Below are 72,089 nucleotides of genomic sequence, written 5' to 3'. Positions count from 1 at the left end.
CACCTAGAAAAGTAGAATGAAAATGAAGATGAAAATATTGTTAAAAAGAAAAAAATACATTATTCCCATATAACTGCTTGGTACATTTTAATATATATATATTATATATATATATTTTTTTACCAAACTTAGTTTTCTAATTTCTATATTGTTCCCAAAACACAGAACTTGGGAAATAACACATCACTTAATTAGCTCAGGAGTCCAATTAAAAACAGAAGCTGGTTGGAACAAAAACCTGCAGTGACAGTGGGTCCCCAGGACCGAGGTTGGGAAACACTGTACTAGATGTACACTACTAGAATACATCAAGCCATGATTTTTAAACAGTTACAAACAACACTGATTTCACTTTTTCTATACAGTAGACATTATTTTCTGAGCATCAAAAAATAATGCTTTTTTAAGTGCAACTTCTCATGTCATGAAAAATAAAAAAGGAACAGATTGACTGGCACTATTTAAAACATTTTAAATTACAGTTTGTACTGCTGAAGACAGCATATACAGAAATTAGAAAAACACATTTGGACAATAGCTATTTGGGATATTTCTTGTTAGGCAGAAGGTATGGCATTGACAATTAAAACTACAAAGTTCCCATTTCCATCTGTGAAGCTGTGTAACTAGAGGGCATTAATTTCAACAAACGTTAAAAATAATTTAAAAAAATGTGTTAACACAAAACAACAAAACCTATCTTCTTCTCAAGGGTCATTCAAGTTAAAGGTTGTTGCCCTTTCTAGTGATAATTAACAATTAGTCTGCTCCCCTGTGTACACAGTGTCATCATCATAAATTGAAAAATATCATCCATTCTCCAGTTCCCACCTCCTCCAGTTTCTGGGCAACAGCAAGAGACTTGTTGTTCCCTGCCTCCCAATTTGTGGCTCTCAGACTTATATCAGGAAAAGACTACATAAACCTTAAGAACTACTGATGAGGGGAATGCCATACTGTCCATTTTCAGACAAGTGTCCCTCCTGGAGGGTCATAGATATTACTACAAAGTTCTGCCCCTCAGCAATGTTACCCCAGCTCTGTTTTGCAGAGAACCTTTGGGGATTCCCTGCAAGTGCAGAATAAATGCAAAAACTTCACTTTTATTACAAATTGGCGAGGCTATTTTTTCCTATTAAAATAAGGGCTCCTCATCTAACACTCAGGGGCTTCTCACTCCTGTCTCTCACTATAGTCAAGTTTAAAGGAATGTGTCAAGGAGGTCTGTAATGAGTATCTGTTCTTTTTCATTTGAATATTGAAGACAGAAGGCACACAGCATAGTGTAAAGAACTAAAAAAAATCAACACTCATTCTGCTGTGTATTTTAGGGAGCTGAACTCTCGCTCTGGCCTTACTACCAAAAGCCCACACTAGTTAGTAATACTACTGCAGGCCTAGGACTAAAAACCAATTTACTTTGGTTATTTAAAAATGTATGTTTTTTCAAGATTAGAGTAGGTTATATCACAAACTGAATGGGGACATTAAATAAAGCTAACTTTCTTCAAAATAAATGCCTATTTCCATTAAGAGCAAATGATAACTTAATGATGATGTTTCAATGTTGTACATAGTGTTTAATAATAATAATTCTTTACATTCATATAGCACTTATCTCACTACTCAAAGTGCTACCACACAGGGAGGACCCGGGGCGCAAACCCACAATCTCCTTACTGCGAGGCAGTAGCACTACCACTGCGCCACAAAAAAACAAACTGTGCATACACAAAAAGTTTAGGATTTGAACCTTGAGCTAATCTCCAAACAATAAGCCAAAGATGATAACTTACGCCTTTTTGATCTCATCTTGAGAAGCATTTCGCGATACTCCAAGAATGTCATAGTAATCCACCATTGCTGTCTTTTCAAGGATGGGACTTCCTGGAATCTTCACTCAACTAAAATATTAAAAAACAATAAACATTATATTTCCCTGAAATCAAAAAACACTTATACATGAATATGTGTTAAAAATAATTCAAAATTGCCTGTATCTGCTTCTAAGACTAACACAAGGACCTCATTACTACTTTGTTTCATCCCCATTTTCCATTTTTAAATACTCCTGACTTAGCTGAAAAATTTGAAAGGATTTTCTTTGTTGAAATTATAATTTATATTGTTCCAGTGGTGTGCCTAGTACTAACATGATAGGCTACAGACCCCTGTGAACCTAAATTGAATTCAACAGGTATCAGAATGTTATGTTACTATTCCAAGAACTGAAATGTTTTATTAAATAGATGCTGATGCAAGAGATACAACCAGAAAAAAGTTTGTCAACAACACCTAACTAGCTTTACAAACAATTACTGGGTAAAATATGCTAACTGAAAAATAACTTGAAATTGGATATAATTATTTCAAAAATCTGTTCAAAGAAATAATGTTGAGGCCTATTTTCCACCAGACACAACTGCATAGAGCAATCAGCTTCTTCCATCCACCAGGGAAGCAAAGGTGAGAATGAGGGTAGAAAGAGCCTGTTAGGTGAAATGTTAGCTTCATGCGGCTATCTGGAATAATACAAATTCTATAGCATGTTTGTAGATTGCTGCTCATTTTTATTTGGTTCTGTTTTTCAGTTTCACATCCACAGAGCAGGTTATACTGTGAATGATTCTTTATATACAATGAGCTAAAAAATAAATAAAATAATAGATTATGAGTAGCACATAACCATGAATGTTCTTTAACATAAGTCTGAAATTAGCAGTTGTGTATCTTTTATAGATCATTCAGATTTCCTGCCTTCTTACCTTGGACTGTCACATGTGAAGTCACTCTGACACATGAATAAGCAAATTTCAGAAAGATTGCTGGTGTGGTAACAGTAGAATGTCTCAAGTTCTATGTATGAAAGATTCCTACAAATGTAAGTTACCAATAGGCTGTTCCTTCCTGCAGAGGGATTTCAGCACATTTATCTCTAGACTCATACATCACACTTTACAACGACCATACTGCTTGTACGTAACAGATAAAAAGGAAAAAAATACTGACTACTGAATTTTCTGATAAACGGGAAGTTGTTGCTTACCAGTCTGTGAAATACGGGCCGGTTTACCAATGTATATACTTGTGCTTATGTTTGCAGTTAAGTTACTAATTAAAGAAAAACTTCCATCAAAATCCTGGTCATTAGTTTCACAGGATAATCATTTGATACATTTTAAGGTTATACTATATTACTAGATTTAAAGTTATACTACATTAAAATGTTAAAATGTCAAAAATAAAAGTTATCATGAGGCAAATGAAGACTAAGTGGCTAATGGCCAAATAATTACATGAGAAAGTAACATCCATTTGTGTTTTAAGAAAATTACATTCAGTGACTTCTTCACCCCCTGTGATGACAAACCTATGCTGTTCTGTTGGTGAAGTAACTATTTTGTAAAGGTATCCAAAGTTTCTATAAAAAATAAACTTGGAATGCTGACACGAACACAGAAAATAGCATCTCACCACAGCCCCCCAGTAACTGTTAAACTGTGTGTAAAATGGTCAAGTTTGTCTTGTCTTGTTGCTCACCTATACAGTATAGAGAATAATCTTATTTGATAAATTACAATATTGTAGCATGCCTGAAGTTAAAAACTATACTGTCATGAAAAAGTACTTACTGTATATTTAACTCAAACCTTTCCTTTATCAACAAACCTACTATTCATTTGATACAGTTTTTCATTCATGTATTTTCAGAACAGAAAAACTTAAGGGATTTACATTAGACATTAATAACTGCTGTTTTCAGTCATATACTATAACCGGTGGTACGGTTGGGCAGTGGTAGCGCTGCTGCCTCACAGTAAGGAGACCTGGGTTCACTTCCGGGACCTTCCTGCGTGGAGTTTGCATGTTCGTGTCTGCGTGGGTTTCCTCCCACAGTCCAAAGACATACAGGTTAGGTGCATTGGTGATCCTAAATTGTCCCTAGTGTGTGGGTGTGTGCCCTGTGGTGGGCTGGCACCCTGCCTGGGGTGCCTTGCACCCTGGGCTGGCTGGGATTGGCTCCAGCAGACTCCCGTGACCCTGTGTTAGGATATAGCGGGTTAGACACTGGCTGACTGACTGACTGACTATAACAATCTCAAACTTCATCCAATTCAAGATTGCAGGGGGCAAAAGCCTCTCTTGGCAGCACTGAGTGAAAAGCAGAAAACAGCCCCAGACAGGGCACCAATCTACTGTACAGCTGACACACGTACACACCAACAGCCGCAACCACGTTCACACAGGGGCCAACTCAGAGTAGAAAATCCATCTGCTACACTTGTCTTTGGGGATGTGGGATGAAAGCCAGTCATGTCAGTCAGTCATAAGCACCAGAAAAAAATCTCATGCAGACACATGGAGAATGTGCAGGAAATTACCTAAAACGAAAAGCAGAATGTACATTTTTAGGCCTGAGCATTTTTTTTTTGTTTTTTAGGACAGATCAAAAAATAGAGTATATACTCAGACCAAGCAAAATGTTTATGATTGTTTCATTACAATTTATTATGCCAAAACTGAGCATAATAAAATTCTACACTTTAGTTCATACAGCACAAATTACGCAAAACCCAGCTTTTGCACTGCACTTCTGTCAGTACAGAATTTATAAGAAATTTACATTAGGGCTGTCAAAGTATACAAAAATTTGGGTTTGAATATTAATATTAAAAATAGGTAAATATTCAAATATATATTGAATATAGGTTAAAAGTTCTAAGTGCTTCTACAGGACATGTACATTTGTACTTAGTGTACCTCTCTGTGCTTCACTATTATTAATATTGTTGCTTGAGGTCTGTATACAAAACATTCAGCGCTTATGACTCACACAAGGGGGCTCTGCCCCCTGCTCGCTTCGCTTGCCTACCCCCGGCGTTGGGTATCCTGAAATACATTAGTCGAGCTCATTCGTTTTGGAGCCGTGCCCGCTTTGCCCGCGGCATTTCAGATGCGCGTTGTAGGCGCCTGCGTCCATTGATTTTATCCAGGCGGGCTCGTGTTTGTATATCCGTCAGTCGAGGTCGTTCGTTTTGAACCCGTGCCTGCTTTGCTTCCGCAGTGTCAGACGCACGTTGTAGGCACCTGCGTTCATTGATCTTATCCAGGCGGGCTCGTGTTTGTATCGTTGAGCTGTATTGTGTTTGAATTTTGTGTAAAGCGTTCAGCGGTTTGTGCAATCCCAAGCAGCACATTATTCCTAAGTTCACTCCGCAGTAGTGCCACTCACAATATGGCGGTGACGCCTGCGCCTTCACTCCACAGTAGTGCCACTCACATTATGGGGGTGACGCCTGCGCCTTCCGTTCTATCTTTATGAACCTGTGGGGCCTCCGTAGCCTCTTCCGTTTGAATCTGGGCTGCAGCGCAGAATCCTCTTTTTTGTGTGTCCGTGTCGGTATGGGCGCGTTGTTGCTTCATTTCTCATTCACGTCATGAGCTCTTTTGTTTTTGAGCGGTGACTCCTTCGTGCGCGGTGGATCACACTTCGCTGGCGGTTTATGAGACACGCACTGTCGGCGCCTGCGCAGTACGTCTCCTGCGTCCACTGCCGTGTACCTGGGTCCATGCCATCCGGTTTACCATTCTCGGTTAGTAATATGGATGATGAATATATGTAAAACACAATCCTTCACAAAAACTGGATTTTCTGTGCAAGGAAAGTGACATGATCAAATAGAAAAGTGGAACCGGGACACCGCACATGTCTGTAATGTACAGTATATATGAAACCCACACAAAATCACTCCTGATTAGTGTTGAACAGCGAATTTCACCAAATTGTTGTTCACAGCGAATTTGCTGCATTCAAATTTGCCCTTGTTTATCAAATTAGTTACTGATAATTTGGCCAGTTTAGGAAAACGCTTTTTTCTCCAGTGTCCAATAATCCTTTACGAGGTAGCATGACATCAACCCAGAGCTGTAACAGTCAACACTGGATGGGACCAACTCCACTATATAATGCTGATCATTTGCATTACAGACTGGTTACAAAGCTTTCTTCTTTGATCTCACTGAAGCACGGGCATGCAGTGGTTGGCATTATGAAGAGCACACGATCGCGCTCACAGGTAGTATTGCTAGTCTACTGGCTGACACACTGCAGATATGAACACTGGGATAAATTCTGGGTTAGCAGAGAAAACTCATGCAGATATAAACAGAACATGCAGACTTCATGGAAACCAAAGGTGCTAAGGCAGCTGGTGAACTAATATAGCATCAGTATTCATACCAGTTTTTTACATTTCCATAAAAGCAAATGCTATAAAACGCATATTAATAATGTGTATTGTAGGTGAACTCAATGTAAGGAGCTTAATAGATGAGTAAATAATGAAGGTTCTCAAATTTAATATTTATGAAACATATACAGTGATCCCCCGCCTATCGCGGAAGTTACGTTCCAGACCCATCAGCGATAGGTGAAAATCCGCGATATAGAAAGACCATATAAATACACATTTTTTTATAGTTTAAGCCTTAAAATACCCCTCCCACACACTTTAAACACATGTAAACTTGTAATGGCAAGCGACGTCCGTGTAACGCTTTCCTTCCCGAAGCATGTCCAGGAGTTTTACCTTCTCCTGAATGGTCAAGGTCTTCCTCTGGCGCTTAGGCTCACTACTACCAGAAGGCTTAGAAGATGCAGGACGCTTGGGAACCATCGTAGGGCTTAAAACAAAATGAAAAGTTCACAAAAAGTTTGCTCACAACAACCGGACCACAAGCAGGTACGCGATAAACAGAGAACTGAGATGCGTTGGGGACCCATGCTCGCTGTTCTTGCGAGATTACACCATGTTAGCAGCAGCCAATCAGAGCCCAAGAGAATGAAAATCCCGCTCTGATTGGTTGAGTCTCCTCTTTTAGCCAATAATGAGCCTTGTAAGAAATCATCTGGGTACTGTAACACAAAACTCTTTGTCTACCGTAGTGTACAATGTACGTATATTTAATGATTTACTGTACTGTATTGCTGAAATGTTCATTATTTTATATACATATTGACTTTTTACTGCATTTTAGTCAATATTTACAGTTATATTATAGTTATCATAAATTATAATACACATTGTTGTAACGAACTCTTGTCTAGCATGCGTAGTGACAAATGAAAAGCTTATGTACATTTCATTATGAACTGTGACATTGTCTACGTATTCCTATACGTAGCAATATGTTTTATGATTTACTAGTGTATTGCTTAAATGTTACGTATACGTTAGTTATTATAAATTATAATATTATTCTAACAAACTTTTGTCTAGCACACGTAGTGACTGCTGAAAACCTTATGCTTTGTTATGAATTGGCTGCAAAGTACACTACTATCTATCTATCTATCTACAGGTAGGATGTACTTATTGAACTTTTCCGCGATATAGTGGGGGCACGATAGTTGAACCGTGATATAGAGGGGGATCATTGTACAGCATAAATAACAAGATATCTTTGCTTGTCTCCAAATGTGCAGGTTGATCTTTGAGTTCCAAATCAATATATAAGAGAAGGAGGCGCGTGCCATATGCATACGTATTTAGGCCACATGGAGAGTGAAAACTAACCTTAAAAGAGCCTGAGCTAAAACACAGGAGACTATGAAATAATAATAATAGCAACGAAAAATGTATTACTATTTACAAGACATTTTTTATTTTTTTGATAGAAGCAAAAGTGCAAAGCTTCAGCACAGACACTTTGGAGAGCCTTCAGAACAACTTCAGAAAACAGAATGAGCCAGTGGTTTCAGTCATGATACTCCACTTTGAATTTTCTGCCTTTAACTCTTTAAATGCTGTTTTTTTTCCTTTTCTGCCAGGGCTGAATATTTTTCCAAAAAAACTCAGTTTTCAGAAAAGCACACAAAGTAGTAGTTTCTCACATAAATCAACATAAAATGTCTGTTGCTACGTGCATTGCCCTGTGCGCTACAGCGGCAGTGTGGGGGGCCGGGAAGGCGAGCTGCTGCAGGGCTATTTTCTGAAAAGTGCACAAACCAATAGTTTGTCACATAAATCAACATTAAAAACCTTTGTATTTTTTCTGACTTTTGCATTTACACTTTGTTTTGATGAAGTATATGATTGCGAGACATTATGTTCTTTCTTCTTTGATGTCAGGGAGTCACGGTGGTACAATGGTTGGCACTGCTGCCGCACAGCTCAGGTTGCCTTTTTGTCACAATAATTGGTCCAGTATAGTTGGCAGACATTTTCCTAGCCCTCAGGGACACTTTAAAGATGATTGAACCATTATAAACCTGTCAAATCTAGTTCAGTTAGTCCGTCCCCACTGACTTCAATGCATTTCTCCAAACACTAGGCGAAGCGAATACCGAGGAGTTTGCTCATCACTATTCCTGATTACTTATACATTAAACACACACATTCATTTTTTCCCCACCCTCCCCCTCAGCCCTGTGCTTCTCAAAAGTACCCTTTTGGTCTTTGGGGACAAAAGATGTGGTCTGTGCCCATCTATATTGTATATACAGTGATCCCTCGCTATATCGCGCTTCGCCTTTCGCGGCTTCACTCTATCGCGGATTTTATATGTAAGCATATTTAAATATATATCGCAGATTTTTTGCTGGTTCGCGGATTTCTGAGGACAATGGGTCTTTTAATTTCTGGTACATGCTTCCTCAGTTGGTTTGCCCAGTTGATTTCATACAAGGGACGCTATTGGCAGATGGCTGAGAAGCTACTCAACTTACTTTTCTCTCTCTCTCTCTTGCGCTGACTTTCTCTGATCCTGACATAGGGGGTGTGAGCAGGGGGGCTGTTCGCACACCTAGACGATACGGACGCTTGTCTAAAAATGCTGAAAGATTATCTTCACGTTGCTATCTTCTGTGCAGCTGCTTCCTGAAGCGACATGCTGCACGGTGCTTCGCATACTTAAAAGCTCGAAGGGCACGTATTGATTTTTGACTGTTTGTTTTTCTCTGTCTCTCTCTCTCTCTCTCTCTCCCTGCTCCTAACGGAGGGGGTGTGAGCCGCCGCCTTCAACAGCTTTGTACCGGCAGTGCTTCGCATACTTAAAAGCCAAACAGCCCTATTGATTTGTTTGCTTTCCTCTGTCTTTCTGACAGTCTGTGCTCCTGACGCGCACTCCTTTGAAGAGGAAGATATGTTTGCATTCTTTTAATTGTGAGACAGAACTGTCATCTCTGTCTTGTCATGGAGCACAGTTTAAACTTTTGAAAAAGAGACAAATGTTTGTTTGCAGTGTTTGAATAACGTTCCTGTCTCTCTACAACCTCCTGTGTTTCTGCGCAAATCTGTGACCCAAGCATGACAATATAAAAATAACCATATAAACATATGGTTTCTACTTCGCGGATTTTCTTATTTCGCGGGTGGCTCTGGAACGCAACCCCCGCGATGGAGGAGGGATTACTGTATATGGAGGTGAAGTGAGTCTATTTGTGTTTCATTAACTGTATCACTTAGTGTACTACATGTTCCATTGTAATGATACTTAAGTTTATTTTGTTTTCATTGTGTTTTTAAATTTAGCAGACACTTTCATTAACAACAACTTAAAAAACTCTGCTACTAAGTAAAAAAGTACACAGCAAAATTTTTAAACTAATAAAACAAATCACAACCAGTGTAGGTTATAGTTTAAAAAAAAACTGAAAGGTAGTGTGCAGATCATCTTAATTTGTGAAGTTTGCAGGATGAGGAGCCAGTGCTCAAAGAATACCTTACGTATGCAGAAAAAATATAATCCATGTAACCTTCATGCTTTTCATTTTGCCTTTGTTTTAGGAATCATGTGTCAAGCCAGCAGTCTCCAAAAGACACACCTTGGTTGAGGTAACTAAGTATGCGTTCCTTAAACAGAAAATGTTGATTTTCAAGCAGTTATAATAATGATATAACTGATATTTCCCATTATATTTAATGAGAACACAATCCAGGTTTTGTTTGCTACATCTAATGCTTAAGGGTTTTAATATAAAACAACAAATGAGTACTTTTAGGACACAACATAAGTGTTTAAATTTTGTTGTTAGTATATCTGTGACCAATAATGAAAGCATTGTGGTAGAAAAATCTGCCCATTTCATAAATGATGACACAAACTAACATTTAAAAAGAAATAAAAGCACTACTCATGCAAGTGATGTGAAAAACACATGCAAAATACAGAAATACTGCAGCACAATATACAAGCTTTCAGGGCAACTCAGGCCCCTTCTTCAGGCAAGATGTAATATAGAAACTGGAATTCCCTGTTCTACTGTATATAGACACTAGGGCAGATACAGCATTGGAAAACCTTTAAGTGAGACATCTTAAATGTAAAAAATTAATAGACCTCTCCAGACTAATAAAAGGTCTCATTTTGCTTGTCATCTCATTACATCCATAAAAGCTAACACAGTACAACACCCTACTGCTATTTATAAATACCAGAAATAGAAACCATCCATAATATCAGCACCTCTTCTTTTAAAAATGCATATTTCTTCTTCTCATAGCTTATAAAAAAGCACATTAATTTCAATGATTACTGTTGTGTTAAGAAAACAATTGTACAAAAACAATAAATAAAAAACGGTTATCCTGCCAGCCCTAGCCCTAACTTCCCATAACCGACTACTTCACGCTTTCCTCCAAAGAAATTAATCGACTGCCATTGAAAAATCAAACATCATAATGCATACATGCAGGGCAACATAGACAAAAATGCAACAACATAGAAAGGCTATGTTAAAATGACAAGAAATAAAAGCACATCAACCTCATAAGAAAAACAGGCACTATGGGCTCTAAGTATTAATATAAAGATTTGGAATAGTATTCAAAGTTCAGCATATGCATGGAGAAACTTTACATAAAAAGAGGTCAAATACTACATATAAGGAGTAAAGTATTCAATTTATTTTTGTAAAATGCTCTTAGGGGCGGCACGGTGGCGCAGTGGGTAGCGCTGCTGCCTTGCAGTTTTGGGAGATCTGGGGACCTGGGTTCAATTCCCGGGTCCTCCCTGCGTGGAGTTTGCATGTTCTCCCCGTGTCTGCGTGGGTTTCCTCCGGGCGCTCCGGTTTCCTCCCACAGTCCAAAGACATGCAGGTTAGGTGGATTGGCGATTCTAAATTGGCCCTAGTGTGTGCTTGGTGTGTGGGTGTGTTTGTGTGTGTCCTGTGGTGGGTTGGCACCCTGCCCGGGATTGTTTCCTGCCTTGTGCCCTGTGTTGGCTGGGATTGGCTCCAGCAGACCCCCGTGACCCTGTGTTCGGATTCAGCGGGTTGGGAAAATGGATGGATGGAAAATGCTCTTAACTGATGACAGAGCTTAGATGACTGGCAGGGAACTTACAATTTGGTTAACATAAATTAAATGTCTACTAACATTAGAACTGAGAAGTGTCCAGTTGACAACAGAGTACGGAAAACAAAAAACCTATAGTCAACAGCATTCCTGTTGAAAGTAAATCTTTTTGGGGAACGAGTCACAGTTCTGGTGATCTAGACCAGGGGTCCTCAATCACAGTCTTGGAGGGCCGCAGTGGCTGCAGGTTTTTGCTCCAACCCAATTGCTTAATAAGAAGCACTTATTGCTGAAGATATACTTCTGCTTCATTTTAGTTGTCTCGCTTGTTAAGATTTTGAACCCTTATTGCTTATTTTAGTCTTAAACAGCTGTTTTCTTGGTTTTTAATTGCTCCTAATTAGCAATAACATGCAAATGACAAAAGAGAGCAGCATTTCTCCATTTAGCTTGTTACCATTTACACCTGTGTGTATTTATCATGCACTATTGTATTTAATTAAATACTTGGAAGGAAAGTGAAGAGAAAAATGTGAAGGACTGAGAATTTCTCATCCATTTTAGCCTTAAAATCATTTGGATGATATCCTTAGAAAGGGGAAGAAAATCTAGGATATGAGAATTACCTGACATAGCAGAGTTAAAGCACTAACAAGCCATGAAATTAAATTATTGGCAAGAATTGCTTTCTAATTAAGCAACCGGGTTAGAACAAAAACTTGCAGGCACTGCGGCCCTCCAGGACTGTGATTGAGGACCCCTGATCTAGACCAATGGACCATCAACCCTTTCTTGTGCATTCTAATAAGAAGTTGAGCTCCCGTCATACTTGGGATTCCAAGGCTCCCTTTATCTCTAGCATCACTTCCCACAGACAGCAGCAGCAGCTTGGCAATACAACAGTGGCACCAAGTACCACAGTAGTATACTGTTGAATAGTTCATGATGACTGTCACACTTACATTTTTGTGCCATCAACTAGCAGCCAGAATTTCCACATGAACAGCTAATCAGCATCTTAAATCAGGGTATGCTGGATTAAACTAGAGGGTCTTTGGCTAAGATTTAAAAGCTGAGGACATTAGGACATCTCATACACAAGCAGACAGATCATTCCATAGTTTTGACACTCTGTTAACAAAAAATATAATCTCTCATTTAAGATACTTGGAATCTTCAGCAAATTAGAAAATGTACACTGTACTGTACACTACAGTACAGTATACATAGAATAAAAGATATAATGGTACACACTGACCACAAAACAAACCATTAAACAGACTACGTTTAGGCTTTATATTACAATAGTAAGGACATATAATTAAAATTGTTGGGAATTTAATATTGATTAGGAATGTCAAGAAAGCATAACTTTTGTTTTTGATACCAACACCAGTGAAATTTTTACGATACTTGATACCTACTCGATACCATGGCAAAAACAAAAATCCCATTCAGCATCTTTTTATTAAAAGCACTTCCATTATAAAAATGAACAATACTGTATTGTGAATTTTAGTATAATAGAACATATAAGTATTAATAGTAACAGCAGTTTTAAAATAATTAAATATCTATTAGTTATCCAAATATCATTACATAAACTAGCCCTGACATTCATAAATATCAAAGTACAATGCTGGGCTAATTTTAATATGTGAATGACATGGGGATTCCCGCAGAGTAACAACGGGGATTTCAGCATAGGATTTATAAAGAAAATCAAGGGCTACCTAATTTATCTTACTATGTGCACATTCTAAATTTATTTTCTGATATTTTTTCCAGTAAGTGAAACATAAATACTACTTAAAAACCAATACTATACTCAAACATTAGTATATATGTACTATTCCAAGATAATTCAGGGTATTTTCATTTAAACAATCTTTTTAAAACAATTTTTCTAATAACATGCTATTAAAATGTGGTTTGTCAGAGAATCGCTCTACTAGTTTTGTAACATTTGTTGTTGTAAGATTTATGTTTGCATCTTCAGTTTGAGCAAAAACTTAGCAAAGAGTAACAATTAACAGATGAGACAAATTAATTCAAATTTCAGAAGTCACAAACTCCTCAGGCTTTAATTGTTCAGAGTTGTCCTTCCTTTTTTACATTTGTTCAAACTTAAATGCTTTCTGCGTGAAATTGATCATGTACTTTTTTTCATTATTCCATTATTTATAAAACAGTACTTATTGCACTGTCTTCAAAGTATCTTACATAAGTGATCAGACTTTGTTATTGCTTAGCTTGCGCACAAATTCAGAATTGGAAAAATTAACTGGACTGACGTTACCTGTGGCCAATTAATCATAACCATGCAAATATATTATATGCGTGCTTTAACTGTGTTCATCACATTTTGGAGAGTTATACTCATGAACATTAGTTTTCCTACAAAAACCAAATGTAATGACACAAATTTAGTGTTTGCATATACTCTACAATGAATTATGTCATTTTGCTGGTCTCTGTGATTACGTGTTTCTGCTAACACAGTACAAGTTGTATTAATAGGAAGAAGTGCTTTGTGCTAGGAAACATTGAAACACTATATTAATTTTATTTTGGTATTAACAAATGTAGCAGCTCATTTCATTGCAGGTGCAGACAACCCAAAGTGTCACTTCCTTTGAAACTTGCCTCAATTTGTACTTGCTACAACTGCTGTTAGCACTGCCAGTGTGCACTACTTCCTCTCACATCCCACAGTCCTGCATGCGTAATTGTGGATGCATGCAAGAGTTCCCCTCCAATCCCGAACTGTATAAGCTAGTCAAAAGATTTATGGATGCTGAAATGGACATATGTAAATGTGCTCATTACAATCACAGTATGATTGAGAAGCCTCTGTCCTGTTATTACGACTGTGTAGGACAATGTATTAAAATGTGATTAATCTCCTCATACAAATTTGTGACATTACAAGTTAAATCATTACAACTCACATCTGATCAGTCACATCATTGTGCTCTCAAAGAACACACAAATCTATTTTTGAACTAACCCCATATAAAAATGGCTATACTAAAAGCCTCTGTGTGTGTGTTGGCTTTTTTAAAAAACAAACACAATTCCTACAATCACATGCAGAAATTCTCCTGCCAGGAACACAAAGTAGTTCCAGGCATGGCTTTTCCTGTTTTTCTTTGACGTGTTGACATGGTGCTGTATCACCACCATGAGCAATTTTTATATAAAATTATTACTTAAGATTTTCTCATGTATTATAGTGCCTTCCAAAGTAACGAATCTACAGTACTTGCAGTCAAGCATGACTGCAATACTGATTTTAAATCTGTAAAAAACTGTCACATTTTTAGAATTTTTCTACTGACTTGGTACTCTGTCCAAAAAATAGCTAATATTACAACTATTGGACTGAGGTGTATGAGCTATGAGAAGAGACTTAAGGAGAGAACTCTTGGCACATGGAGATCACAAGATGACGTTTTACAAGTAAGGGTGGCTTTGAAGTTAATGCTGTTGCCCTGTAGCTTCAAGCCGTTGGATTCAAATTCTCATCCTATCACTGACATTGCAGGTTCCCCTAGCATTTTGCATGGTATTTTTCTCTTGATATGCTTGTTTTCCTCCCACATTCCACAGACACATTTTGTTATTTGCCAGGAAAACTGCTGACAGAATCCAAAGTTCTCAAGGAGGGTAATGCTGTTTCTTCCATCTTGCTGCAGGTGTAGTTAAGTTAGGAGTTTCCAGGGTTTCACTACTGGCTCTCTTTTTCAGAAAACTATTACATATTTTCTTATCACTTTAGCCATGCTGTGCCTTTGTAAAGGTCTGAGAAGACCCTGAGAAACAAGCTTATTTTCTTTGGTCCAATAACAGAATGGATGTGCTGTTGAGCCTTCTTAGCAGCACAGGTCTTGATGAGGAACCACTAAGGCTATTCAGTGTTGTGGACACATAAGAACTTAATCACTTCTTTCCAAAGCTGAACATTTAATTGCAGTATTTTTTGACTTCTACTATAAGCTGTGTGAATGCCTCTGTTGTTGACAATTAACAGCTTTGCATATACAAAAACTACTTTTTTAATAAATCAGCGCATGTGGGAAACATGTAACATTTGAACTAGAAATGACTCATATAATTTTGAAACTATACTATGCTAATATTTAAATTAGAAAACAATTCTATTTTTATGCAAAGTTTTTTTCTTATCCTGCCAGCTGCAAACTCCAGCACCCAGTTCTGTGGGCAACTGTTTTAGCTCGGCAGAAAAGTATTATCTGAGAAAAAAACACGAGCAGTCAAAAACCAATGCTTATTTTTCCATAATGAAAATAAGAATGACAAAAGTGGAATTAAAATATAAACATCAGAACACACCACTGTAAACTTCCACACGGTTTGATAATGACTGAAAAGTTAAAATAAGAAAACATAACACCGACAGGACACTGAAAATCAAGCAGACCATCAGCGTCATGCCCAGTAGGGCCCGGCACTCTAACAGAGTCGCGACCACCTAGACATCCGACCTAAATGCACATTCAGGCAACGGTGTACTCTCGGACATATCCCAAACGAGGCCAACTAGACTCTTACCTTAAATAGACGACATGGAAGGACCACATTAATAGGATAACGGATAAAAGTGTCCGGACACCAACAGCAACTACCAGGCTTGAGTGCCTCAACTGTCAGGCAGTATGTTTCTGCCAGCTGGTAGATCCCTCCAGGACGCCTAGCAGCACGTACGCTCCGCCCACTCTACCCTCCCCGTGCCCTCTCCTTTTCTGGCACATTCCTCACCTCTCTGGATTGTGACTGCAGCCGCGAGACAGCCATACGTCACTCTGACCCCGCCCCATCTGCGCTCTAATTTTGGCGCGTGTTCATTACTATCAGCTGATTGAGCGGTTCGTTATCCGTTGCATACGAAACCTCCCTCAAAACTGGTAAAGAAACGATAACATGTACGGATATAACGCCTATTTAAATAATGGGTGAAGAAGAAGAAGAGACACAAAAATGAAAGTTTATGGCCCACCTCCTTAGTGTCAATCTAACCTTGGGAATGTGTGCAAATAAAATAGTCGCCGCCCTCCGAAATTTTAAACCTCCCGAAAAATCTAGAAATTACTAACCATCGCTAGGCTTCTTTTAAAAACCTTTTAAATGATATATCAACGGGAATAAAGAGCCTGAATTGCAGCTGTTAAGTGGCACTTTTCAGCACAGATTTGTTTAGTGATGTGCTGAATTCTTTATAATTCTTTATCCATCCTGTTTTCTTCACCCTTTTACCAGAGCAGGATCACTGGGCCACTGGAATCTATCCCAGCAATCACTGGTAGCAAGACAGGAACAAACTTCTGGGCCAATTTAGCAATGCCAGTTTTTGGTCTTTGGACACCGGGAATGGTGGTAACCGTAGAAAACCCACAGACATACAGTGAGTACATACAAACTTGACGCAGAGCACAACTTGCACGTGAACCCCGGTCTCCTTATTGCAAGGCAGCAGTGCTACCTACCACTGTGTCCATTATTTCTTTATTGTGTTCTCAATTTTTGAAATAGTTACTGAACATAAAAGATAATTCTGAAAATGTTTTACTGACCATGTTCCCCAACACTATCAGATTTATAAGTGTTCTAAAAATGTGCTGGACAATAATTTTTAGGCAGGCCTGGACCTGGAGGTGTCCTGACACGATCCTTATGTAAACTATGGTGAAGGAATATTGCTCTTAAATGTACAATATTAGAAATTAAAAATGCAGTCTCAGCTAACTTCTTTAATTTCTATTCTGTCTCTCTCTCTCTATATATATCCATCCATCCATTTTCCAACCCGCTGAATCCGAACACAGGGTCACGGGGGTCTACTGGAGCCAATCCCAGCCAACACAGGGCACAAGGCAGGGAACCAATCCAGGGCAGGGTGCCAACCCACCGCAGTCTCTATATATATATATATATAAATATATATACACAGGTTGAAATCTAAGTAATCAATGTGGACCTCAGCGTTAACATTTGCAGTGCACTGTGCTGTGTATATTGTCTCTGTTATCAGGGCCATCTTTAATTAGGGTTGCCAGATTAGAAAATTAGAAACACGGGACACTCTTAAAATCTCTCTCTATAGGCCTATTACTATATATAAAAATTTATACATGCCCCCTACACACCCAGACCAATATATTATATGAAAGTAGAGACATAAGTTAAAAACATAAAGCAAGGATTTTAATGGGTTATTCGGAAAACAAAAGTAAAATCATTTGAAAATTATTTAATACATGCTAAAAAATTCTGTAAAAGTGAAATCATTTGAAAATATTTATTTAATACAGAGAACAGAGAAATATTATTATTATTTAATACAGGCAGTTAGAAAAAAAGTGGGTCGTGGCAGTGCTGATACAGAACTGCACAGCAGCACGGCTGGAGAGCAAAACGGTAAGAGTGTCGCTGTCCTCAGCCAACCATAGCAACTGAACAAGTTGCAAACAGGCAGCAAACACTAGTTTCCTCGTTACATTTGGGTTATTTTCATATATATATATGTATATATATATATATATATATATATACATACACACCAGCTGTGTTGCCCGGCTTCCCTTGGGAAATTTTGTAAGACATGGGCTTCAGTTACAGTGCCATCAGTCAATCAGGTGTATCAGAAGAGTTGTGTAGCTAAGTGCTTTTCTGTATACGATATTTGTAGTTTTTTTCTTTGTTTTTTAAACCAAAAGCTAATAGTATTGGCAGACAGTATGGTGTGGTTAAGGCTTTGGTCATAGGACTTTAAACCAGTCAAAGCATATGTCGAGTCTGTAGGCAAGGTTCATCCCCGGTGCCACCTACTCCCAAAAAATATACAAACAATGGATGATGTAAAAACACAGATGCTTTTGTTTAATATAATAGACCAAAGTAAGGGCAAACTAGACATGTGCAAAATGCCTCACAATCACCTCACAAAATTTCAGAATTGTTTTTTTCTTGGCTTGTAAAATTTTATGTGGCTTTTAATGTATACTGTAGTTTTAAGTATGTAATCAGTAAATGTATTAATTTGAAAACAAGTTGTATTTTTCGCTTTAAACACCTTGTTATTCAGTTGTTAAAAGACATATTTATGTTTTCAAATTTTGTTTGGAGAACCAGGGTCCTGTTTTGGTATGCACCTTTGTGAGTTCTTCTTGTGTAACCTTTTAACAAGTGGCCACCAAGGTTGATATATGTTAGGGCTTCACCAAGTTAAAATCCGACACTATCTCTGGAACTACTTATATTACACATGATATCACTTCAGCATAAAACAGTATTTGCAGAGGTTTCACAACTGCCATATAACAAACTTTAAGGACTGATGTGACATTGAGAACTTTTTTTATTTGCAGCTTTACATTCCTGGACTTCATTACTGCAAAGTCCTCTATGACACTGTGATATGAAATATGACCAGCAATCTCACGGTTGATTCTCATTACAGCCTGGTTTGATAGTAGGATAAATTATTACGGTATTACAGTAACTTCAGGGTGGGTGGGCAATCTCTTCCTTAGAACCTTTCTGATCACTACAGAACATGGTGGTCTATAACGTCTAGATAGCATTGTTATGCACAGGAGTGGACATAGGATGGGGGGGGACCCTGGGCTTGAACCATTTCTCAGGGCTCCCAATAGGCATTGAATAGGCAGTCCACAAGAGCAGCAGGTAGTATGTGCGTATGTAATAGGTGTCTGGGTGACAGCAAAAAACACAAAAACAGCATCAGAGATTATGAATAATAGACAGGAATAGAGCATGCAATGCCAAAGTTTAGAATTATACTTAATGGCCATCAGAGCGCAGTACACCACGTTAAATATTAAAAACCAAGCAAGTCTGATCCATCAGAGAAAGAAAGAGGGACGAAAAATGTAAAAAAAAAAAAAAAAATTATATACTAAACAACACTAAAACATACAACTGTTATATATAATTAAGATTTAACACTTTCATAGTTCCCCATTCAGTAAACCTAATTCTCTAAAAATATTGATTAAAGTAACTAAAGTGATTCGGAAAAAATGACAAGAAGAAATAACGGTTAAAGCCAATGAAAATTAAAAGTATTTTAAACATGGGCTCAGGTGGAGTACAGTAATCGTTTTTTCCAAGATAGATAGATAGATAGAGCAAGTGAACAAATAAACGAATTTATTTTCCAAAAGAAAATTACAATAAGGGGCACGGTTCACTTACAGATGTACAGTATACCCATTTACTTTCTCAATACTTTTTTTAGTACGCGCCATTCTAATTATGAGTGATAAAATACGATAAATGGAAATAAGCTACTACAAATATTTGCTCTGTCATTTTCTTCTCTTTAAATACTTTAAGCCAAGTCAGTATTGTTTGGCAGTCTCACACTGAACGAGACACGTATGTATATCCACGCAGATAAGTCAAACACCTCTCGGCGACATTGACAACCGCTTTAAAAGATGCACTTCCTGGTTTTGTCTTCCTGCCAGATCATAACTACGGTGGCCTTAATGGCGCAAAATATCTAAAGCAAAAAACACAGCCGTATTAGATAACTTTGTGGCTTACCTTAATATACAATTTTGCTTGCATATTTACATGTTCTATAAAGAGACCATCCAAGAAAACATAATATTCCAAATTATGAATTAGTTTAGGACATTGTTGCAGAACTGTTAATAAAGCTATTTGAGGATGAAAAAAGGAAACCGACCCATGAAGGAAAGCTTAAATATGTCCATTATTCTGCATAGTTCAGCCTGGAGAAATCTACTACATTTATTTAACGTATTCAGCATCCGGCCATTGTCAAAATGGTGTCAGCATATTGTTAAAGCTTCCCATGGGCTCACCACCTATGGGAGGGGCCAAGGAGGTCGGGTGCAGTGTGAGTTGGGTGGTGGCCGAAGGCGGGGACCTTGGCGGTCCGATCCTCGGCTACAGAAGCAGGCTCTTGGGACGTGGAATGTCACCTCCCTGAAGGGGAAGGAACCTGAGCTAGTGCACGAGGTTGAGAGGTTCCGGCTAGATATAGTCGGGCTCACCTCGACGTACAGCTTGGACTCTGGAACCAATCTCCTTGAGAGGGGCTGGACTCTCTACCACTCTGGAGTTGCCCCCGGTGAGAGGCTCCGAGCAGGTGTGGGCATACTTATTGCCCCCCGACTTGGAGCCTGTACATTGGGGTTTACCCCGGTGGACGAGAGGGTAGCCTCCCTCCGCCTTCGGGTGGGGGGACGGGTCCTAACTGTTGTTTGTGCGTATGCACAGAACAGCAGTTCGGAGTACCCACCCTTTTTGGAGTCCCTGGAGGTGGTGCTAGAGGGCATACCTTCTGGGGGACTCCCTCGTACTGCTGAGGGACTTCAATGCTCACGTGGGCAATGACAGTGAGACCTGGAAGGGTGTGATTGGAAGGAATGGCCCTGTCTCAGGAGGGGGAAGCAGTGCAGTGTCAACACTGTATATGGTGGGGATGGTGCGCTGCTGACCTCGACTCGGGATGTTGTGGGTCGGTGTGGGGAGTACTTCGAAGACCTCCTCAATCCCACTAACATGCCTTCCAATGAGGAAGCAGAGCCTGGGGACTCAGAGGTGGGCTCCCCCATCTCTGGGACTGAGGTCACCGAGGTGGTCAAAAAACTCCTTGGTGGCAGGGCCCCGGGGGTGGATGAGATACGCCCGGAGTTCCTCAAGGCTCTGGATGTTGTAGGGCTGTCTTGGTTGACACGTCTCTGCAACATCGCATGGACATCAGGGACAGTGCCTCTGGATTGGCAGACCGGGGTGGTGGTCCCCCTCTTTAAGAAGTGTTCCAACTACAGAGGGATCACACTCCTCAGCCTCCCTGGAAAAGTCTATTCGGGGGTCCTGGAGAGGAGGATCCGTCGGATAGTCAAACCTCGGATTCACGAGGAACAGTGTGGTTTTCGTCCTGGTCGCGGAACAGTGGACCAGCTCTACACCCCTAGCAGAGTCCTGGAGGGTGCATGGGAGTTTGCCCAACCAGTCTAAATGTGTTTTGTGGACTTGGAAAAGGCGTTCGACCGTGTCCCTCGGCGAATCCTGTGGGGGGTGCTCCGGGAGTATGGGGTACCAGACCCCCTGATAAGGGCTGTTCGGTCCCTGTACAACCAGTGTCAGAGCTTGGTCCGCATTGCCGGCAGTAAGTCGAACCCGTTTCCAGTGAGAGTTGGACTCCGCCAGGGCTGCCCTTTGTCACTGATTCTGTTCATAACTTTTATGGACAGAATTTCTAGGCGCAGCCAGGGTGTTGAGGTTTGGTGGACTCAGGATTGGGTCACTGCTTTTTGCAGATGATGTTGTCCTGTTTGCTTCATCAGGCCGTGATCTTCAGCTCTCTCTGGATCGGTTTGCAGCTGAGTGTGAAGCGGCTGGGATGGGAATCAGCACCTCCAAATCCGAGACCATGGTCCTCAGCCGGAAAAGGGTGGAGTGCCCTCTCAGGGTTGGGAGCGAGATCCTGCCTCAAGTGGAGGAGTTCAAGTATCTCGGGGTCTTGTTCACGAGTGAGGGAAGAATGGAGCGTGAGATCAACAGGCGGATCGGTGCGGCGTCCGCAATGATGCGGGCTCTGCATCGGTCTGTTGTGGTGAAAAAGGAGCTGAGCCGTAAGGCAAAGCTCTCAATTTACCAGTCGATCTATGTTCCTACCCTCACCTATGGTTATGAGCTATGGGTAGTGACCGAAAGAACGAGATCGCGAATACAAGCGACTGAAATGAGTTTCCTCCGCAGGGTGTCTGGGCTCTCCCTTAAAGATAGGGTGAGAAGCTCAGTCATCCGGGAGGGGCTCAGAGTAGAGCCGCTGCTCCTCCGCATCGAGAGGAGTCAGATGAGGTGGCTCGGGCATCTGATCAGGATGCCTCCTGGACGCCTCCCTGGTGAGGTGTTCCGGGCACGTCCAACCGGGAGGAGGCCCCGGGGAAGACCCAGGACACGCTGGAGGGACTATGTCTCCCGGCTGGCCTGGGAATGCCTTGGGATTCTCCCGGAAGAGAGGGAAGTCTGGGCATCTCTGCTCAAGCTGCTGCCCCCGCGACCCGACCTCGGATAAGCGGAAGAAAATGGATGGATGGATGGATGGATATTTTTCCAGTGTCTGTGTAGATGATTCTCCCATATCTCTAAACACATTCAAGTCAAGTCAAGGCCAAGTAAAGTGGCTTTATTGTCATACCATCCAAACACATTATTGCAGTATACAGTGGCACAAAATGACATTCCCAAGGACTGCGGTGCAACATAAACGTTAACACAGAACAAGTGAAGAAGTATTCTATGCGATTGATAAATGAATAAATAAATAACAGGTAATTGAAGATTGTAATAATTTTAAATAGACAGTAATAAATAAATAATAACATCATCTATAGACAACAACAGTAATAGCACGTCAAACAAATTTATACTGCATATAAATAAGGTACTTGGAACAGATCTGAGGTTAGGGGGACAGTACAGAATTCAGAGTAAGGACACCCAAGTGGTTGAAGTTCTTCCTGAATTTGGCAGAAGTGGTTCGGATGCTACAGTACATTCTGCCAAATGGAATTGGGGCAAAGAGACTATGGGAGGGATGGGAGCAATCCTTCACAATGCCAACTGCTTTGTGGTTATATTGTTTTTATAAAGATGTGTTTAATGGAGGGCAGAGAGGTCCCAGTGACTGCATATAAATAAGGTACTTGGAACAGATCTGAGGTTAGGGGGACAGTACAGAATTCAGAGTAAGGACACCCAAGTGGTTGAAGTTCTTCCTGAATTTGGCAGAAGTGGTTCGGATGCTACAGTACATTCTGCCAAATGGAATTGGGGCAAAGAGACTATGGGAGGGATGGGAGCAATCCTTCACAATGCCAACTGCTTTGTGGTTATATTGTTTTTATAAAGATGTGTTTAATGGAGGGCAGAGAGGTCCCAGTGATTTTTTTCTGCTGTGTATACTATTTGTTGTAGGACCTCACAGTGAAAGATACTGCAGTTTCCCACCCAGACAGTGATGCAGGTGGTCAGCACACTGTCAATAGTGCCCCTGTAGAATGTTATTAGAACGGGGGGAGGTAGATTTGCCTTCTTCAGCCCATTTAAGGATGTGGAGACACTAGCGGTGGTGTTACATGATCAAGTAAGGTCAGCTGTCAGGTGCACATAGGGAATATGGAGCTCTTGACCAGTTCCACAGCAGAGTCCTCAATATACAGTGGGGTGCAGACACCATTGGCTTTCCTGAAGTCAACAATAATCTCTTTCATCTTGTCCACATTAAAACACAGATTGTTGCACATACACCAATCTACCAATTGTAGTATCTAAATTCTGTAAGCTGACACATCCCCATTGCTGATGAGGCCCACACCCTTTGTGTTATCCACAAACTTAAGCAGCCATACAATCGTGAGTCAGCATAGTGAACAAAGTTGGGCTTAGTGTTCAGGCCATGTAGGACCACCAGTGCTCTGTGTGATGATATTGGAAAAGGTGTTTCCAAGGCAGATTGTCTGTGGTCTCTCTATCAAGAAGTCCAGGATCCAGTTGCATAGGGAAGTGCTGTAGCCTAGCAGACTCAACTTCCCTATGTGCTTTTGAGGGATGATGATGGTGAAAGCTGATCTGAAGATAAAGAAAATCATTCTAGAATAAGTGTCTCTTTTGTCCAGATGGGACAGGGCCAGGGGAAGAAACGGTGATATGGATTCTTCCGTGGAACATTTTGGGCAATAGGAAAACTGGAGAAGTGGCCCAAGTCTAGCCTCTCAAAGCACTTCATGATGACAGCTGTAAGTGCTATAGGGTGATACTCATTGAGACAAGATACAGATGATGTCTTCAACACGGGTAGGTTGGTGGTGGTTTTGGAGCACTGCCTGCCTCAAGAAAACGTTGAATTTATCTGTAAAGATATCTGTCAGCTGATTTACACATTCCCTGAGCACAAGTATGTTATGTACTCACTCAAACGCAGTACCTGTTCCTCCTGAGGAGGGATGGACAGGGCAGGTTAGGTTGATTGGATCTTCCACATTGGCCACTGTGTGAATGCAACCGTGGGTCTATGCATGAATCGGCCCTGTGATGGCCAATAAGATGTAAGTATACCAGCCACTGCCATATTAGGTGCCTGAATTCTTTGAAAATCTTATCAAGATTCTCAGTGATTGGACACTACCTGCTGGACTGTATCTTTCCTAATCAGGAAACTTGCAAATCAGGATGCTGTCATTTCCATTCTGGGACTGTGCACTATAAAATGCAGGCTTCATTATATCCTTTTGTATTTTTCTGTTAGCACTGTAATCCCTGAATGTGTCAAATCAGTTGCAGATGTCAAAAAATTGTGAATGGTCAGGAATTCATTTTGCCATACGGAAGAAATCCACAAACATCAGGAAGTGTACAATTCATTGACAATGCATGATCATGGTCGACAACTTTGTTTAAATCCTTCTTTGTATATTAGATCATCTCATTACGTTTCTCATAATGGCAGAAAGTGATACTCTATAGTGATGAGTACTGACATTTTCATGAAGTGTCTGATAACTTGTTAAATCCAAAAAACAAATCTAGAAGGACACTCTTTAAAATTGAGATCTATATTGATCTCCAATGTGTGATATTACATCTCCTATGCACAAGATCAATGTTATTTTTCAACTTCATGTTTTTTGTGCTTGATGAAATTCATTTTTTTAAATATTTTTAAGAAAAATGTTATAAATAACAGAGACAGACAAATGTTGGTGGTGTAAATGTTCAATGATTTAAAAGACGAAGCCCTCAACTTCACACTGTTAACTCAGTCTACTAAAAGATATTCAGCCTTGTGGGGCATGACAGCGTACAATATGTTGCTTCTTTTTGGAAAGTCCTACACAATGATGAAAACTGAGATGCATCTTGCATGACTGACTTCATATCATATGCTGTGTGGGGTGATTTTTTTTGATCAGCTAGTAAAGTTTAGATTGGAGCAGAAAGGTTAGATAAAGTTTATTAATCTCATGGCAAAATTTTTAGAATTTCCATACTTTGGCTGCACAAAATAGACAGTGACATAAAGATAATTGATGACAATAGCAATTTTTGAATTCTTGGAGTCCCATCCTGATTCCTTTCCCAGAAACACCACTAACCACAAGGTTTCTTCTCTGGTCATCTAGACCAGGAGTCCTCAAGGCTGGTTCTGTGGGGCGCAGTGCCTGCAGATTTTTGTTCCAAAGGAAACTTCTCAAATAGAAACCACTTATTGCTGCTAAAGTAACAATTGTGTGCTCTGTTTAACTCACTTCTTCAAACTTCCAACCCTTAATTAATCCTTTTAGTGTAAAAATAATTATAAATGCTTTAATTAAAGCGAAGAGTGCTCAATCAACATTTTGTGCCTCATTCTAGTGAATTTGCTTGTTGAGATTCTCAGCCCCTAATTGCTTTCTCTAGCATAAAACATCTGCATTCTTTCTCTTTAGTTGCTTCTCATTTACTTAATCGGCTGGAACAAAATCTGCAGCCACTGTGACCTTCGAGGATTGAACCTGAGGACTCCTGTTCTGTACTTTCTGAGATATATCCAGTATCACCTTTCAATAAACAGAATTACTCTCCCAGGAATGTTTTGTTAAATCGTGCCGTCACTTTCAGCCATCCAAAGATGTACTCTATTTACTGTTTCCTTAGACATCTGAATTTAGGCAAATCCTCCCTTAATGGAAAAGTTGTTTTTATCTAGATAGACTCTGAATGCTGCCTTGATTTGTACATCAAAAATGTAATAGAGATTATGCATTTTATCATTAAGAAGTAAGTTTGACTTAATTTGTTGTAGGAACATTTGCTGAAAAAGATTATTGTAGCAGCTCTCCCAAAATATCTACAGTATTTAAGGTTCTAGTGACGTGGTCCATGATTACATTATGCAGAGTTATGAAAAGTCTTCATTATTGCACATTACATATACACTGAAAATTAACTATTTTAGGATTTATCTTTGGGACAGTCTAAGACCTACTTCCACAAATTTTACTTATTCTGGACCTTCACAAAGGGAGTGGCTCTAACTGTATAAAATTAAATAAAATGAACTGGGACAGAGCCTAAAATCAATTCCCTTTTTAAACCTTCTTAACATAATTATGACATTCACCTTGGGATACCATCAATTGGAGAAAAAGTGACAGTGTATATTGTGACGGGCCATGCATTATGCAAGGGATTGTCTGTGACATATTTCACAAAGGCGATCGTTTTTAGTTTTGAGAATATAAAATATCTAACCATGTATACACCTTTTCTGTTTAAAATCAAACCATTTTATTGAAAAATAATTTATTTTGTTATTCAGAAATAATTTCCATTCCAAGGCTGTAAATAGGCTGTGTATTAACAATATCTGGCATACATTTTACATTTCTTTTTGAATATCTTTTTTGACAAAAATGCAGATAAAAAGAATGATGCTAAACAGAGAAAAGTAACAATATGCATTTCTTGTTCTTTTAATATTCTTCTCCTTCCTCAGCTTCACCTTCATCACCCACACTGTCTGTTCCCACCTCCTCGTAGTCCTTCTCCAAAGCAGCCATGTCTTCACGAGCTTCGGAGAACTCTCCTTCTTCCATTCCCTCTCCAACGTACCAGTGAACGAAGGCCCTCTTGGCGTACATGAGATCGAACTTGTGATCCAGACGGGCCCAGGCTTCTGCAATGGCAGTAGTGTTACTCAACATACACACTGCCCTCTGTACCTTAGCCAGGTCACCACCAGGGACAACTGTAGGAGGCTGGTAGTTGATACCCACTTTGAAGCCAGTGGGACACCAGTCTACAAACTGGATGGTTCTCTTGGTCTTGATAGTAGCAATGGCAGAGTTGACATCTTTGGGCACCACATCACCACGATACAGCAGGCAGCAGGCCATGTATTTTCCGTGTCGTGGGTCACATTTCACCATCTGGTTGGCTGGCTCAAAGCAGGCATTGGTAATCTCAGCCACAGAGAGCTGCTCATGGTAGGCTTTCTCAGCAGAGATGACTGGAGCGTAGGTGGCCAGAGGGAAGTGAATACGAGGATAAGGCACCAGATTGGTCTGGAACTCAGTGAGATCAACATTGAGGGCACCATCAAAACGGAGGGAGGCTGTAATGGAGGAGACAATCTGGCCAATAAGACGGTTCAGGTTGGTGTAAGTGGGGCGCTCAATGTCCAGGTTTCTGCGGCAGATATCGTATATGGCCTCATTGTCTACCATGAAGGCACAGTCGGAATGCTCCAGGGTTGTGTGGGTGGTCAGGATGGAGTTGTATGGTTCCACAACAGCAGTGGAGACCTGAGGAGCTGGATAGATGGAGAACTCCAACTTTGACTTCTTGCCATAGTCAACAGACAGACGCTCCATCAGCAAGGAGGTGAAGCCAGAGCCAGTGCCACCTCCAAAACTGTGGAAAATGAGGAAACCTTGAAGACCTGTGCACTGGTCAGCCTGAAAAAACATAAATTACATGAAGTTTACAGAAAGAACTATACATAATTGAACACAGTCATGATTTCACATCAAACACCACAATTTTAAACAGTTTTGCCCATAATCTGGCTGAATCATGCACTCAATAAAACAAACTGTTCGCTTGTTGCCCTGCAGGGTATCCTTTTCAGACTCAGTTCAGTAAGGGAACAATCACATCCCATAGCTCTACTGTGACTTAAAAATTGATTTGATGTGGGCTATTCACATCAGATATTCCAGGCATATCCCACTGGGGAAAACTCAGGAACAGACCTATGTGACACTTGAATGATTATTTTTTTTGGTGGCCAGGAGAAGCTGTAAACTCTTATTAGAAATAAGGATGTTTAGTCAAAAATTGTAACCACTGTGCCACTGTAAACAGAAATTGAGCAACTACTGTATCTGAAAAGGATGGTCTGCGGCACTTTGGTTTTGGTCCCCTGGGTCATGGACATTTTGTGAATTTCTACCATTAATGGGACATGACTAAGAACTGAATGTCTAATTAGGATTAAATTCCTAGCTTCTATGTGCCCACAATTAATTTACAATATAAATGCTCCTAGTTTGAAAGTTTTTATTTTAGGTGAAGTTGTTTTTTTTTTGCTAATTCTTCAACTTGCCACTAGATGTCATGTTTGCCAAGAGAAAGATTTCACACACATTGCTGGCAGAGTGGAGTGACAGGTGGCTTCATTTACATTTTTCTTTTATAAAAAGCTGGTTACATGAGGTAACACCAATTCATCCCTGTCTGAAGATAATAATCGCACTGAGTTTCACAAGTGGAGAAAGAAGTGCAGCTAAAATATTTATTTTGCCTTCAAAGAACAAACTGTACTGCACACCCTGAATTGCATATCTACAGTATATCTAACAGTAGATGCGAAAGAGATGTAACGTTAGTTTTGTCATCATTGCATCACACAACACACCTCACTCACTTAGACTGAATAAACTAGTAGAAGAATAAAAGCTTCAGCTGTACTGTTCAGGTGAAGGCAACTCCTCTTAAAGGAATGGCACAAACTAACATTTCATATAAGTTACCCAGGTATAAAGAAAGTTGACGAAAATTTTAAAATGATGTCTTGTGACTATAGCAAAGCTCTTACCAGTTTTCGTGTCCTGTCCAGGACCAGGTCAATGATTTCCTTGCCGATGGTGTAGTGTCCACGAGCATAGTTGTTTGCTGCATCCTCCTTCCCTGTGATAAGCTGCTCAGGATGGAACAGCTGGCGGTAAGTTCCTGTGCGAACTTCATCTGGAAAGTAAACGTGGTTGGTTAACTTTTTTTTATATTTGTATGCCATTTTATGTCACATACTAGCAGAACCTGTTTAGATCAAGGTAGGGCCAAGCTCTGAACTATGTTAACACTATTACATATTAACACTATGTACATTATGCATAACTGTACCAGAACAAATAAAATTTGTCGCTTGATATTTATAAATAGCAACCAAATGAAATATCTATCTATCTATCTATCTATCTATCTATCTATCTATCTATCTATCTATCTATCTATCTATCTATCTATCTATCTATCATTAATCGTTTCAAATCTTTATCTGAATAAAAAGTCTAATTTGGCTTTCCTTATGTGTAAATATTATCCAAATTATCCGTTTTAGTATGCGTCTGCTATTTTCTATTCTGACTCACAAATGAATTATTTGAGAAGTTGAAGAAGATGAGCAAAATCACAGTAACAATTCTCCACTTTAGGACTTTGTCAAAATAAGAATTGAAAGAGTTACATTGTAGTCTCGGCTGTGGGAGTGCTGCTGCCTTGCAGTTAGGAGAGGTGGGTTCTCTTCCCGGGTCCTCATTTGCATGTTCTCCCCGTGGTCTGCGTGGGTTTCCTCCGGGTACTCCGGTTTCCTCCCACGGTCCAAAGACATGCAGGTTAGGTGCATTGGCGATCCTAAATTGTCCCTAGTGTGTGCTTGGTGTGTGGGTGTGGGTGTGTGTGCCCTGTGGTGGGCTGGTACCCTGCCTGGGGTTTGTTCCTGCCTTGTGCCCTATGCTGTCTGGGATTGGCTCCAGCAGACCCCCATGACCCTGTATTAGGATATAGTGGGTTGGATAATGACTGACTGACTGACATTGTAGTATAGTATTAAAGAGGTTGGACTTGAATCTTTGAAATCACAAGCCAAAAATATCACTGCAAGCTCATTGTGTGACCCAGAGCAAGTCACATAACTTGCCTTCTTGCTCACTGTTCCTGTCTTTATAACGTATTTGTGATGATTATTAAGGTTCAGTGTACATTGTTAAGAATTCTTACCGATTACAGTGGGCTCCAGATCCACAAACACTGCCCTGGGGACGTGCTTTCCAGCTCCCGTTTCACTGAAGAAGGTGTTGAAGGAGTCATCTCCACCCCCAATGGTCTTGTCACTGGGCATTTGTCCGTCCGGCTGGATCCCATGCTCAAGGCAGTACAGCTCCCAGCAGGCATTGCCAATCTGGACTCCGGCTTGGCCGACGTGGATGGAAATGCACTCACGCTAAGAAAGAAAATGTGAATGATAAATGAGAGTGGATATTTCCATGTTTAACTTGTTTTGTATGTCAGAGTGTTACGAAACGTTTTTACTATTTTAAACTGGTAGGCCTATATAAGTATAATGAATTGAAAAGAAAAAAAATAATTGCGGGCGGCACGGTGGCGCAGTGGGTAGCGCTGCTGCCTCGCAGTTGGGAGACCTGGGGACCCGGGTTCGCTTCCCGGGTCTTCCCTGCGTGGAGTTTGCATGTTCTCCCCGTGTCTGCGTGGGTTTCCTCCGGGCGCTCCGGTTTCCTCCCACAGTCCAAAGACATGCAGGTTAGGTGGATTGGCGATTCTAAATTGGCCCTAGTGTGTGCTTGGTGTGTGGGTGTGTTTGTGTGTGTCCTGCGGTGGGTTGGCACCCTGCCTGGGATTGGTTCCTGCCTTGTGCCCTGTGTTGGCTGGGATTGGCTCCAGCAGACCCCCGTGACCCTGTGTTCGGATTCAGCGGGTTGGAAAATGGATGGATGGATGGAAAAATAATTGCATTGAAATCGGTTTACATTTCCTATTTGCCACTATGTAGGAGTATATGACACGGCAAGGTCTCACGTTTACCATTCCTCCCCTGACCCTTGTGTAACACGTCTCTCAGCAGTGCTCGGCCAATCAGGCTGCGTGTTTCATCTTAAATAATCTTCTGGGAAGTTATTTATCATGAAAAATAAACACGGATGAGACAAAGTCTTTATAATTATAACTGAAAGAATCTTGTGTTCATTTTAAGAGTTTTACTTTAGGCTCAGACAATTATAACTAATGTGTGTCGTGTAATTACAGTTAGAACTAGACAATTATATAGTGCGGTATATATATATATATGAAAGGGCTATGCAATGCAATGAATTAATGGAAAATTAACTAAATAGTTCACTACACTAAAACAGAAGAGCAAAGAAAAGTAAGATCTGGTTGAGAGGGAGTTGTCTAGTGATCTGAGGATACATTTGACAAGAACATTATCATGATCAAAGTGTCAAAGCCCAGATTTCAGACATTGTCAGGAGCACGTGTTTGTTTTTGCTGTAGTCTTGCGCACCAATTGCATATAAAGTAATTGTTTATTAATATTAAAAATATGCTGTACACCGTTAATATTCACTCGCACACATTTAAGGACCAGAGACCTTTTTATATCGTTGATGAAGATTTGATGCTAGTCACCTCATTTTATATATGAATGCAAAAATGAATAAATACTGTAAACCTTTTTTGAAAATGTGCACAAATGTACCGATTCAGCATTCATTTTAATAAAAGGTCACAAAACCTTATATGTTGGCATAATAAAATGTCCAACACCAAAGAATATCTTTAATTCTTCGTAGATTGCTATTAATCAGTGGCCTTCTTGAAGATGCGCACCAGCTATCAATCCCACTATCCCGTCTGTAGCTGCACGTTATGCTAAAATGGACACTTTTATTTTATTAAAGAATTAAACTATTATTAAATTAGGAAATTATCCAGCATAATTACTGTCAAAATACATTCAACTCTTTTTTCCACAGTACAAATAAAATGGCAGTTAAACATATTTTAAACAAGTAAATGTTTGTACGAGTATATTTACATGTAAGCAGTGTTTCAGCTTCCAATGTCATTTGATTGTTCCAATTTGCAGTACAGTATTTTTTGTATTGTCAGAGACGCTTAATCATGTTGTATTAAACAAACAGAAGAATAATTTAAAAATATTACGTTAAAAGACTGTAAACCTACAGGAAACACTTCAAATCTGTTTCTAACACCGTATGGGTAATTATTAAATAGATTTGTTTATGGTGGATTCAACTGTAACTTTAACACTTAAAAGTAATGTTTAGCAATATAAAGATACACTAAAGACACTCGTTTATTGTTCTGAAATAATTGTAAAATATATACTATTTACAGAAGTTCAATTTGGTATTAATGAAGACATAATTTTTACTTTTAAAAGCACCACGGGTCTATTCTTCTGGACGTTTTTGACGGCTAAATGATTGGCAGTTCAGCAGGGTCAAGACGATTCATCAAAAGGCGCAACTTTAAATTCCACACAACAGCTCTACACTGCACAGCTGAAATGACCTTACAAGTCTGGCTAGGAAGTCAGCCTGTGTTTAAATCGAGACTTTGTGAACTTCTAAAGTCTGAATGTTACCCCGTTTGTGTATTTGATCACATTGTCAAATGCTTTATCCGCTATTTGTGTTACTTAATAAAATAAGCGATGCAGCCAGCAAATCTACATCTGTATAGGATTTCTCGTCCATACCAAATTTTCGTTGATCGCACGATTTAATATCAATAAGTTCATTATGAAAATTCTTAAAGAAGGCTAAATAGACACTTACAAAAATATGTCACACCTAGTAAACTACTTAATTCGTCATCCTTTGGTCATTTCTTGCACCAAATTCATGACTGTCTCAAATCCTGTTCTAATATCAGTATACATGCATAAAAGGACAATCGAATTTGTTCGGTTACGTGAAATCGCCTCAAACTTGTTCTCTAGTCGCGTCGATCGCATCTACTTACTTTGCGAAAACGCTCTTTAAGAGACTAATGGTGTCATAATCTGAAAGGTAGAACCCGCAACAAGCTGACGACAAAGTGAACTCACCATTGTGTATTGGTTTGTCTTCTGTCCTGGTTGGTCTGGTGAGAAGTCGCAAATGACCAAGTCGGGCTGCCGCCGCTAGTTATAGAGGCTGCCAAGGAGCATCTGATTAGCAGGTACCTGCTTTGTTGTTGGTAACAAGACCGGGAAAGGCGCTCTTCCTCGGAGACGCGCGTAGCAACGAGCCGCAGTCCCCACTGACACAAAGGGGTTAAATGGGCGACATTCCTACGAGCATGATGACCAACACAATGAAAGGCCGGTAACTACCAACACAGGGCAACACGCTCGGGGCAATGTGGCAAGCGCACATTCTCTATCCGCCCTTGCGTGTGAATCTGGTCTGACAGGTGGGCAAGGGTCGATGATATGTGGGGGCGCGAAGGGTTCAGTGGGTTATGTTGTTTTATCGGCGGGAAGACACACACACACACACACACACTGCCGTGTTCTATGAGCTTTCATTCCAACTGAACTGTCAATGCCTAAAGAACGCAAATATTTCAGTTCAGAACAGAGTCTTGAATCACATCTTTTTGTATAATGTTTGCATGTACTTTATTAGTTTAGCCTTCTCACTGGTAACGGTTTTCCTCACAACTTTCAAAATACTGTTTTTGTTATTTTGTGAAATTCAGTGGTGCTTCAGCTGTACATGGTCCATAATCAACCTTTTGCTTAACATCTGCTGAATTCTTCACTCATATCATGGCCTGTGAGAAGTCTGTGGATTTTCCTCCATACTTCACAGACATGTAGATACTGTATGTAGGTTAGGTTATCTGTCTGTTCTAAATTTGTCCAGTATGAGTGAAGGTGTGTGTATGTGTGACAGTGGCCTAAATTGGACTGGTATCCCAGGATTCTTTCCCCCCTTTATGCTCAGTCTCACTAGCTCCTCTTACCTTCCGATTGGATGAGTATGTTATAAAATGGACAAAAGTGACATGGACTGCTTTTGAATATAGGAGGTGGGAAGCTGCTCTTGCATATTTAATGGCTGGGACAGAGAACATTATATACACAGGGGACATTTTACATTGTTTATTTGATGAAGCATGCATATATTAAAATGAAGGCAAACTATTGTATTTCTATGGGTACATTTTGTAAGCTTGCTTCTTCCATTACATGACGGTATTTTGGCAGCGCCAGGAACAAGTCTGAGTTTTCCCTCGAATAGATCTCAAACACAGTGCTCACTTACACATGTACACCAGGACAATTGAGAGTTTAATTTGTGATGTGGATGGAAAATTAGAGTGCCCTTAGAACAACACACACACAGGGAGAGCATGCAAACTCCACACAGGCAGTAGGCACATCTCGTATTTGAACTCTGTAGTCTGGAGCTGTGGGGCATCACCATTTACCACTGTGTCGCTGTGCTGCCTTTTGTAAGGTTAGACCGCCCATTTATCAATGTTGTGAGCCAGCTTAGTCCAGGTTACTGTATTAAACTATAAGAACATCCTTCCATCCATTATCCAACCCGCTATATCCTAACTACAGGGTCACCGCAGTGCACACGCACCAAGCACACACTAGGGACAATTTAGGACCGTTAATCCATCTAACCTGCATGTCTTTGGACGGTGGGAGGAAACCCACGTAGACACGGGGAGAACATGCAAACTCCACGCAGTGTGGACCCAGGAAGCGAACCCGGGTCTCCTAACTGCCAGGCAGCAGTGCTACTATTGCGCCACCGTGCTGCCCACTATAAGAACATACTTGATGAAAACATGCAAGGATGTTAAATATAAAATTCTTTATAGTAAAACCATCTTATATTACAGATACTGTGTCAAGTCACCCCATATCCTACAATAAGAAAATTCTTCAATCATATTTATTTATGGGCATTGCAGGCATCTTACTTTTAAAACCCAATCATATCTGGTTACAGTTCTTCTTTCCTTCATGATTAAATGTTTTTTTTTTTTAATGGAAATGATCTCTTGTGTTGTAGGAAAATCATTCCTCAAAGAAAGTTTATTATTGCAAAAATATGTTCTTGCATTGTCAATTTGTCCATCCATCCATCCATTGTCCAACCCGCTGAATCCGTACACAGGGTCACGGGGGTCTGATGGAGCCAATCCCAGCCAACACAGGGCACAAGGCAGGAACCAATCCCAGGCAGGAAACGCAAAGTGTTATTCATACTTACTGCACAGCAAAATCAATAGCATTAAGTGAACTCTTATACTGAAAAATATAAATATGGTAAAAATGGACATATATATGCATTTAAATTTCTAATGTACTGTAACTGTAATCTGGCTGTATAGTAATTGTTTTACTTAAGGTTAAAAAAGGAAGAAACTGAAGGAAACATGTTTCCATGTCCTTTGTCAACAGGTGAAAGTAGTTCACAAAAGTAAACAGGTTATTTTTTTATTTGTGGTATTGTGATTAATTAAATTTAAACATGAAGATGACAAGTGCTGTCATTTCTGTACTGGCTTTCATTTGATTGAACTCCATACAAACTTTGGTGCAAAACAAACCTGGGCAGATTGAGTCAGTTTAGAGTGCGCCATCCCGAAACGCGAAATCACTCAACCTCAGCTCCCTTTCTATAAATTTAAACTGATTCCTAGGTCCTGGCCCAGACACTGTCTGAGTGAACTTTGAATGTTCTCCCTGTGTCTGCATTGGTCTTTCTCTTCTTGTCCAACCACACCCAAAGACACACAGATTACGCTGAGTGGACACCCTGAAGTGGCCCCGTGTTAGTGGACCCCCGTCATAGTCGATCTCTATCTCACACTCTGTGCTGCCAAGGAAGACACCAGCCCCTGTAGTCCTAAAATGGACTATGATGGAAGTGAATATGAATGGAAGATTGTTAAGACCTGTGTATATGTGTATGTGTTTTGCTATTGTAGGATCAATGGGTAAAAGAAGCTTTCATGACCAAGAAAAGAAAACTCACAGTCGACTCTGTAATCTAAATAATAGCATAAGAAGAGCTAAGGAGAAACAATTTCCAAAAAGTGACGGACCGTCTCTCTAAGGTCAGGCATACATATTTTTTATTATTTGTCTGATTTTGGACCTTAATGTTCTTCTATTTTGATGACGTTTTGATTTGGAAATGATAAAATAAGGGACATCTCTATGGAAGCAAAATGGAGTCATGCATGTAAATTAATCCACCCATCCATTATCCAACCTGCTATATCCTAACTACAGGGTCAGGGGGCTCTGCTGGAGCCAATCCCAGCCAACAAAGCAGGAAACAAACCCCGGGCAGGGCGCCAGCCTACATACACCAAGCACAATTTAGAATCGGCAATGCACCTAACCTGCATGTCTTTGGACTGTGGGTGGAAACCCACACAGACACGGGGAGAACATGCAGACTCCATGCAGGGAGGACCTCGGAAGTGAACCCGGGTCTCCTAACTGCAAGGCAGCAGCGATACCCACTGCGCCACCGTGCCGCCCCATTTAAATTAATAGATCGATTCATTTAAGTAGGTCCTGGGTGCAAACACAATTACCTTAAAGCCCAGTAATAATAATACAAAGAATTGCAGGACTTTCTTGGGAAAGGATGTTTGGACTCTGAAAGCTGCGAGGCCTCCACCCCTGTGTGACAGTATAGTCACGGAGACACAAACTTTGCACCTTGTTGTTTCACTCCAGGCAAAATAACTTAGGAGCTTCTCGGGGTGTCAGGACCCTGGGGCTTTTGTTTGTAGAGACGGTTTGTTTAGAGTGTCATACAGTTCACTCAGATAGCCAGCCAGCATTATTCTAAAGAAATGCAAAATACATCTATGAAAAAGATCGACCGTGATAAGGAAAATACGCTTGAGCTCCAGGGTAACAGTCCTAGGAAATATTAAAATAGTACTGCAAAGCTGAAGTTTTCAGTAGTGATGCATAATGTTATATCAGGAGCAACGAATAACCATAACCTGTAATCTATTAAAGAGTTTCATGAAAGTGGATATACAGTATTAGAACATGTCAGAAAGACAAAATAATTGAAGGGATATGCTTAAGAAAGAATTACTTCAAGGGAGAGAAAAGCCAAATGGTAATGAGAATAACTGTGAAGGTGTGTGCTTGCCATTGGTGGGCCAATACCTTTCTTGACAATAAAATAAAAATGACACTTTAAATTTAATGAACAATTGCATTTAGTTATGTGTTAGCTATCAACTTACGTATGTCCCTGCAACAGGCAGGCAAACAGGCAGCTATGCCCTCAAATCTCTTGACAGATACAACAAATACCTTTTTATTATAATTATGATTTAGATATACATATACATACAGGTGTCCATTCTTATGTGCAGTTTGTACCATGTTGCTGCCTGTGCCTCTCTTCCTAAACGTAACCATTCGTCAACATTTGTAGAGAAGAACTTCCACTATTAAGCCTGCCTAACTCCAACAGTGTTCCAGTAGCTTCCCAATGTTACCACCAGTATACTTCGCTGTGAGATGAAGAAGTCACATCACCAGTCCTGCAATGTTAACTTTATTATGCGGTGCTGCTTCTATAGATTGGCATCCCACTGCTAACACCAATATATCAGAAGAATAACACACAACATGGCTTGATGTGAATTACTTAATGTGAGTTAGGCAGGGAGTGTAATATTTCTCCTCCTTTCTATGCAGTCATAATTTCAATCCACCAGTCTTACAACAGTTTCTCTCCTTAACTCATCTGTATTTAAAAATATATTGAGGAAGTGTGGCACCAGGGCAACTCTCCCCCTTCAAATTTCAGGCCCAGGTACTATTTACATAGACTTTGAATGTTCTACCTGTGTACAGTATGTATGGATTTTCCTCAGACACTCCAAAGACAAGTATGTCAGGTGAGTGTAAACTGGCCTGATGTGTGTGTGTGTGTGTGTGTGTGTGTGTGTGTGTGTGTGTGTGTGTGTGTGTGTGTGTGAGAGAGAGATGAGCAGGCATCCTTCTAGGCTTGGCTCTGGACCAGTTCTCCCAAGATAAGTCCTGGCTTGCTGCAACCCTGAACTTGGTAAGTCCTTTAGAAGATGAATGGACATTTTTCCATTATGCTCCATTGGAATTGCCTGAACACAAACTAGGAGAATACAGTAAATAGTTGAAAACAGGAACACAAGTAATTATATGAGGTTAAATTGTTTTTTTAGCTTTTCTTATCAAAGCGCCTATTGATTTAAATACAGAGAGTGGCCACTTTGCATCTTATTCCACGGGCTTGTGACAACAGCATAAAGCCAAAGGAATAAACCGGAGATTAGTTTAATTGGTGCTTGGCAGCTTACAATAATCAGGCATTATAAGCTGTAAAATCAAACACAGGGCAAATAATCAAGGACAAATAATAATACACTATTCATATTCTATATGGGTAGCGCTGCTGCCTCGCAGTTAGGAGACCCAGGTTCACTTCCCAGGTCCTCCCTGCATGGAGTTTGCATGTTCTCCCCGTGTCTGCGTGGGTTTTCTCCCACAGTCCAAAGACATGCAGGTTAGGTGCATTGGTGATCCTAAATTGTCCCTAGTGTGTGTTTGTGTGTGTGTGCCCTGCCCAGGGTTTGTGTCCTGCCTAGCACCCTGTGTTGACTGGGATTGGCTCCAGCAGACCCCCGTGACCCTGTATTTAGGATATAGCAGGTTGGATAATGGATGGATGGATGTTTTTCATATTACCCAAGATGCACACGGTTTCAAACTTTTAGTGTAGCTGCTGGTAAATAAAGCAGGATCAATGATGGGACAGACGCGTGCCAAAAGAAATCTCTCAGTCCAAAAAGGTTAGTTTTAAAAAGGTTGAGTAAAAATTCAAGCAAACAGTCCACACAAGAATAGAGAAAAGTTGTTATACACGTAGAATAAAAGGCAAAAAGAGGAAAAATGCTTCTTCTTTTTAATCTTGAATTGTTTCTATACTTAAGGATGAATTATTTCACTATGCTTTACTTCACATTCAGTACGTTCTAAACGTACGGCTCTGCACAAAGTAACAGGCCATGAAATCAGAATCCATGTTAGCATCAGTGTTTATTTTGTATAGTTCCTTTTGCTCTGAGAAATGTCAAAAAGAAATGTGCAAAGTAATATTACAATTAATATATTATATAGTGCTTTTCATACCTTTAACCCTGTCAAAGTGTTGCACACAACAATCAATAAGTCTAATCGAGCATTATATAGTACCTTTTATGGAAGAGAAGGTCTGTGATACGTCTTGTAAGTCTAAGCATTATCCTCTGATGAAAACCCCTGACAGGGGTTGAAAGCTCAGGAATAAAAACTATTTTATGATACATGATTCGTTTTTTCTCCCTTTGTGGATCTCCAACTGCAAGTACCTTTTATATAAATCAAAGATATCAAGAACAGTAGTATCATCTGTCATTATTTTGAATATTTCAAAGATCGCTTTGCAAAGAATTAGGGATCATATTACATATTCATTCTCATTTTGATATGGTGCACTTCCTGTTGAGCACTATTGCAGTATATATATATAAATATTTTTTTTTTAACCAAGGGCTAATATTATTGGCAGGCAGTGTGGTGTGATTAAGGCTTTGGACCTAGACAAATCCTGCTATTGATACTGTGTGACTAATTGTGTCTCAAATGTTGTATGTCACCCTGGTTAAAGGTGTCAGCCAAATAAGAACTAATATTAGGTCACTGGAGCTGCCTACTCTTCAACATGCTATATGTAAACAATGCACAATAACAAAACACTCCCTCATTAGATCAATTTCTGCACTTCCTAGTGACTTGGTTTTTGTTGATAGTCATTTCAAATTGCAATTTACAGGAATATGTATTCTTTTGAATTGAAATGGGTAATCTGTAGGAATAATGTGAAATTTGAGTGTATAATGTCATTATTATAAACATCACATGCTTACGATTTTCACTTGTTTACATCTCACACTCAAATATTTCTTCTTGTGTTTCTCAACATTTCCATGTGGTCTCTTTTTAAAGTCCCCAGAAGCAAATGTATATGTAAAGAATTTTGGTGAGGGAAGGGTGTGGGGCATCCCAAAATAAGCAGACGCAGATGTAAATGTAAAAGATTTCGGAGGAATTGGTCTCCTTTTAAAGTCTGTAGATTTGAGTGTATATTGCAGTGGAGTAGCTCATATGGGTTGCTGTTCGTCCACACTGCTCTTGTGCCTGAGGATGCCACTTCTGCCTCTACATATATCTCTCTCCCATTTCACTTCTAGTGTTCACAGCTATAGCGCCTGTCACCAGCACTAGAGGTTTATAATGCGCTTGCTTGCTCACCATTGAGCATTCCTTGCCCTTCACTGTACTTTCACCTTGTGTTTCAGACCTGACTGTATACACCAAACCTGATCATGCATCTTTTTTCTGTTCCAGGACACCATCTTCAGTCACCCATCCACCCTATTGGGTAGGGGTGCTGTTCACATGGAACATCAATTATTTTCTACCGCATCCTTCATTTGCATAAAGCCCCTTGTCAGCACAGATATTAAGAAATATCAGCAAATTAAAAAAACAGTCCAGCTAATTTTCATTTTCTATAATGTCACAAAATTTCAATCAAATCATTAAAGGCATTTTTGAGACTTTGTGGTATTTCGTTAGTTTTTTTTATTTTGTAGTTGGGTTTTACTTCTAAATAAGGATATATCGAAATGTCCTTTCTTAGTGGATGCCTACTGCCCTAGATGTGCAATACTGGCAAATTTCAGCTTTTTAAGTAAACAGGAAATGGTCCTTTTGCTAATGAGAGAATGAGTCAAGTTTGCATTTATATGCTCACCAAAGGCCTGTGCTACGCTCCAGCCACTTCGCGTCTCTGCCACTCGCGTTGTGATGAGGGGGGCTGAACTCACCCCAAGGAGACGCGGTTGTTCCTCCAAAACCCCCTCCTAAATGGTGATACAATGGGAAACAAGTACAGTTTTTTTTTTTAACCTCCTCTTTGCTTGATCAGCTGCTGGCTTGCTGCTGCTGCCGTACCACATGATCTGCATCTCGCGTGCGCTTTGAACATTTAAAAGCCTGTACAGCAGCTGTTCTTTTGTCTCACTGCCTTGTCTCTATTCTCCCCCAGACTGCTCCTGTTGGGGGTCCCGCTCCCGAGGTGCACCCAATTGAAGAGGAAGATTTTTAATTCTTTTAATTGAGAGATGGAACAGTCCCCTCCGACTACACATGGAGCTCGATTCCGTTCTGAAAGAGACTTATGTTTGTTTGAAGTGTTTGAATAATGTTTTTGCCTCTAAAATCTCCTGTGTATCTGTGTAACTCTGTGACCCAAGCGTGACAGTGTATGTGGATTTCACTTACACCAAACAACAAATCTTTTCATTCTCACAGAAACTCCTCTTCATTGGGAAGAAACACTACTTTTCCCTGATGGCAACACAAATTAGACGATCTACAAGTCTCCGACTTAAAGTTTAAATCCGAACAATATATTCGATCTATTTTTGCTGTGCTGTTATTTTCCCGAGTAATATTTTCCATTTGTTTGCACTAATGCAATCTTTACTATCATTTTTTTGAGACTTTCAAATTTTCGTACATCTATTATCTCTAACCTGCTTTGCATGTGTACCGCGCCAATGTTTTTGGTCCTCTTTACAACGTTCTACTTTGTCTACTCTTTGGCTTTTATTTCTGACCCCGGGCATGGTTAAATCTCTTAGCACAAAGTCTCGTCTCGCGTGACGTGAAAGTGTCTCTCTGAAAAAGTCTTGTCTAGTCCCAAGATTTTTTTATATAATAGAAAGATATCTCTCTATTATAAAAAGAAAAACTTGCGACAAGATGTGATCTTTGGAAGAGAGACAAATAGACAGAGAGACACTTTCACGCTCCGCGAGGCGGACAAGTCACGTCATACAACCTTTGAAAGCGAGTCCTGTGATACACATGCAGAGCGGGTTAGAGATAATGGAAGTAGGAAAATTCAAAAGTCGCAAAAAAAATGAGAGTAAAGATTGCATTAGCGCAAACAAATGGAAAATACTATACCGGGAAATAACAGAACAGCAAAAAGAGATTGCATAGTGTTTGAGGATGTCTGGGGGAGAAGAGAGACAAGGCAGTGAGTCAAAAGGACAGGTGCTGTACAGGCTTTTAAATGTTCAAAGCACCGCACGAAATGCAGATCATGTGGCATGACTGCAGCAGCAAGCCAGCAGCTGATCAAGCAAAGAGGAGGTAAAAAAAATGTATTTGTTTCCTATTGTATCGCCATTTAAGAGGGGTTTCGGAGGAGCGGATGCGTCTCCTTGGGGTGTGTTCAGCCCACCTCTTCACAACGGCATGTAGCACTGGCTGGGGGGAAAGGGGTTGATGAGTGAAGTGAGCAGAGGCGAGGCCCCCTAGTATATAAAAAAATACATATATTCATATATGCTGTGCTTCTGAATACACACACTATATATATCTGTCATGTAGTGTTTAAGATACTTCTGTCTGGGAAGAGAGCTTGCTAGGTTACTAACAGCCCCTGGAGTACTCAGCTTACATACAGCTTTTAGAAAGTTTGTCAACTTGTGTGTTCTTTCTTTACCTTCCTTATGCAATGGAGCTGTTGCTAACTATTACAATGTCTAGGACTTAAAAGTGGAAGGAAAATAAAATGCAGGTTTTGCAAAATAAATGTGAATGTTGGTTCAACTTTTTATGATTCATTTTGACTAGAAACAGAAATCACAATGAGGTAATAGTCAGAAAATTCTGACAGTGGGTTAGAGGTATTTCACAGTTATGAGTTGGTCAGCCCAGCCTTCTAGGCACTGAATCACAGAGTCTATGGCTGGTTAATTGTCTCCATGTAACTTGTGCAATAAGAGCAGTACAGAGAAATTCAAATAACGCTTGGAGCACCATAGTTCATTTTAAAAACACAACACAGTACACAGAGTACCCTTTTTCAATTCACTCTTCCATTTCACCAGTTTGTACTGTTGTAACCAAAGGTTTGAAGTGTGCCACAGTGATTGGTGAAGTTTATTCCAGGTCAGATCAGATTGGGGAGCATTCACTGGTACAGCCTGTTGCTGCACCCACCACACGTCGAAACAGCTCAGAATCCTGGTTGTCAAAAAGGTAGACACATAGTCATTTCTAGAGGCTGAGACTGGACCATCTATCTCGCAGCAACCAGGTGTTACAATGGGCGTCCCCTTAGCCTGGTCCAGCTATTCAGGTCCTCAGCAATGAGGATCCTGTCAGACAAATCACCCTCGCTCCCTCACAATGCAAGTAATGTGCCTCATTCAGGACTCCATGAGAAATCGCTCATTCAACACAAAGTTAAACCAGTAGCACCCAAGGATTCTCTGAAGAGACACAGTCACTGAAGGAGTCTGGACTTCATCTCTGATCACTTCATAGCATTCATGTCTCCCAACCATATAGCAAAACAGGGAGCAGCAGGACTCAGAGCTTTGTCCTTTAGCAAAGATATCAGGAGCACCACACACCCCTTCCCAGTGACCTCATGACCCCCCATGTTCTCCCAACCTGTCTACTGATTTCATAGGAAGAGTCATGGGAAACATGATTGTCACTGCTGAGGTAAGTAAACCTCTCAACGTGATCGACATTCCCACCGCTGAAGAGACATACTGCTGATGGCACTATTGATTATCCATCATCATTCCAAACACATTATTTGATTAAATCAGCTGATGGAAAGAACCTGACAGGGAGATGGACAGAAACAAGTGGAGGCAACTCAGACAGGATACTTAAATGTGCTGATGTGCCCTGTTTGGAGATGATCAATATATGACCAGGGACCACTGTCTGCTCTGCTATTTACAGTCCATGGGATAGTTCTTTCAGGCAGGGATTTTGGTTGATTAAAGCAGGCCTGACTCATCACTTTCAGGCAGAGGCCATCAGTGAATAGAGCAGGTGCACAGCGTACAGATAGGAAAAAAAAAGATGCTGTTTGGGTATTAGAAGGGCACAGTCCCTATATAACATAGCTCAGATGGTAGTTATCCATACCTGGTAAGTTTCATAAAAAGCTCACTAAATATGCAAAATGTTTGAGTATTTATAATGAAGAGGAACAATCTATCAGCCAGAAGCTGTCTGCAAAACGATGCCTTGCATTCTGCTAAACTGGGCGTACAATCAGCAGCATTCCCACTGAAGAACTGGATGATGATTGCACTGCTAAAATGACTTCTCATCGGCCTGGATATGCATATATAAATAATTATACTACACTGTATATTGGCAGTGAAAGTTACATTTTAAAGCAAGTTAAATATATATGTTATCGTCAATGTGTGAAACTAGGTATTGTGTAGAATGCTTAGGAAATCTACAGAATGCCAAAAATGGGACGTCAATGTATGAAACGATTAAAATTTCAAACATTTCCTAGGCATTCTATGCAATACTTCTGCTAGTGACCAATGTCCCTGATCACGAAATACCTCTTTGATCAGCTGCTATCGCTCAGTCCACAGGAAGAGGGTCAAAGTTTTGTTAGGTGTATGTTCAAGAACAAGTGTCAAAATATGAAGTACTCATGTGAAAAAGACAATTACTATAAATCCAATTCAAAATTCCATTCTAGCCGTCCTTATTGCAACAAGTAGTTTTTTTCAGTAAGAAAGTCCTATACAATGTATTGTGTATTTCTTTGTTCATTTTCATACATGTATTTTAAATAAAGGCCTTCTCATGACTCACTTTTCACACTTTACCTAAATAGTATTTGTTGTTCTGTATAGTGCCTAGGTATTTTATACAATGCCTAAGTGTATAGCTTATTAAAGTAACACAGGCATTTCATGCTTTGCCTAAAAATGTCACACATTCTATGATACCTGCTTTTCACACATATATATCTTTTCTGTTCCACATGTTATGGGTAAATTCAGAAAACTGGATAAACCTAGCATTACCTGGGTAAAGCTGGAATTGGAAATAACATTTTGTTAGAATCTGGGTCTGTGGTGGGTTGGCACCCTGCCCAGGATTGGTTCCTGCCTTGTGCCCTGTGTTGGCAGGGATTGGCTCCAGCAGACCCCCGTGACCCTGTGTTCGGATTCAGCGGGTTGGAAAATGGATGGATGGATGGATGGATGGATAGAATCTGGGTAGATAAACCTAAGATTACCCGGGTAAAGTTAGAAACTCATATTTTATTCCGGCTTTACCCAGGTCTTTTGGATAATGTGAGCTTCACCTGGGTAATGTTAGATTTATCCCATTTTTGGGCTTCACCCTTAACATATATAAGATTCAAGTATGTCCTGCATGCAAGAAAGAACACAATCCCAGACAGCAAGCGCGCCCTGCTGGAGACAATTGTCCACAAGTAAGATGCATACAGTCCACACAGGTCCACAGAAACCATTGACCAAAAACTAAAGACACTTGTGAGATATGATTTTAGTCATATAACACCTTCCCCGTGGTCAAAGTGCTTCTAGCTCATGCTAGTTGGGCAGGATTTGTTTTTAAGTCGCTCCAAACTTTTAGCCAAGATGAGAGGGCTACTGTATTTTACACACCGTGTGATGAAGAAATTCAAATACTTCAACCTGCTTACTTTGGAGGTGTGGTGGGCCAGAGCCTATCCTGGCAGCACTGAGCAGAACTATAACCCTGGGGAAAGTCTGTCCCAGATCTGACAGACTGCAACATCTGCTGCTCACTTGTGACTACAATCTGTAATATTTCCAATGAACAAAAGCTTAACCAATTTTCGGCATTTTAAACAGAATGATCTGAACTAGTACATCACAGACCATTTACTTAGCAGGTAATGTATGAAAAATAAAGGAAATAAGGCAAGGGACTGACATGAATTTTAACAGTTAAGACTGCATTTCATAAATCATCAGCTACTCATTTGCTTTGCTGTAGACAAGACTAGCAATAACAAAAACAAAGTAGTGTTTGGTTGGTTACTCACAGTGAAATATTCACAGACAACACAGTTGATCAAATCAGCTATTGTGTTTTTGCAAAACTGTTGGGTTATCTGTCATTCAAATCTACAAGTCATCAATCCTGCTCAACTAGCTTCTCTCACCATTTCAAAACATTATCTAAGCCTACACATACAGTTTATAACAGCCCAACTGTTTTGACTTTATACATCAATTTGCTGCTCCAATCACACCAGTAATATCCTTAATGTCTGTTTGGCTCCTCATTTGCAAAGATTCCTTTTTTTCATATTCTTGCATAACGACTTAGTGTTACTGTATGTACTCATGTTTGAACTAGTTGACATTCACTCATTTCCAAATGAATAATAAGCCGACTTGTACTCCATTTTTAATACCACCTCACACGCTCTTTCAAAAAGGACAACAGTCATTAGAACATTATAGATGAGAAAAGGCCATTCAGCCCGACAACACTTGCTGGTCCAATCTGCTTAATTCTTCCAAAATAAAATCTAGTCTAGTTTTGAAAGTCTCTGAAGTCCAATGTACTAATACTCTTCATAAGTTTATAAACACTTCAATTTTGTCTCCTCTTAATCTTCTTTAGCTTAAACTGAAAAGGCTCAGCTTTTTTAACATCAGCCCATTCTGATGTTTCTCGCACCATAACCCGATGCTTCCTGTGTCTGAGCCAATTCTGCACACCACACCCTGAACTCCAACTTCTTTTAGATGATTGCCCAACCTCTAATGTGGCACCTAAACAAATGCTTTCTGAAAGTCCAGATAAATAATACGTTTCACTTTGATCATATCCTTTTGTTACTTCCTCATAAAACTGTTAGTAAAACACGACTTCCCACTTCTGAACCCATGCTGACTGTTCAGAAAAATGCCTGTACTTGACATGTGTTGCTCAACGTTATCTTTAACTCCTTCCATTAATTTTCCAGTGATGCACATCAAGCTTACTGGCCTATAGCTGCTCGGATGTGCCCGATCCCCCTTTTTATATAACAATGATATTTGCCACTTTCCAGTCCTTCAGAATTTCCACAGTGACTTGTTAAAAATGTGTGTCCCAGGTTTATATACATTCATTCTGGCTAACCTCCTTTAGAACTTGAGGATAAATATCTGGTCTTGGTGATTCGAATGATTTTGTCCCATTTCAACCTGAGCTGTACTTCTCCCTCTACAATTTCCAAATCACTCAGTACCTCCTTAGTATTCCCATTTAACTATGTGAAGACTGCAGAAAAATGTGAAATCTGAGCATCTGCTGCCCATCTATTTGTAATTTTTAATTTCCCTTCACTGGTCCTGGTGTATGTCGCCTCCCCCTTGACTGTTCTTTTACTTCTAAAATACTGAATCTCTTTGGGTCATCTTTTGGCTTATTGGCTCTCCAACTGTCTTTAATGGTTGCCCTCATATTTTAATCTGCCTTACAATTCATCTATCCATCCATTTTCCAACCCGCTGAATCCGAACACAGGGTCACGGGGGGTCTGCTGGAGCCAATCCCAACCAACACAGGGCACAAGGCAGGAACCAATCCCGGGCAGGGTGCCAACCCACCACAGGACACACACAAACACACCAAGCAGACACTAGGGCCAATTTAGAATTGCCAATCCACCTAACCTGCAGGTCTTTGGACTGTGGGTGGAAACCCATGCATACACAGGGAGAACATGCAAACTCCACGCAGGGAGGACCCGGGAAGCGAACCCGGGTCTCCTAACTGCGAGGCAGCAGCACTAACACTGCGCCACCGTGCCGCCCGCCTTACAATTCACATTGGAGTTATTAGTCTTAAATACCTTATATAGTGGGGGGCACAGTGGTAGTATTGCTGCCTTGCAGTAAGAAGACCAGGGTTTGCATCCTGGGTTGTCCCTGCATGGAGTTTGCATGTTCTTCCTGTGTCAGCATGGGTTTCCTCTCAGTCCAAAGACCTGCACGTAGGGAAGACTGGCGCTACTAAATTCAACTGAGTGCATGGATGGTGTGTGTTTATATGCGTGTCTGCTTTGCAATGGACTAGTGCCCCGCCCAGGGTTTGTTCCTGCCTTGCATCCTATTGTTTCCAAGACAGGCTCCAGCACATCCACCAACCTTGCTCAGGACAAAGCAGTTTAGAAAATGACTGGCATATTCTATTTAACTCTTTATTAAACCACTGTGGAGTGCTTTTTTTTTTTTTTTTAATTTCCTACTAATACCAAAATTTGGGCATGTTCAATTGCTCCTCGACTGTTTCCACACTTGCCTCATGTGTGCTCAAATTTGCTCTACCAAAGTTAAACTTAACAGTTTTAGTCTTTTCATCCCCACTCTTTCAAAACACGGAGAACTGTATTATGGTCACTGGACCTTAGTGGCTCAATCACCTCTACACCGTCAATTCTATTACAAGAGACTAAATCCAAACGGGCATCCGCTCCTGTGTTGATGCTTTAACATACCATATACAAAACCGTTCCTGGATACTACCAAATGCTCCTGCTCTTGTGAGGTTAGCAGTTAATATTTGGGTAGTTAAAGTCCTGCATGACTAGAATATCCCCCTGTAAACCTGTCTTAATATTACTAAAAAGTGCACTGAAATTACTGCCTGCATTGGGAGGTCTAGTATGACAACACCCCTAAAATAAGGCCTTTATCTCTAACGCTTTCCAGCTGAAGCTAGATGTTCTCAATAAGAGCTCATTGTCCAGCTGAAGAAAGCTTGTTTAAATTCCGTTTACAGAACAGCAAACCCACCACCTTTTCTGCTCTCTTCCCTAAAAATGTATCCCTGTTATAAGAATTTTCATCACTATGCATTTTTAATTTTATACTATTGTTTGTTCCTTCATGTAAACGCATTAAGCCTTCTGGTGACCCATTTATCTCCGCTGGTGTGGTCTGGAGTCCCCTCCAGCACCATCTTAGGGGTACATACCCCCTCTCTAAAACACACCTGGACCAGGTCTGCCAATTCACAGCCCAGCGACCCTCAGCTGGAGGTGCTGGCATCTCCTCGAAATGTACCTTCATAGATGACTGCCTCCTCCATGCCATCCTCTAAAAGAGGAGTAGACACAGGTAATATTCAGGACAAACCAAGTCCGATCCAAAGAGAAGAAAACAAAACCACAGAAGAGGATAGCAGGGTATTGGTATACTCTAATGGCAGATTATTAAAGATTGAACAATTCATACTGCAAGGAGGTGTTAAGCCATGCAAGATCACTGACCATACACTGTTAATGCAAGTGTGGTCGAGTAGAGGAAGTAACAGCTCACATGCTGAGCAAACATCACTTTAATTCCTGCAAACCAAAGGGAAGCTGAATAAAAGAGCTCATATCACAATCAATTTGATTAAATACATTGCAAATAAGGCAAGTTCAAAATTTATGAGCTAATGTACAAGTATTAGTGATGAATGCACACTTCACTACAAATATGATGCAGTGAAACTTAACACTTGGCATTTCATCTGCAAAGATGGGTTAAAAAAAAAAAAAAAAAAAAAAAATTCAGATATGGACATCATTCACCTAGCATTGACAATTCCTACCAAAAATCTCAAAACTGATCCCCCCCCCCAGTTAGCAGCCATTTCTCGGGAGACCATGCCACCTACCTTTTGAACAAAATCTGTACCTGTTGAGACCCAAAGCCCTCATGTTGTGTACTTTACCTATTGGTGGAGAGGAACGTACAGTTGGTTGTCAAGGAGCACTGCAGGCAACAGGCTACGTAACTGGGTGTGCTATGCTGCAGAAACCACTTGCTGGCAAACTCCCCAAGACTTGCATTAAACAGCAGATTAAAACTCCCTGCCAAAAGCCAGCCACCCTTATTGTACTCCATATCATACCCCATAATTTTATGCAAGTAAAGCCATCTGCCCTCGTGCAAGGCTGCCAACGACCAACCTAAATAACTAGATAGAATACGGAGCTGCTTTGTTTAAATTCAATAGACAACACTTCAGCTTGATTAGGAGGAGGAAAACAAAACACACACACACGTGGATTGTTCCGGATTTGTGCCAAGTACTTGCTGTGCTGGGGTCTTGTTCCCATGCAGTGGTTTTTGTATAAAAACCACACAGAAGCACATCACATAGATGAACTCGGAGGAAGTGCAAGTGTGACAAAAGCCCCATTTGGTTGCCTCAAGAAATGGCCAGAACCTTTTTGGTAGCAGTTGCTGGGGGTGTGGAGAGGTTATAAAAAAAAAAAAAAAGAAAACATTAACTGAACTCCAAAGAAGTCTATGGTATAGTCACACTTGAAAAAGGTTCTTGGCAGCTTTGCGTTCAGTGGTCCCTCACTACTTCAACTTGCCCTTACCCAGCAAGTCACACAACTGTTGAAACACCGGCTTTTCCTTTTAATACAGATGTTTACTGTCCTACACCATTTCACTGCTATGCTAAGAGTTAAAAAGGAGTTCCTAGTCAGATTACAAACATCTCTCTCACCCAATGATTTGTGGGCACATTTGGCATGCTTTGTCATTTGTATACATAAAAATGTGCTGCAAAATGCATACCCGTACTGTGTGTGTATGCATGCAACCCCCCCCCCCATGTTTTGTTAATCTACACATGAAAACCAGCCAGAATCAGATACCCAAGAACTTCTGTAATTGCTAAGTTTTGGTTTTGTGTAAAAGACTTTCACATCCCTAACCCCAACAGGAAACCTGGCACCACTTTATAGTAGTGTACACAACGTCACACTCCAAGCTCAATTACACATTTATAGCACAACATACTGGGGTATACTTTAGCCATATAATCCTAAGTGAATGTATACAAAGAAATGTTCACTTTCCACTCAGTCATGGTAAGCTGCTTACCCCAAAAAACAAACACCTTGAATACCTTAGACTGCAGGCTCAGTAAAATGATTTATTCTATAGAAATTCAGCCCTAAAACAAAAAGTTGCCCTCTTGGACTGTTGTTAAATTTGATTCACCTCCATTTGTATCCTGTGGGGTTGAAGGAAGAGGAGAGAAACAAAACAAACACACCACAGAGAAACTTTAAAAACCATTTATTGCAAATATTCAGAATAAACTGATTATGTCAAATCAAGGCACTATAAAGCAGTGAACTTTGTATGTCAAATGACATGGAATGTTTCTTGAAATATTTAATATTCTTCACCTTCCTCATCATCTTCACACACACTGTCTGTTCCCACCTCCTCATAATCCTTCTCCAAAGCAGCCATGTCTTCACGAGCTTCCGAGAACTCTCCTTCTTCCATTCCCTCTCCAACGTACCAGTGAACGAAGGCCCTCTTGGCGTACATGAGATCAAACTTGTGATCCAGACGGGCCCAGGCTTCTGCAATGGCAGTAGTGTTACTCAACATACACACTGCCCTCTGTACCTTAGCCAGGTCACCACCGGGGACTACTGTAGGAGGCTGGTAGTTGATACCGACTTTGAAGCCAGTGGGACACCAGTCTACAAACTGGATGGTTCTCTTGGTCTTGATAGTAGCAATGGCAGAGTTGACATCTTTGGGCACCACATCACCACGATACAGTAGGCAGCAGGCCATGTATTTCCCATGACGTGGGTCACACTTGACCATCTGGTTGGCTGGCTCAAAGCAAGCATTTGTGATGTCTGCTACTGAAAGTTGCTCATGGTAGGCTTTTTCAGCAGAGATGACTGGGGCATAGGTGGCCAGAGGGAAGTGAATACGGGGATAAGGCACCAGATTGGTCTGGAACTCAGTGAGGTCAACATTGAGGGCACCATCAAAACGGAGGGAGGCTGTAATGGAGGAGACAATCTGGCCAATCAGACGGTTCAGGTTGGTGTAAGTGGGGCGCTCAATGTCCAGATTTCTGCGGCAGATATCGTATATGGCTTCATTGTCTACCATGAAAGCACAGTCGGAATGCTCCAGGGTTGTGTGGGTGGTCAGGATGGAGTTATAGGGCTCCACGACAGCTGTGGATACTTGAGGAGCTGGGTAAATGGCAAACTCCAACTTGGACTTCTTGCCATAGTCAACAGATAGGCGCTCCATCAGCAAGGAGGTGAAGCCAGAGCCAGTGCCTCCACCAAAGCTATGAAAGATGAGGAAGCCTTGAAGACCTGTACACTGGTCAGCCTGAAACAAACAACTTCATTAGAGGCGCTTGCACAAAATTTAAAATCACCTCCCACAAAAATCTCTACCAACATTGAGCATGGGAGGAAAAAAAAAAAAGGGGGTCTTACCAGCTTACGGGTTCTGTCCAGCACTAAATCAATTATCTCTTTGCCAATAGTGTAATGTCCACGGGCATAGTTGTTAGCTGCATCCTCCTTGCCTGTAATAAGCTGCTCTGGATGGAAAAGCTGTCGGTATGTTCCTGTACGGACTTCATCTGCAATTAACAATATTTAGCCCTCCTAAATGTTAGTGTTTAACTATAACAGCAAAGTCACACATTTAAACTATTATGCATATCAAATCATCTCCACGAAAACAAAGTATTCAGTCAGTCTAAATGTGCTTACAGATGGGTGAATTATGTGACAGCATTGTGGCCACTGATTAGTTTGTCTTGCACCAAACGGGCAAGTGCTCTTGGTAGTAAAACAAGATTAAAAAAACAAAAACCCACTACTCATTACTTTCAATAAGCTTCATCAAAACCAGACAATACCATATTACAACTCCTTACACTTAGCCCAAGCTTTATCAAATACATCCTTTGAAGAATTGTGACAAGTGTATGTAAACACTGGATTTTAATGGATTTTCTTTAGACATTAAAAAAAACCAACTACTGTACTGTAGAATATTGGCATTGTAATGTAATATTGATTTTGTTTGGCTATACAAACAAGACAGCAATATGAAGAGAATGTCAACGGATTAAACTTACCAACTACAGTAGGTTCCAGGTCCACAAAGACTGCTCTAGGGACATGTTTTCCTGCTCCAGTCTCACTGAAGAAGGTATTGAAGGAGTCATCTCCACCCCCAATGGTCTTATCACTGGGCATCTGACCATCTGGCTGGATCCCATGCTCCAAGCAGTACAGCTCCCAGCAGGCATTGCCCATCTGGACTCCAGCTTGGCCAACATGGATGGAAATACACTCACGCTAAAAAGGAAAAAAAAAAAAAAAAATCATGAAAACTATTCTTTGCACTAAAATGTATCACATCAGTCAAATACTTGAAATGCAGTCTATATGGGGGTGGGTGGGACTAAAGCAACAGAAACAAATATTTAAAGCACTGGGGGTTGGGATAGGGAGAAAAATAGTTACTCCTTTAAATTCTTTAGGATCTAGGTAATTATCCATTTGCAGTCCCAAGCCTCCATACACTGCCTAAAATCTACCTAAAACATTGGAACTGTTAGGATGAGAAAGAAGCAAAATTGTGCATCTGTAACCAACAACTAAAAATTGCTGTGAGCATCATGCTGTACACCTTCCATTACAACCAAACCTATAACTCACGTATTTTACAATACATACAAATTGTCTAACCTACACTCCTAATAGTAATTTCGGTTCACTTTACCAATTGCACCACAAATTCAATAATTCACACATTTTGCGAATATACATTTTACATACATGTATGGCATTGTCCCGTTTCCAATATACAAAAATAGGTCAACATAGTTAAGATGCATAATTAAATAAGATATTGTTACAGATTCGCGTGACTCAGATGTTGGTAATTTGTTCACGATTCAAAATGAATGAAAATCGTGCAACCACTTCGTGGTTAACGATTCAGTTTGAACGAAATCATCAAATGATACATGTCCAGTACAGTCTGACACAAACATATGCGAAAGCAAATAGTTATTAGGTAATTGATCACTGGGTTCGGTTTCGCGAAAAGCTTGTTCAATGAGAAAAAAAATATTAATTTATGTAGTTTTAAACTATTCCAATAACGAATTGTACAGAACAAAATACATTCCAATGCGTTACTGTATTGTACTTGCATGATAAATTTGAGAACCAGTGATAAGTTTTCGATCGCCGATACGGTTACCTAGTTCAAAAATTACAAAAGTGAAGCGGGTCGAGACCCGGGCGGTTCTTGCACATGCGCTTTACACATCTACCAGCGTCAGCGAAACGAGGCGTCGCAGACGTCACGCACTACATGCGCGCGCTTTAACACACTCGCCGAGCGCCACTGAATCGACTCGATCGTACTCTAAAATCGATGAATTCGCCGAAATGAACGGTTCAAAAAGGACGATTTGTACGTGTGTGGCTCGCCACAGGCGATACTCGCAACCAGACGAAGCCTAAAGGAAAGGGACGAGGACAAGGGCGTTTTCCACATTCTCAATTTAAACTCGACAGTTACGCATCACAAATCAATTTCAGAACAGAGCGGGGTGCAGCTTTCTTCAACCGCAGTCGAATATGTGAACCCTTTTCCAACGCAGGCACTCGAGAAAAACACAAGCCCGCCGAAATCCGAATTACCCTACCCCCACTTCTCAATTGCCACTACACACCCATTAACTACGTCATTCGCCATCATGGGATCAGGCAGCGCGCACATCAGTTTCAACCAGGGCCTAAAAGGTCCGCGTGCACCTTTACTGCTAGGGCGTAACGCCTGCAAGATACCCGATTGAAGATTTAATAAGTTTTTGTAATGTTAATCGGCTATATGAAAGAATTGCCTTTCGGTTTACGTGCTTAAAATTTTTTACAAGTCTTTAGTAAAAAAAAAAAAAAAAAATTATATATAATACCGCCCAACAATCTTGTTTAAAAGGCTATCGAATCGGCTACAACAGTGAGCCCGCTTTACGGCCACGTTTCAACATTCAGCGGCTCGTAAGACCTTGCAGCGTGGGCGGGAAATCCGCCCAAGTTAAACGAGCGCACATGAATGTGAAAGTAGCGATGTAACGGGCCTACTCTACATACTGCCGCGCAAAACGCGCGGACTGTCGAATAAAACTCACGCCTTCAATCCTGAACAAGTTACTACAACATCTCGGTAAGTCTGAAGACAAAACACCGGCCTTACCATCTTTGAAATGTGCTCCTTCTTTCCGACGTCAAGGTGCTCGGTTAGAGAAGGTGGGAATGGAGGAGAACAGCGAAGCAGTTAGTCTTTATAGGGTCTGGGCGGAGACACTGCATCCTGACACCGCCTATCGCTTTTCAAAGAAGGCGCGTGAAGTGAGGGAATTTCAGCGGGTTGCGCTGGCGTGCTACCTGCGGTTCATGTCCGGCTTTTGTTTTATAAGTAATGTTAAAATATTTCACATCTGCTGATATTTTGTGTAAACCCCATCCAAATATTTCAAGTTTAACTTCTTCCAGTAAAACATTATATATATACAGTATACGCGCAATGCATTTATTTTGATTGACTTATTTACGTAAGATCGGTCAACGTCGCAAACAATGAAGGTTATTAATATATTTACTTTGAATATTTTCACAAACTATATTTACATTTTGCTGTAGCATAAAAAAGTTGAAGTCGTGCACGCATACGCAGAGAATTTTTAAACACTGCTTTGATTAAGTTCCTGATACTATACGTTTCAGCTCTGATGTCATTGAGCAGAATAATTTGAACATGACAGATTGTATTTTAACAAATTGTGAAGTCGGTCTTAAGAATTGATATGCACGGTGTGATTTGAGTGTGACTGTAGATGGGTATTTGAGTGTGCCATGTGAAAGAATTCTTGCACTCCATCCAGAGACGGGTCAACACTATGTTCTCATAGCTCTTCCGGGACAGGCATAGCTCATCGCAGTTTGAAACTGAACACGCGTCGTTTCGTTTTTCAAACCTGAGCTGGGAAGCCAAATCCATTCACCGCAAGCATCGAGTGCAAGGCAGGATAAACTCATGGACAGGTAGACAGCCCAGCCCATCGCAGGGTGAACATACGTAGAATAGTCGGTCTATTACAGTAAATAACGAGACACAAAGCAGTGAGAACTGATTATGAGCACTTGCCATGCAGGTTTAAACCTGTCCAAACCTGCACGACAAACGTCAACACTCTCTGCCGTTTAGTTGATTGTCAATCGCCGTTAAATGCAGTTGTATTTCCCTTTGTTGCCGGAATCATGCTAAGTTTAAAAATTGAGCAACGTGTCAATTTGAAATTTTTAGTAAAACTGAACAAAACACCAACTGAATGTTTTCAAATGCTTACTGGGGCTTATGGGGAATACTGCATGTCTCGTGCACGTGTGTTTGAGTGGCACAAAAGATTCACTGAAGGACGTGAGAACGTGGAAGACGATGAGCGCCCTGGACGACCTTCTACTTCAAGAACCGAAGAAAATGTAGAAAAAATTAAACAGATGGTTCGAAAGGACCGTCGACTCAGCGTCCGAATGATAGCTGAAACCATAAACATTGACAAAGACACTGCGTGGAAAATTTTGCGTGAGGATCTCAATATGAAAAAAGTTTATGCCAAGGTAGTTCCCAGGGTTCTCACACCAGAACAAAAAGAGTGCCGCAATAAGTTTGGACCGACATTCTGCAGCAAGTTGAAGCGGACCCGAACCTTTTTCAAAAAGTCATCACATGTGTTGAAACCTGGATCTTGGAGCACGCGTATGATCCTGAAACAAAACGACAGTCAAAGCACTGGAAAACGTTGTCATCACCAAGAATGAAAAAAGCTCGTCAAAGCAAGTCCAAATTCAAAGCCGTGTTTTTGACATGAAAGGTGTAATTTTGGCAGAATGGGTCCCAGAAGGCACAACAGCGAATCGGCATTATTATGAGGAAGTTTTGACAAAGCTCAGATAAAAAAAATTCTTCATCAGGACAGTGCTCCTTCTTACACAGCACTTTCTGGGAAGCAGTTTTTGACCGACAAACACATTACTACGCGGAACATCCTCCATATTCGCCAGACTTGGCACCTTGTGACTTTTTTCTTTTTCTTAAATTGAAATCGGTGCTTAAAGGAACACGTTTCGAGTCAATGGAATGGATGCAGTAAAGAAGAAAACGTCAGTTGTGTTGAAACAGCTGACAGAAACTGATCTGCTGCACGCCTTCGACCAGTGGAAAACAAGATTGCATCGGTGCTTAATTGTGAATCGGGAGAACATTGAAGGGGACAAGCATTTGAATGGTTATATAAATAAAAGTGAATTATTGTGACAGGCTCGTTATTTAATAGACAGACCTCGTATAGTGAATGCCAATTTAGTATCGACAAACCATCATGCCTACAGGTCTTTGTACTGTGTGAGGAAATCGGAGAGCACCAAAAAAAAAAAAAAAAAAACCCACGTGGACACTGGGAGAACATGCAGACTCCCAGGGGTAGTTTGCCACAGTGCAGCCCTCAGTTCAGTAGATGCTTGTTAACTGCTAAGACTATTTGATGGATTGTCAGATTCGTACATTTTAAAAACATACACATGTAGATAATACAGTAAGTGATAAAATTAACTTGAGTCATTTCCAGTGTAATACACAATTGTTCAAAGTTACTGCATTGATGTCTATATGTGTGTGTATACAATATTTAGATTTTCACAGTACACTATATAATTCTGTTATTAAACAGAATAAATTCTAGATTCATTTAAGCATATATTATAGAAAACATAATGTTAATAAATTATTTTTTAAAACCACTAATATCTATATGCTATTACATTAGTGATTCTCAACCTGGGTCATGGCTATCAATTTTGGAAATACACCAGTGCTGAATTCAGAGGATAACGAAGTAGCTTATGTAATTAAGTTATAAAAAACATCTGAGATTAATTAAATGAGATGAATTATTCTGCACAAAATAAGTTTCTTATATGAAAAATCTAGATAGCATTTTGTCACTTATAAGAAGGAAGCTGGCATCATTGTATTGTCAGTGTGCACTATGCTCTGAATGTTTTCTGTCTCCCCTGTTAGCCTTTAAACCCCTCCTCACCCAATTATGCAATATGCCACAGTTTCTTGTTACACATAAAAATGATTCTTTTTGTACAATTTTAAAGATTTAAGCATTGACTTACAAGCTTGGTTGATGGTTACTTTATTGTTAATGTATATTATAAGATGAAGTAATTTGTATCCCTGAGTAGTCCAGTGGTAGGCATACTGTATGTAATATTCAGTAAATTTTCTTTTAAGTCATTGCCATATATTCACTTTAAAATCTATTTAAGAGACATCAGTACATTTGTATTTGCCTCTTGTATTTATTTAATCTTTTTTTGTATATTGGGAAAAAATATCAATTTAAAAACATTTATGAAACGTGAAACTGAATTACTGTTTTTTCTATGGTCCTTGTTTTATGTGTCTGGTAGTTCCATTGTAAATTTGCTTGGGAAACCTATTACTTTCTGTGTTTGTCAGAAGTGAAAAATATTTTGAAAACACTATGTACTGTTTTAAAAGGGTTGGAAATTATATTTTTCATGGGCTTTGATTTCAGAAATCTTCATTAATGCAGTTTGTCTTTGAATGTTTCCGAAATTTTCAACAATTTTAGTGAACGCTAAAGCATTCACAACAATGCACAAAAAACATACATTCTCAGACCTGTTCTCACTGTCTGAATGCTAGGCAGGCCTAGACCTGCACTGCCAAAACCAAAGGCATTCTTTAAACTATTCAATACCATACTTTCTTTTTTCTATTTTTTCAATATTGTAGCTCCATGTGTACACTCCAGCAATATCTAAAGCACATGATAACCAATATACTAAAAATAATTACATATTATGATAAACTTGCTGAAAATAGACTTCTTTTCAAAATTCAAGCATTTGATACTCTGCAACACTGAGTTAATAAACATTCAATATGTTGAAGCTATTATTCAAAGATAAAGAATTAGTAAAACATGAGAAGCTGTCTGATATCACTTGTTTTTTCATAGATCACATAAAGTATTGTTTTAACTTTTTGATATTTAGTTTGTTTTATTGATTAGTAATTTCAAAATACATAAATCTTAAGTAAATTCTACTGGTGCCCTGTTTGAAATTAAATAGGAGCATTTGAAATTGAAAATCTAAACATAACAAAGATTAAACAAAGTAGTGCTAATCCACATTAAATCACCACAAATGAAAGCCACAAATAAAAAAAATGCAGCACAAACATAGTTAGGTTAATAAATTGGTTCAGCGTGTGTAAGGATAAAGGGCCTGTCTTTTCTTTTCATTTTAAACATAATTTAATAACATACAAATGGTGATGGAGATGTACAGTGCTGTAAATAGGTATTTCCCACTTCGTGACTTCCTCTAACATTGACAGTTTTTGCAATCGGCTGTACCTTATCTGATGTTGGATTTTGGTTAAAGAAGAGTAAATATTTTCTGTTAAAAAAATTATAGAGGACGGAGGAGAGGTTGGGAGCATGTACTAATAGCGCATTGCCACACTCAGCACACGCTGAACCACCTGGATTGGGACCCGAGTGCAGTGGGTGACACCTCAGAACCACATTGGAACAGTGTGAGGTTTTTACAGTGGCTAGAGTGCCAATCTTGCCACCAACCCCCAATTTTTCCCTGTTTGCAGAGCTGGATACAGATTAACATCATACCCAGGACGGAGCAATTGCAGGTTATAGTGATAAATCAGGAAGAGCAAACACTTTTTCATAGCACTTTACTTGGAAAACGTGAATAAAGGAATGTCCCTTGCTAAAAGCAACTCATATTCAAGAACCAGTTACCCTTTATGCCTCAAGCACTTGGAGGCGGCTGGGACATTGACATTTTTTGAAAGGCGTCTGACTGGGAGGTATTATTATTTGTAAAGTGCTCTGATGGTCTGTCATATTGTTCTTTATTTAAATAGATTATGATAATGTGTTAAATAACACATTGTTTAGCTTTTCTGTTGTTGAAAGTGTTTGGCTGCAGTTAATGTGATGGTCCGACTTGGTTTTGCAGCAAAAGTCACATGCAGCGGGTTGGTACAATTGTCCTTAACAATAAAGCTTTGTGCATTGTAGTGGAAAAGCTGGCATCTTTGACTGTGGCGGAAATATCCAGTTTAAACCCTTACTGTTAATGTGCATACCAAGCAGAAGCCATTGATGGAAATTTTGAACTTTGCTTAACTGTGTTCTCATTCTGAGGGGTATGGTAATGCAGTGCTTTAGACTGCTGTCTAACTGCCCCAATTACTAGAATTCAACACTGACTAATTTACTGTCTGTCAGCAGTAACCATGCTCTTCTCATGCAGTATTGATTTTTTCCAGAAATTCCACTTTTCGTCCATAATTCAAATATGTTAATGTTAGGTTAATAGGTGACTAAATGACTAAATTGGCTTAGTGTGTGTAAGGAGTGTTATTGTGCATGAGAGTGTTCCTAGGGCTGGCATTACATCCTTCAGTGGTTTCTGCTTTTTACTCAGAGTAGATTTTAATGCATTGTTTTTTGTGTTAAAATTGTTTTATGTTGTTTTATTTAATATACAGTATATCCTCATGCTTAATATATATTGCTGGGTTAGCCCTAGTCTCCCTGTGAACCTGCTATGTATGCTAGATCCTGAAAAGGGCATTAGGTGTTTTTGCACTGTCAACATTAACACATATATAACATATGTTAATGAAACATCTTAATTCTTGTTTAGGCAAAGGGAGGAACCCTGATTACCCAGGAAAACTCCACATGGGGAACTTTGAAATTTGGTCAACAGGATGTTGAGAATTAGCAGTTTTGCATATAATCAATACAAACAAACAAAGAGAGTCATCTTTATATGATGTAGTTACCAATACAATGAATGCCATCTCACAACCACAAGATTACTTTCTGGAATCTTAAATTCAGAGGTTTGCTATCTAAATGGCCTTACTGTTTCACAATACCAACCTTTATCCAGAGATATTCGGTTACAATAAGATGAGCCTATGTTTTGGGACATACTACTTCAACTAGACAAGTTATAATGTAAATTTCTTTTATCATTTATGATCATATTCAGTAATGTAACTTAATATTTTTAATAATTTTACCTACTATTCTTTTTTTAGCAAATGTTTTTATTTCATGAACAAAATTTTAATTCAGATAATAAAACCAGAAAAAAACTTTCCAGAAGATTTGACTGGTAGCTATGTATAATAAAATCACAAAATTAGTCTGTTCATCTGTGTGCCTGTCTATTTTTGAATTTGCCTATGAAGAAACAAAAAACATGATTTTTGGACTGAAGATGATTGCTTCTTTAAAATATTAGCAGATTACTAAAACAAGGCAAATTTGTAGATTAAACATTTAAAGAGATATGAAGAGAAATCAGGTATATATCTAGAAATACAAATTGTATTAGCCACTTCTAGTCTTAAAGTGCACTAGTAACAACTGAGCAAAATGAAATGTGTTTGTGTGTAAAAATACACAAGTAAAGTGGCTGTTTCTCACATGTATTTACCTGCAAATGTGGTTAATAATGACATGGCAAGACAATGCAATTTAAAGATAATTTTTTTTTGCTGTTTATTTTTATGAGAGGCAATTTGGCAATTTGGAATTATAAAATATATTTAAACACTGTAGTGGGTTATCTGAGCTATTCATTGTATTTCTTAAAGGTATACATCAAAATGTTTTAAATTTTATATTTTTAGTTATTTGTTTTCATGTCTTGGTCATACTCATTACTTTCAGTCCTGGTCCTTTTGATAACATGTAGAACTTTTGTATTTCACTAGTATAGCACATGGAAGCCACTGTGTTACTACCATATGATAGCTTTCTTTACTTTGTTATGCATTCAGGTTTATGAAACAAGTCAATGATAAATTCAGGGCTTTATTACTTACTTAAAATAGATATGTTACAAGAATTAGGCCTAATTCTAGATCTAATGCTCAGTACCATAAAAATTATCCTAAAATAAAAATAGATTTTAAATAAAATAGATTTTAATAAAAGCAAAGTACAGTTCATTTAAATTAATTTATAGTATATACAGTACATGCAGGATGTGAAAAATAACCAGTTCATATATTTTTATCTTTGCTGCTACCCAATGTTTTTGAGTAAGTGAAGAACAAGTCTAGATCATTCTTCTTGCACAAAGTTGGAGACAAAGAGAGGTAGTTAGCAGATTGCATTAAGACTGAGAGAAAGAAGTGCCATTTTTTATTTTTCATGTAAACAATACAGTTAATGGGCACATACTGTATATATTTGTTTATAGGTAAGTTTACTGACTTTATCAAGGTCTCTAATCAGTTGCCTGGATTGAACTGGCATAGTCACTGTTTAAATCCAATTCTGTAGCCCCTAAACAACAATACCAGCTAGAACTACCATATCTACTTTCATATACCCTGGCAGTGCATATCAAAAATTTGGTCATTTGTACATTTTTGGTTGTGCTTCAGTGTTAAAGCATTTGTTACATTTAATACTATGTTAAAAATAAAATGGTCTTTAATTCTAAATTGTATTATATTTTTATAACTTGTGCATAAATACTGCTACCATCTGTGTGGCGCAGTGGTAGTGCTGCTGCTACCATCTGTGTGGCGCAGTGGTAGTGCTGCTGCTTTGCAGTAAGGAGATTGTGGGTTTGCTTCCTGGGTCCTCCCTGTGTGGAGAGCACTTTGTGTAGTGAGAAAAGCGCTATATAAATGTAAAGAATTATTACCTGGTCTCTTAGCTAGGATTAACAGGCAAATGTCAAGAAGAATGGTGTCTGTGTGCCTGCTGTGCAGAAGATGGGTGTCCTGCTTAGAGGTGATTTTTGCTTTGTGCCCATTGCTTCTAAGACAGATTCAGACTTCCTACAAATGTTTTATTAAAAAAGAAGGACTTCAGACCAGTTGGTAGTGGAGGACTTCATCTTGTGATGCAGGGACAACAGTCTGCAGCTGAACATCAGCAAGGCAAAAAGAACTGGTGGTGGACTTTTGATGTGCTAAGAAGCTTCTGAGACCAGTCACCATTCAAGGGGAGAACATAGAAGTGGTGCAGAGCTACAAGTACCTTGGGGTTTACATAAACAACAAACTGTACTGGTCTGACAACACAGTAGTACTGTACCAGAAGGACCAGAGCAGACTGTACTTGCTAAAGAGACTCAGGTATTTTGATGTGTGCAGCAAGCTGCTGAAAATGTTCTACCAGTCTATAGTAGCCAGTGTGATGGTCTATGCTGCAGTCTCCTGGGGAAGCAACCTGAGCACAAAATAAGCACAATGCCTAAAAAAACTTATCAAGAAAGCCTGCTCCATCACAGAGTGAACCTTGGACACACTGGAAGCTTTTGTGGAAAAAAGGATGGTGGCAAAAATGGATGTCATCATGAAAAATCCCCTCCAGGTGGTGCTCTCTTGAAGCACTTTTAGCCACAGCCTCATTCCACCATGTTGTGCCCACTGGTATCACCAATTAAGTGCTTCCACCCAATATACTTGTTAAGTTTATTTATTTATTGACTGACTGTATTATATGTCCTGTAAGTCTTCATTCTTGTTTGTTATGTTTCTGCTGCTGTATACATTTGAATTCCCCTGTTGAATTAATAAAGTTTATCTAATCTAATCTAATAGAATGTAAGTTATAATCAAAAAGTTTGAAATCTTGTCCTATTAGTATCGTAGAAATATGGAAACATAGAATAGATGTCATGTTTGTTTTTGAGGTAAAAACAAATGAAGTCAACAGCCTCACCAAGTCAGAAAAAGGCATGTGTCAGGCAAATGCAAAAGCAATGCTAATCATACTTCCTATACATTCAGATTCTAGATCTTTCTGAATTTGCCCAAAGTGGTCAAATAGTAAGTCAGGCATTTCATGAAGATATTTTGATTTGCTTCAGTTTTAAGCGAAAACACTTACCTTTGTTTAGTAGTTTCTGAACTATTACAATGCCCTTATATACATTGTATGTCAGGTGGAGGAATTGTATTGGCCTCCTGACAGTACTCTATGACCCTGCTGTCTTGGCTTAAATGTCAAGAACCCTTAGCATAAGCTAATTTGCTTGCCCTCTGTCATTCTGGGGTGTTGACCCTACTCCCCATTCATACTGTCTCTCACTCTGTCATTGGAACCACCCCAAGTTTTACTTTGTGGATGTCACACATGACAGGATCTTCCCTTGCATGCTCTCTCATTTACAATGTAGAATTCTGTCTTCTGCAGAAGAGAAAATCTTCCCAGCCTGCCAACCCTTCACAACATCCAATTAATTATGCACTTAAAATTTCTTTTAACCAATTTAGAATCACTGAGAAGAAATTCTGGCCAGCAGTATGAGATTAATGCTATTCTACAACAGCAGCCATAAATGCACTCAACAAATTTAGAATTTACTTTGTAAAAATCATTAATTCTATTCAACTGAAGATGGCAAGAACATTCAATTATTTTCAACGAATTCTTTACAATGAGAAAGCATATTTTGCACACAGTTGTTGTTGTTAATGATTTGATTTTGCTGCATTTTGTAAACACAAATATACAGTGTGGCGGGTGGCTGGGGGCAGTACCCAGCTGGGACGCCTGGAAGGACCGGAAAAGGGACTACGCCTCCTCTAGGGCACGAGAGGGCAGCCGCCGTGGTTGGTATGGTGGCCACGGGAACAGAGCATGGAAGCTCAACCCTATAGGAGATCATGGTCACCGCCAGGGGGCACCCAGATGCCTGAGAAGCTCTGGACGTCAGCACTTAACCAGGGACACCCAGAGTGCTTCAGGGTGCTCGTGCGGCACTTCCGCCACACCAGGAAGTGCCACAGGAAGCTCATCAGGAGGCATCTGGAGCACGTCTGGGTGGACTTAAAAGGGGCCGCCTCCCTCCATTCATCAACTGGAAAAGGACAGAGCTCGGAGGTGGAGGCGGTGAAGAGAGGCATAGAAAGAGGCCCGAACTGAGGGTGTATGGTGCAGGGGCACCGGGTTGTGTGCAGTGTTGTAAATAGTCAGGAAAATGTATAATAAATGTGTGTGTGTATTTGAACCATCGGTGTCTGCCTGTCTGTGTCGAGGCTGGTTTCCACAACAGCAAATAGCTTAATTTGAAAAGTGACCTTTTGTAGGAAGATTTATTATATGTTTATACTTAAACTGTTTTCCATTGGGATCATACATGTATTGTATGATGATCCTTGGTTTTCCTCCAGTTTTCTAAAAAATGCAATTAGACCGACTGGCCTAGTATGAGTCAATGTTAGCTTTAATGGACTCTATCCAGGGTTGATTCATATCAAGTGTTACAGGATTGTTTTTGATCCCCTACAACCCCAAAATTGAAAAGCCAGACTCAGAAATTGGGTTGATGGACAATCTTTTGTGAGAAGCTATAAGCTACATGCATTTGACTTTATATCTGTGGGGAAAAAAGCTTTGTGCTTTATCTTTCTTGATATAAGTACCACACAGTATTTGAAATACGGAAGTTTAGTCCTTTGGTAATACCGCTGCTTATGAGTTAAAATTACTTTGGAAAGGCTCAGTGTTCTTATAGGACCTTTATAAGTTTCTGTTTCCATATTTATTTAAATTCTGTGGTCAGGCATTGTCTGCACAGAGCTTGTATGCTATAGTTAGGTCTATGGGGATTTTTAAGGACATGCTGGCTGGGTTCATTGGCAGTTCCAAATTTGCCTCTTTTAAGCTGGGGAGTATGCACAGTGTACACAGTGCTGCTGGAACAGGCACCGGCCGGCCTTGTACCCAATCCCTACAATCCTGAATTCCATTGAACGAGTCTGACAATGTTGTGTTAATGTTATTTCAGCAGTTAAATTAAAACCAATACATTTTAATTATTTAGGAAAGTATGTTTGCATTTAATATTACAGAGTAACATGCAATTGTACAAAGTAGGCAGGGTTATACAATCATCTTTTTAAATATAATTTAAACACTATAATTTATAATTTTAGGAAAAATTAAAAATGCAAGGAATAAAATTATTTCTTAGCAGATCATGTAACATGAATATGTTAACATAGTTCACTTATTTGTGTTTATTATTTAACCAGGTATACAACACAATACACCCTTTTATTAAACAACAAGCCCGACATTAAAAAAAGAAAGAGCTACACTAGCTAAATGGTTTAAATTAAAAGAATGTATATGACATAATGTATGCGAGCCTCTGAATTGTTTCATATTGTTTTTTGACCTTATTCTTTGCTCCAGTTGCTACTCCTGGGAGAGGCTTCTGTGCGTCACTTGTAGTGAAGGGCGTCTCCTTGACACCTGACTAGCCGCTCTTCAGCGCCCCAAGGAGCAGGCAAACGAGCCACTGTTTCCATGGAGACATGTAGATTTGTGTTAGGGACATCAGAGGTGATAACAGCAGCAGTTGTTGACTTTAAAGCTGAATGAATAGGGGACATGAAGATAAGGGTTTCTTCTATTTTTGCCATTAAAATGTTTAATCCCCCTACCCAAACTACACCTCAAAGCAACAATTATTGGAAAATACATGCATACATTTTATAAAGTCGTACCATGTCATATAGGCCAAATACTGGGCTGCAAGGAATCTTGGTAGAACTGAGTCCAACTCAAGTTATTAGCAAAGTGGTGTGGCCTGTTCAGTTCCTGCCTCAGTCTCACTATGTAATCCTCAAAAAGACATTTAAACCTCTTCTATTCTATCTGTTTAAAAAATGTACAATATATGAATAACCATAATGTATCCTGATCTTTTAAGTACCCTTAGGTAAAGGCGTTGACCAAATATGGAACTAACATGTGGTGAATCATCTAGTCCATGTGTACTAAAATGGTTCTGGGCTGATGTCATCATCACCAACTTCTTTTAAACAGACAGGTGGCTCCTTATTAAATGGAATCCTTCTTTTGTATTTAAAAATGTATTTTTTATAATTTCAGAGAGGGCGGCACGGTGGCGCAGTGGGTAGCGCTGCTGCCTCGCAGTAAGGAGACCTGGGGACCTGGGTTCGCTTCCCGGGTCCTCCCTGTGTGGAGTTTGCATGTTCTCCCCGTGTCTGCGTGGGTTTCCTCCGGGCACTCCGGTTTCCTCCCACAGTCCAAAGACATGCAGGTTAGGTGGATTGGCGATGCTAAATTAGCCCTAGTGTGTGCTTGGTGTGTGGGTGTGTTTGTGTGTGTCCTGCGGTGGGTTGGCACCCTGCGGTGGGTTGGCACCCTGCCCAGGATTGGTTCCTGCCTTGTGCCCTGTGTTGGCTGGGATTGGCTCCAGCAGACCCACGTGACCCTGTGTTCGGATTCAGCGGGTTGGAAAATGGATGGATGGATGGATAATTTCAGAGAGCATTTTATAAATTTTATAATTGTAGAGAGTATTATATAAATAGACAATTTTATAAAAGTTCATAGTGTAAAAATCAATTTCTGTAAATGACATGTGGTGCATTTTCTTGCTAGACTATTCTAAATTTAACTGTTAAAGAATATTCTTTTTAAAAGATACCTGTCCACTGTCATAACTGCCTAATCAAGTTCAGGGTCACAAGCAGCCTTTGCCTATCCCAGCAGTATTTTGGGTCAAAGTAGACACCAACCCGCACAGGCACCATCCAATCTCAGGAGCGAGGAATGCATCCAGTCACACTTATTCTCACAATTCAAAAAACACAAGAGCAGGGTGTGGAAGAAAAGGCAGAACATCAGGAGACAATTCTGGGGGAGAACATGGAAAAACAAGCATACACCACACAGACAGTAACCATGTGCAGCATTCAAACCCAGAATATCAGATCTGTCAGGCAATGGTGCTAAATTCTGCACAACCGTGCCACCTCCTATTTTGCTCTTTCTATTCATAAAGGTAACAGTAATACAAAAGAAGGAAACTAGGATGAACACAAATGAATATTATATTTCAAATCAGTTCGGTGTATGAGTGCTTTTCTGAAAATCACACTTAAAAAAAAAATACTGGTTCACTTAAAGCAGACATCTGATAAAAGCTTCTTTAGTGTTATAAAGGAAATTAGTTTTTGTGCCGTATCAAGCCTTCATTGTTTCTTTAATCAAAGTATAGAATGATTGTACAATGAAGGCCAAATGATTACGCCTACATTATTGTGGTCACTAAAGCAGAAAAAACACCTCTAAAGCATACATCTCTCATTTATTATTTTTGTCTGATATACAAGAAAAAAATAATTTGACTGGATTTAAAAGAGATAAAAGAAAGGCCCCCAAAGCAATGCTACTAGGCACACCATTAGTTTCTAATGCAGCCTCAAAAATATAATATGAATTATTCCATTGGGAAGTCCCTGATATACTGCATGCTATACTATGGACTGTTTGTTGTACAAGAGGTTGCCAGGTAGGAAAGAGTGGACAGAGACAGAGACCAGATTCAACAAGTATCTAAAAGAGACAGAGAAGTGCAGCCTGGGATGAGATAGGCAATTTTCTCCAGGTTGCTGTATTACTAGTGACTCAACATTTGCCCAGCATGGCTGACCTTCTTGTGGAGTTAAGTTTATGCCATGGATGTCTGGCAAGAGGGTTAGAATACTTCCTGGTTGAAGGCTGCAGAGGATTCCAGGTCAGTTGACGTCGGACTATGTCGCTCTTTTAAAGGTGACATTCAGGTGGACTAGTGAGTGGCATGTAGTTATCCTCCAGATGGCCAAGAGATAGCACATGGTTCCTGAGTAAAATAAGTAGGACAATGTAGCACTTTTAATAAAGGCAATTCAGAAGTTGCCAAAACGTCTTGGTCCTTTTAGAGCTATGGATTTCATTATGGTCACAGGGCCTGTCAGAGAGTTATGTATTTTTGAGTCTCTGATCTCAGAAGTATTTTTTGGGCTTAGCTAGATGTATTTCACTTCAGAGATTTAAATGACATATTGAGTCAGAGGTACCGTGAGTTTAGATTACAGAGGTGTATTGGGGCAAATTATTGTTGGGAGAGAGGCCAAAATAAAGACATTAGTGCTGTGGTGGTACTTTGAGGTGGATTAGTGGGCAGGTCATCCCACATGGTTGAGAGGCCCAGAGTGGCTGCAGGATTATTGTTTTGATTTTTTAATTTATACTTTAGTTTTCTCTTTTGTTTATTCTTTCATTTTTTCTTTTCTTGTTAACAACTGTTCATACTTTTCACCTACTTGGTGTCATTCTAGGAGAGGAGGGTCGCTATGTGGTCACCCCTTCCAGTTAGAATTAACAAAACTGATATCTTCAAATTCTTAGATACTACTTCTTTATTTCTTAGAAATCAAATAAAGCACACACGTATGGTTTATTAAATAGCTATAACATACTGTTTGTACGATTATGCAAGAGCAAAATGACTAAAATAACAATGCAACTAATGCAAAGGGACAAAAATTTAACAGAACATGCAATATTTTGCCATTATGAATGAAAGACATTTTCAAAATTCTATTACAGGCTAAAACTAAATGAAGGGAGAAGTAAGAACTTGCATTACTCAGGAAAGCAAGAAAACAGGAATGTGCTGTTTGCAGCTTGTTCAGCATTCCAGAAAGGGTTCTTTTCAGAAATCTTCATTAGATTATTTTAATTTTAATATTCTTCTCCTTCCTCAGCTTCACCTTCATCACCCACACTGTCTGTTCCCACCTCCTCGTAGTCCTTCTCCAAAGCAGCCATGTCTTCACGAGCTTCTGAGAACTCGCCTTCTTCCATTCCCTCTCCAACGTACCAGTGAACGAAGGCCCTCTTGGCGTACATGAGATCGAACTTGTGATCCAGACGGGCCCAGGCTTCTGCAATGGCAGTAGTGTTACTCAACATACACACTGCCCTCTGTACCTTAGCCAGGTCACCACCGGGGACTACTGTAGGAGGCTGGTAGTTGATACCCACTTTGAAGCCTGTGGGACACCAGTCTACAAACTGGATGGTTCTCTTGGTCTTGATAGTAGCAATGGCAGAGTTGACATCTTTGGGCACCACATCACCACGATACAGCAGGCAGCAGGCCATGTATTTTCCATGGCGTGGGTCACATTTCACCATCTGGTTGGCTGGCTCAAAGCAGGCATTGGTAATCTCAGCCACAGAGAGCTGCTCATGGTAGGCTTTCTCAGCAGAGATGACTGGAGCATAGGTGGCCAGAGGGAAGTGAATACGGGGATAAGGCACCAGATTGGTCTGGAACTCAGTGAGGTCAACATTGAGGGCACCATCAAAACGGAGGGAGGCTGTAATGGAGGAGACAATCTGGCCAATCAGACGGTTCAGGTTGGTGTAAGTGGGGCGCTCAATGTCCAGGTTTCTGCGGCAGATATCGTATATGGCTTCATTGTCCACCATGAAAGCACAGTCGGAATGCTCCAGGGTTGTGTGGGTGGTCAGGATGGAGTTGTATGGTTCCACAACAGCAGTGGAGACCTGAGGAGCTGGATAGATGGAGAACTCCAACTTTGACTTCTTGCCATAGTCAACAGACAGACGCTCCATCAGCAAGGAGGTGAAGCCAGAGCCAGTGCCACCTCCAAAACTGTGGAAAATGAGGAAACCTTGAAGACCTGTGCACTGGTCAGCCTGAAAAATACAAAAAAATTGATATGTCTTATTCTTTGTCTTTTATAAGATATTGCATTGCATTGTCTGGTATTAGGAATATTTATAATGCATCATGAAGACAGATGTTCAATTGTAAAAGGCCTACATGTTTTGATGATATCTGCTTTTATGACACTAAACATTGTAAAAGCAAGTATGGTGGCCATGGAAATGCCAGTGTATTTTATATCCCATTTGTGGTGCCAGTTGATACATTACCTGGACCCATGATGGGATTATAATAGATTATTGCAGCAGTACAGGCTTTAATATACTGTAGTTTAAAACTGCCTCCCCAGGTAATAAATCACAGAAACTATCATCTGCTGCCATACTGCAGACTCCTGTGAGATGTATTTCAAACAAGTAGACCTATTGATGGAGAAAGCTGGGGATGTTCAATGGAGCTGTAACAAGATAGCCTCAACATCAGGATGACCTGGAAAGGCCTGCCAGTTGTGTCAGCCCAACACAAGATTCAGTCCACAGTCAGCCTTTGAAAAGCATTCAAAAATCTTGCTCAGGTAAGGCCAGTGTTAGAAGTGGAGGGATGTGAACAGCTCACCTGGTAGGAAATGACTGGCAGGTAGAAAGGAGCTAATGGATTGTCACCATGTGGGGGCTCAAGAGGGCCTGTACATTTGTTTAAGAGGTGTTTGGTTTAGGAATCTGCTTAACAGTGCCCCAAGTAGTCATAACATGTAAGTCTTTAACATTAAATAGCATCTATCATTTGAAAAAAAAATGAAATTGTTAGGATTGTACAGGAGTAGCCTACTCAGTGCTTAAGATGCAAGTCTTTGGCATCAGATGGTCTTCTATTAAAGCTTTGCTCATCTGAGATTGAGCAGGGCTGGACGCCATACTTCAGTGTAAATCTTTGAGATCTGACATGTTGAGTCTAACATATTAATAATTCTCTCCTCAGAAAGTAGACAGAGTGGCCTTTCATGTTGCTAGATCTGTAGGGCATTTAAACTTTGAGATACACAGACTTCAGCTACAGTAAGTATTTATAAAGGTCTTAGGAATTTCATACCAGTTTGCGAATTCTGTCCAGCACCAGGTCAATAATCTCCTTGCCAATGGTGTAATGGCCACGAGCATAGTTGTTTGCTGCATCCTCCTTGCCGGTGATGAGCTGCTCTGGGTGGAACAGCTGGCGATAAGTGCCTGTGCGAACTTCATCTGTGAATGAAAACAAGGAAAATGAATGTCAAGTCTGAAAGTGTTAGGGTAGGGAGACATCCAGTTTGTCCCTTCTGTCTGATTGCACATGCTAAGAAATACTGTCATACATTTTAAGGCCGCAAAGAGTCAAATATTAGAATACAAAACACTGGATAACACCTCGTACCTGTACAGGGATAAGAGAGAGAGAGGGGGAGAAAAAATTATACGATTTCAGCCATCTCACAACATTATTAATTCAAAGAAATGGTGAGAAAATATGATTAAAGACATGGTGGCTGTGATCAAATTTCACAGTATGTAACATAACTCTTCATACAAATCACCTGAGTGATAAAGGAGGCATACCAAATTAAGGATTAACAAGTGTCTGATCCCCTTGGCTGGGTGTAAATGGCAGACTTCTTCACCAAAGTAAATTACAGGGGGGCTGGTCTAATTCTTATATGTCACCTTTATCTTTGAAGCAAGGGATGCTT

The 72,089-nt window shown here is 39.9% G+C and overlaps 4 protein-coding genes across 6 annotated transcripts in view; 1 reads left to right on the top strand and 3 right to left on the bottom strand.

The window, feature by feature from the left end:
• The window catches only part of dnajb2 (DnaJ heat shock protein family (Hsp40) member B2), a 54,517-nt gene extending 38,478 nt beyond the window's left edge, over positions 1-16,039 (bottom strand). For both annotated transcript variants that reach the window (XM_051931077.1, XM_028807206.2), the window contains exons 1-2: positions 15,873-16,039; positions 1,797-1,904 (exon numbers count right to left, since the gene is read on the bottom strand). In XM_051931077.1, coding sequence (XP_051787037.1) covers positions 1,797-1,861 — 65 coding nt within the window. In that variant the 5' untranslated portion in view covers positions 1,862-1,904; positions 15,873-16,039. The remainder of the gene's footprint in view (positions 1-1,796; positions 1,905-15,872) is intronic.
• A 10,588-nt stretch (positions 16,040-26,627) lies between these two features.
• LOC114655910 (tubulin alpha-1A chain-like) lies at positions 26,628-55,103 on the bottom strand. Of its 2 annotated transcripts, XM_051931071.1 has the most exons (5): positions 54,957-55,103; positions 52,819-53,041; positions 52,166-52,314; positions 51,619-52,055; positions 26,628-27,383 (listed from the first exon to the last, which is right to left on the bottom strand). In XM_051931071.1, the coding sequence occupies exons 1-5, from the start codon at positions 54,957-54,959 to the stop codon at positions 26,837-26,839; spliced, it is 1,359 nt and encodes a 452-aa protein (XP_051787031.1). In that variant the 5' UTR covers positions 54,960-55,103; the 3' UTR covers positions 26,628-26,836. The 2 variants fall into 2 exon arrangements, with proteins under 2 accessions (XP_051787031.1, XP_028663033.2); XM_028807200.2 differs by lacking the exons at positions 51,619-52,055; positions 52,166-52,314; positions 52,819-53,041; positions 54,957-55,103 and adding exons at positions 28,963-29,111; positions 30,144-30,392 and having other exon boundaries at positions 26,628-27,820.
• Positions 55,104-55,881: 778 nt separating this feature from the next.
• On the top strand, positions 55,882-58,864 carry LOC127528993 (protein GVQW3-like). The gene has a single exon (XM_051931078.1). It carries the CDS (start codon positions 56,021-56,023, stop codon positions 56,579-56,581), a length of 561 nt encoding a protein of 186 aa, XP_051787038.1. The 5' UTR covers positions 55,882-56,020; the 3' UTR covers positions 56,582-58,864.
• Positions 58,865-69,073: 10,209 nt separating this feature from the next.
• LOC114655909 (tubulin alpha-1D chain-like) overlaps positions 69,074-72,089 on the bottom strand; it is a 5,517-nt gene continuing 2,501 nt past the window's right edge. The window contains exons 3-4 of the mRNA XM_028807203.2: positions 71,459-71,607; positions 69,074-70,398 (exon numbers count right to left, since the gene is read on the bottom strand). Of these exons, the coding sequence (XP_028663036.1) occupies positions 69,415-70,398; positions 71,459-71,607 (1,133 nt within the window). The 3' untranslated portion in view covers positions 69,074-69,414. The remainder of the gene's footprint in view (positions 70,399-71,458; positions 71,608-72,089) is intronic.

The sequence above is a fragment of the Erpetoichthys calabaricus genome, chromosome 8, assembly GCF_900747795.2.
Source record: "Erpetoichthys calabaricus chromosome 8, fErpCal1.3, whole genome shotgun sequence".
In the NCBI taxonomy this organism is placed as follows: domain Eukaryota; kingdom Metazoa; phylum Chordata; class Cladistia; order Polypteriformes; family Polypteridae; genus Erpetoichthys; species Erpetoichthys calabaricus.
The sequence above is the reverse complement of the archived record's forward strand: the minus strand, read 5'-3'. Positions and strand labels throughout refer to the sequence as shown.

Excerpts from the sequence above, each read along its gene's own strand:
- LOC114655910 (XM_051931071.1), bottom strand. Across the intron at positions 52,315-52,818 it reads CCTGGAACCTACTGTAGTTG|ATGAAGTCCGTACAGGAACA; the intron begins GTAAGTTTAATC and ends TGTTAATTGCAG. Across the intron at positions 27,384-51,618 it reads ATTCACTTCCCTCTGGCCAC|CTACGCTCCAGTCATCTCTG; the intron begins CTATGCCCCAGT and ends CCCTCTGGCCAC.
- LOC127528993 (XM_051931078.1), top strand. The coding sequence starts at position 56,021 with ATGCTAAGTTTAAAAATTGAGCAACGTGTCAATTTGAAATTTTTAGTA.